We start from the raw sequence: 70368 nt of genomic DNA on the forward strand, positions 1-70368 counted from the left end.
AATTTAAAGGCCCTGCAAAGAAATAAAACAAGTTCAGCCCCCAAATAAACATTATTTCCTTTTAATTAGTGAAGGAATTTTGTATACAGACAACAACAAGAAACCTGCCACACTGCAAAATCTCAGAAAATCTAAACCAATCTGAAAGGTTACTAGTTTTACTAAGATCCAAAACAGGGATCTTGTGCAGTTCATCTCCTATCCAAACTACAATGTTGCCTGTTTGGCCTCCATACTGCCACCCCATATATTGAAAACCCAATTTCAGATTCACCAATACATACAAAAATACCAATAACCCACAACCAATTAATCACCTATAAATATTCATCTAGGATGAAGGAAATTTATGGTGATTGAGCCCGAACACAAACTGAAATTAAAAATCATCGATCAACTAACCAATGAATTTAGTTAACAATATAACGTCAAGAAAGGAAACAAAGGGAAAGATCCCAGCACAAAGTCAAAATACAAATCCCTATGAACAAAACTTGTAAACATAGCAAGATAGTTTCCTAGCAAATCTTTCTCAGTAACAGATCCTCCTAGTGAATTAAATACGTGACACTATCCTGTTCCAAAGAGAGAGAAATTGAAAATCAAGAAAACCCCTAATTTCGAGAAGCAAACGAACCTATGAAAATCCCTAATTTGAAGAAAAACCTAAACAACAACAAGAGAGAAGAGGACAGAGAGATAGAGAGAAGAGGACAGAGATAAAGAGAGAACCCAGGAGAGATGAGACTGAGCTTACCTTTTGACGCCGCAACCCAGGAGGATGAGATAGTTCGTACTTGACCGCCGACGGCAACTTCGACTTCGACGACAAGGTCTGAGTGAGAACGAGACGCGCGAGAGAGAAAGAGAACGAGTGTGTGTCTCAGTTTGTGTTTGAGAGAGTGAGAGAGAAGGAGATGTCTGCATAGAAGGCGGGAATGTGTGTGTGTGGATATCGGGACTGGGGTTGGAACACTTAGCCAAAATTTTTAAGTTTGGGGAAAAAATTCCCCCGTGTTTTTTTTTTGGTTAAATATAGATATCAGATATGACTTTTACATATCAGTTTTTAAAAAAACTTAATCAACCGGGAAAAATTAAGATATCAGAAAAAAAAAATGGTGATATGTTAATGTGTTTAGACATCGTCTAAAAAATTAACCGATATCTAAAAATATACGATATCGGTTAATGTAAAAACTGATATTAAAAAAGTGATGTCTATGAAGGTTTTTCTTGTAGTGGGTGTGTTGATGTTCTTCATAAAAAGTTCACTAATATTCTGAAATGTTGGCCTAGCTATTGTATTTTGAAATTTTTTGAAATCTGCTTAGATATGCTAAATCAAATTTATTAGATCTTAATTTAGATGAATTAGGCTTAGGAATTATATCATATTGAGATTAAATAGTTTTAGTTCGTGAAACAATTTCAGTTTATGAAACACGTGGCAAGACTATGAGTTTTTTATTCATTGTTCCTTTGTTTTTTTGTTGATCTCTGATTATATGCTTTAATTTAGATGGATTAGGCTTATAAATTGTATTGAGATTAAATAGTTTCAGTTCGTGAAACAGTTTCAACTGTGAGTTTTAGATGAATTCATAATGAAATTGTGGTCCTGAAATACATATTATGAATCAAATGTGCAGGTGGAAACAAATCTAGGCAGCCTCACGCTTTTGGTGACTACTGTTGTATAGGACCAAAGGACCAGAGTTCATTGCATGGTTGGGAGAAGTGAAAAAGGTGATTCATTTATGAGTCGTGTACTCGGCGCATGTGAAGTGGTCAAATATTCAAAATCTGGACGACAACGGTGTAGTCTATGGTTTGAGTTTGAGATTGGAGATGTGGACGCCGATGACATAGCTTAGGGTTTGAGTTTCACTAAATTCAGTTTCAGTGCATTAAGGGAAACTGAATTTGAATTCACTGAAATTTCAGTGAATTCAAACTGAAACTGAATTTAGTCTCTAGTGAAACACTGAATTGATATAATTGGTATTTTTTTTTCATATAAAGGTGTAATTATTTTTTTTTCCCGTAGAAAATAATGGTGTAATTATTTTTTTATTCTAATTAATAAATGTAAAATTATATTTTTTTAGTGTAGCTGAATTTTTGAAATTCTGTTTCACTGATCCATGTCAGCACACATCAGAGAGCGTCAGAGTGCGTCAGAAGGGTAAAAATGGTATTATAAGTTTTTGGGGGTTTTGGGAGAGTTTCTAGATGGGTGGAGGTTTAGAAAATTTTTAGGTTGGTTAGGGGGTTTAAAATTACCTACTATATATAGTTCCGACGTAATAACTAACATATATAATATCTTAGACTTTAAATAAGTTGGATGCACTTTCATGGTTGATATCTGAGATAAAAATCTATATATATAATTATCAACTTAAATTAGTTATTTATGCTTGATTAAAATAAAAAAAAGAAGAAGCTATTTATTAGATTGCTATTTGTTTTTTTTCTTTTTGTCATATTAGATTGCTATTGATATAATTGAAATAGTGTATTAACATTTTATAAGTAATATGAACAATTTTTTAATTGTAAATTGTAAACGACAAACTGAGCATTCAAACGCTTGAATCAGACACCCGAGTTCGAGTTTCCAGTTTGACCTTTGGAGCCATGCAGTAAGGGAGATAAAATCCCTTGTGAATTCCCTAAGTTCAGCGTGGATTGTCTGTCTTTGACCGGCCCAAGAGACTAGTCTGATGAGCGAAAACTGACCCAGGACATCCTCGATTACCTAAAAACACTTGAACCAGCTTCGATTGTTAGTATAGTATTATACTTGATTATTTATAAATTTATAGCTCACAATAAAACTAGATAAATTTACAAACAACAATGCTATCTGAATTTGATTGTACTCATACTCCAACCCTATATACATATTTTTAAATGGAATTTGTTCTAATTCAATCTGACCTGATTAAATTCAAAACAAATCCGATGTGATGTGAATTGATTCGTTAAATTCGATAATCAGAATAGTGGCAAAAAAAAAATCGATAATCTATCAGAATATAATTTGAATTTGTAATTCGATAATTTGATTATAACTTAGATTCAAATTTGGATATAGGTCAATCTGATTCGTTGATGTGCCGGTGTTATATCATAGTTATAAGTATGATTCGTGAATTATATGTAATCCTCCTTTCTCTCAAAAATATGTAATCCTCTCTTATTAAAATATTCTTTTTTTGGCCAAATATTAAAATATTATTTTTATACATTGATTTTACCAAATGCTATCTAACTTATTTTGTTATATATGTAATGCAGAGATAAGCATTTAGGATATTTTAATATGACCTTCCTTAAAATAGACTTATCGGCTTGCAAAACTTAAATGACTGATCTCATCTGAGTTTCCACAACTTACTTATTTTATTAAAAATGAAAAGGTAAGACTTCATTTAAAAATCGTTCACCGCCATTAATTTGGTAGTTTTACTATATATAGTTATGATCGAGAATTCAACACTCTCATTTTCTATAGTGAATAAATAATGTTTTGAAGTGTGTGGATGAAGTACAATCTCATATGGAATAAATGATTATCCATTATTAAATATATTAAGTGAGTTTATTTTTCTAATTTGTTTTGAAGATTTTTAGTAAAATTTCATACATATTGGTGTCGTGGGTAGATAAATTGAAAAGAATATCAACATATGTGTTACTTGTTAGCTTATATATATATAGGTGTGTGGTCGAACACATCTACCACCAAACTTTTGTTCGACAACTCATGCAATGCATGAGATTTGGAATTGTAATGGAGAGGACATTTGATTGCCGGAAAAAGTGGTTATCTTAGAGTTTTTTTTTTTTTTTGTGTGATTCCACATGAGATTAAGAGTTGCATGTCCATTGATACGTATATAAAGAAAAATCAATCACGCAATCTTACAATATTTTGAGATGAAACTTCATACTGTGATAGATTCATTATGCTTGCCCTTATCCTATATTAAATCTAAGAGGAGAAGATGAGTCAAAAGACGTAAACCCCAACAAATAACGCAACAAAATTCAAAACACAATCAACAAAATATGGTATATGTATTGTATATGTATATATGGACATGGACATCGTTTTGTATATATGTACAAAGTGTTTCGTTATAAAGATAAGGAGATTGTCAAGATATCTATAAATAATAAATTGGTATTTTCTGGTAACCAAAGGTGTCTTGAGTCAATTTTCGCGTATCAGACTAATCTTTTGGGCCGGTCAAAGATAAACATTCCACACTGAACTTAAGGGATTCACAAGGGATTTTATCTCCCTTGTGCCTGGTTCCAAGGGTCGAAGGTGCTTGGGTTTGTAGCTACACTTTGGAATCAACTCCTCCAACACCTTAGAATTAATAAATTGGTATATATTTTAGTAAGGCACTTACCGTATATAAGTTATTAGGCATAAATTAGATGGTAAATAGAACACATATGATATGCTAATATGGTCTAAATCTTTATCTTCTTGACGGTTAAGATTTTCGTCTAACCATTTTAAATATTTTAATTGTCTGATAAATTAAATTTAACAAGTAAGTGTTTGAAAATGTTGGAATTGTGTGGTTCAAAAAAATTCATAGGTATGGTAACCTTCATTAAAAATGTAACCCAACGATGTACAATAAATAAGTTGAGTGATTAAACTTTTAACCATGAGGAATCTTTTTAATAAAACTCAACACCCCCGTTTGGTGTTTCAGACTTAGAGGTAATTAAATTAGAGAGAATATCGATACATGTATACAGTGCAGGGGTCGTGTGTGGTCTGACTACTTATCAATTGGCTTTCGTAGGTGATTGTTGGTACTTGGTGCAACAGAAATAGAGCTGGATAATTAGGAGTGATTCGATTTACATGCAGTCAGCAAAACGAGCACAACATGCATTGACACATATGATTACGTCAGGTGATTAATGTACTAATCATGTGAAATCAATTAATTAGCTAGATTTTTAGATAAATGCACAGTACAGGAAACAAAACCCCGTCCCGTCGGAACGTACCAACCAACCAACATTCTTATTTCTTAACAGTCTCCCCTGTACTCCGTTTTAATCAGGACAAGCCCACGTGGCGGTCATGTCAACCCGGCCCCACAACCCACAGCCTCTGGTGCTCATGTGGATTCATTCCATGCCTCTCTCTCTCATCTCTTAATTTCTCTCTCCTAATAATTCCGGCTGGCTATTGTCAGATTCCGGCCAACTCTTTTTCCCTCTTTAATCTTTATATATACCCAACCCCTCCCCTCCTCTTTACTCTTACATTTTCACACACACGCTCTCTCTCTCTCTCTCTCTCTCTCTCTCTCTCTCTCTCTCAGTCTCAGTGTCAGTCTCATCCACCAGCTCCCATTAGCCCACTTTCTGATCAAACCCCCTTTAAATTTACAGTACCACCTTGCTCAAAAGCTCCTCATGAACTTGGTGGCCACCAAGCAAAAGCTGCGGAGCAGAGCAGCCTAATCCTTAACACTCTCACCACCTTTTCTTCCTAAATCGATCAATCAATTAACCATTACCCTTTTCATTCTCTGATCTGATCTTCTCAAAGGCCGACCCCAAAATCTCTGTGTTTGTGAGTGTGTGATGAACAGAGCGTTGCCGGAGATGCTGCACTGCATGAACGCGCCGGCGGGGACCCTTCTCGCCGGAAACTGTACGGACATGACGGTGCTCGAGAGGCAGAGGTCCCGGATGAAGTGGCAGAACGACCACGAACAACACCATCAACACGCGCTTCACCAACAACAACAACAACAACAACAGTGGCCGGTGGGTTCGGAGTTTACTGGGGCGTTCACTGCGGGGCCATTGATTCAGGCGACTCATCATCAGGTTCAGAGCTTTCAGGGTTTGGTCTGCGACGGAGACTCTGCGGTGAAACCCGACCCGGGTTCGGAAAATGGGTGGGCCGAATTGGACAAGTTTGAGATGCCCGGTTCGGGTTTTGGGTCTTGTGGGTTTGAGCTGAACGGTCCCAATATTTCGAGGACTTTAAGCTGCCCACCAAAAGTGGCAGTGGCAGTGGCCGCTGAGAAAAAGGCAACCGGGTCCGCTTTATCTGAGAAGCTTAGTTCGCCGGCCGGGAAGGAAAGCTTCAAGAAGAGGAAGGCCGATAAGGGTCTCAACAATAAGGTGTGTGTGCGTCTATCTTCAATTTTCTGATTTTTTTTCATTCTTTGTTTCGATTTTTGGTGTAATTTATTTATTTTTTGGTGTTGTTGATGCTTCAATTCAGCTTGTGTGTGTTTCTTGATCCACATTCTAATTTCATTGCTTTATTTTTGTCAAAATATGTTTTTTTTTTTTTTTTTTAATTTAAATTGAATAGATTTTTGGGGTTATAAAGTGTAGAATTGAAAAGGGTCTAATAAGAAGCCAACAGTTTCTTGGAATTGAATGTTTGTCAATTTGTTTTTGGGAATTTGTAGGCTGCAGCAGAAGATGAATCCACAGAGAAAAGAATGAAAGGGTGTGCAGAGGAGGGGGACTCCAAGATCACAGAGCAAACTAGCACCAAGAACAACACCAACAACGACAGAGAATCTTCTGCTGATACTTCAAAGGAGAATTCGAAAGCTTCTGAGGTTCAGAAACCCGATTACATTCATGTCCGGGCACGACGAGGTCAAGCCACTGATAGCCACAGCTTGGCTGAGAGAGTGAGTACTAGGACATATGGGGTTAACTTCTAGTTATAAAACTTTGCTGTAGATCCATTTGTTCAGTTTTGTGTTATTTACACCATGTTTACTTGTAATTATGCAGGTGAGGAGGGAAAAAATCAGTGAAAGAATGAAGTATCTGCAAGATTTGGTACCAGGGTGCAACAAGATCACAGGCAAGGCAGGCATGCTCGACGAAATCATCAACTATGTTCAGTCTCTTCAACGACAAGTAGAGGTGACATACATTTTGATCTTTTCCCATCATTGGTTGGAATACTTGGAAATCTTTTGTTGTTCTGTGTTCTTAAACGGATCCTCTTCACAATTAACAGTTCCTGTCTATGAAACTAGCTGCTGTTAATCCGAGGCTTGACTTCAACATCGACGACTTGTTTGCCAAAGAGGTCAGGAAAATTTTGAAGTACCATAAGGCCAATCAGTTTTTTTAAGACATTCAATTTGCCATCCATTTAGTTCTCAATAAAAGAATGAGAAAAGGAACAAAAATTGCTTGAAATGGCTTGGCAGAAAATTAACTTTAAGAAATTTTCTTTTGTTTCAAGAATTAAAGAAAGCATTTGTTTGTCCACAATTCTGTTACTAACTCTCGTTTTGCATCAAATATCAACAGATGTTTTCTGCAAACCTGGCCAATTTTCAGACAATTGGGATGTCATCAGAAATGACTAATTCTGCATATCTTCAGTTTAATCCAGTACAACAATTGGTTTCAAGTTGTGGGTTAGACGTTGGGATAAACTCCCCGGATTTGGGGCTCCGAAGAACCATCAGCGCTCCTGTATCAATCCCCGAAACATTTCTTGACACATCCTGCTTCACTGTAATTTCTTCTACACTCATACCTTCTTATGTACTCTGTGAATTTAGCAATGTTTTGACTTAGATCTTATATGCCCTCCCCTGCAGCAAGTCCAACCTACTCCAACTTGGGATGCTGATTTACAAAACTTTTTCAATGTGGAATTTCATCAAGGAAGAACAACACCCTTTCCATCTCAACCATTTACAGGTAGATAGAGCTAATCTGTCTTGTTACATTCTCATACCAATCCCCATAACTCCATTACTGTAAGATTAAGAATCAGTAGGTTTAACTACCGATGATGGAGACCATATAGACCCCACAAATGTCTAATGATTTTGCTTAAGAATTTATCAGGTCCTTTCTAATTGGAATAAAGAAAGTTGTTTAGATGGATGCTTTTCTCCTTTTCCTCCTAATCTATCAAAAGCATAGATTTTCCACTTTTCTTTTGATGATTACTTTATTGCCACAACATTTTGGATAAAAAAGGCGTAGCAGTTAAAGGTACTGGTGCATTTTGACTCTGTAAACCACATAATGGCTGTCATCACTAATGGTGATGGTGTACATCCATTATATAAGGTCGTACTCAAAATGAAATTGTCCCCATGTTCAGAAAGTTTGGTCTGCAATTCACTCAATCAAATAATAATGATGCTTTTGATTATTGAATCATAATTTTCTGTTGTACTTGGAAAGAATAACTTGGAGTGGCAACCTGTACATATATAGTTGTACCCCCTCCTGCTTTAATATCTCCAGACTCCCAAGAAGCTGATTTGCATGCCCCCACTCCCTAAACAAGAAAAATAACAGAATTGCTAAAGTTGATTCTAAGAGCACTCTTATGATTTTTGCAGGTTCCATTGAAGCTAGCAATTTAAAGATGGAGATGTGAATCAAACATCAATCATTTGATTATTGGAAGAGTTTTCTTGATGCCTCTGATCCAGATGATTTTTTTTCTCTAAGTACATAACATATTTATGTTTGTATGTATACCTGCAACATAGTATGAATAAAATAATTGCCTATTAACCACAAAGACCTTCCATTGTTTACTCCTACCTATACCATTACCATGGCAAATTGGCATCAGCCTAATAAGATATAACAAGACTGGAATTGCTCAAAAAGGTTGATGGCAAAAGAAAATGGAAACCAAGATTATGGTTAGAAACTTTTAAACAACCACTACGTCATAAGGGAATGGGTTAATAATGTATATCAACATTCTCTCACACATGTAGTCCCAAATTGCATGTGGAGAAATAAATATATACAAATAGTATAGGCGCAGCTCCACCTTGCAAATTAACAAATAAGAGGAGGATAGGGGTTGGAGGTTTCACATCCAGAACCTTAAACTAGAGTTTTGATACCATGTTAAACAATTGTCCTTCAAAAACTTAAGTTGTTAGGTAAATGTCAATTAACAAAACAAGTTTGAGTAACAATGGATGTTGAACAATGAAAGCAAAGATGAGGCCAGCAAGGTCCCCTGAAATTTCCGTCAATAAATTTATACAGACTAAATTACCTCCCACTGAAGTGAAAGACAAATCTGTGCATACTCTTGTCAATTGTCAAGCCACCAGCTGTCATGGAATGCAAAAATTACCATATCATATTTGCAATTTGGTGATGGAATGCAAGTTGTCCCTCTGATCGATGAAGTTGAGAGACAACTTCAAGCAAGCCCTACATGAGGGTCAGTGGCCATGAGCCCACTGTGGACCGACCCAGCTCCCTTTTAAGAAGAATAATAATATTTGGTGATAGAGACCCTGAATGATAATTAGGCAAAAATAAACAGTGATGAAGATGGTGTGACAGCAATTTAAAGCAGGCCAATTAAAGAGTGCAATTTGCCAGGAAAACAGGACAAATTTGCTTATCCATTCCTTCCATATTCAGTTTTGGTTAGAGTTGTTTTCATGTGCCTGCAGCGTACTCACATGTAACAATCATGTAGAGTCGAAATCCATACAGTTTTCAGCCTCCACAGAACCTTTACATTAATTATCTGAATTATCATTGCCAAATATCTAGGGGTAAAATTGTAAAATGCTGTTTGAAAATGTAATTAAGCAATGAAGAAAAATAAAAAGAGGCTTTTTATCACAAATGGTCCCTAAACTTTCACCTAAATATCAATTTGGTCCTTAAAGTGCATTTCACTCAATGTGGTTCTTCATCTTTACTACCGCACATCAATGTTGTCCTTCTGTTGAATTTCGTTCGAATTTCCATAAAAAATTGTCATGTGCATTGCACGTGAGCTTTTCCTCAGGGTCAAAATGGTCTTCATACGTCCCATAATCATCCAAAAAGACCTTAAAAATTCTTTAATTTCAAGTTTACACTTAAAAAAGATTAAAAAATAATAATTATAAAAAAAACAAAAGAAAAAAAAAATTGATCCCCAACCCTAGTCTTAACACACCTTCTCTGAGTGTGTTAAGACATTTTTACTCCTAAAAAAAGGTTTTGTGTTGTGTACATTATTATTTTTACGGCAATTCAAATGAAATTGAACGAAATGACAACATTGATATGCACGGGTAAATATGGAGAATCACATTAAGCGAAAATACACTTTAAAGACCAAAATTAATATTTTGGTCAAAGTTGAGGAACTATTTGTGATAAAAAGCCTAAAAAATAAGAAAAATGTTAATGGGTTCAAGTGTTATCATTTCATAAAGTGAGGGAAAGCAACTTGACAGTTTGTGGAGAATCGAAAGTATTTGCAGAAACATTGTGTAGCATTCCTACACAAGTGTTTGTGTGTGTAAATGTGTAATGAGTTATGACTAAAACACAACTTCAATTGTAAGGTTGGACTAATTTTGTGCACTGAGGTTCTTTCAATTAAGAAGGACCTAAAATAATAAAGGGTTCAAATTGTGGAATTACATTACAAAATAAATCCACATACGATCCTCAAGTTAAGTCCTTAACTTGGCATCTACATTCATTGAATTTGGGATGATTTTAAATATTGAAAGCGACCCTCATCTATGCAGTACTCAGAATTTTATTTCGTATTCAATCTGAAGGTGATGATGAATTAAGCAACATAAAAGTTGAAACGGCCTTTGCCAAAAAGATGCATGATACAAATGACCAGTGAGAAAGTTCAAGTGCATCTAATACAAAGCATGGATTATTCTGGACAAGATTGTCATGCACATATGAAACTACATCAACTACCCATTTAGGCGTCTACAAAAGAGAAGGGGATGCTCTCTAAGGCTTCCCATGCTTATTTTGTCTCAGCTGAATTCTTTGTACCCAAGTCAGAAAAAGAACTTATTAAGAGAGAATCTTTGGTACTCTCTCTCTCTCTCTCTCTCTCTCTCTCTCTCTCTCTCTCTCTCTCTCTCTCTCTCTCTCTCTCTCTCTCTCTCTCTCTCTCTAAATGCTCAATCGAAATTTTTGGGTACTCAGTACTCTCATTTGTTATATTTCAATGAAAAAATACATGTACTAATTTGGATTCTTGCAAGTAAACTAGCATACTACGTGCCTAAGTGTGTATGAAAAGTTTCACTCTTTCGAATAAGCATTTCGTTGCCAAAAGCATTAGGGGATGAAAAATATAATCACCAAGTTATCAAAGAAAACGCTGTCATCTATAGCAAATATATAACAAGAATGAGTGCTGTTCGTATGACTAATCATCTGGGCATAACGACAAGTCACATAAGGTTTAACGTTATGTCGTTTGGGCTTAGGCCTAAAGGATAGGCCCCTCCCAAGTTCCTGGGCTCCGAGTTCTTAGGCCCAAAGACTAAGCCCTTCTTGGGCTCCTGAGCTCCTAGCCCCCAACCTCTTAGGCTCCGGCCCCCTAGGCTCCGGCCACATAGGCTTTGGCCTCTTAGGTCCTGACCTCCTAGGTTCCAGCCTCTCAAACTCCAGCCTCCTAGGCCCCGACCCGTGTCATCTCATTCGGATCCACGAGACAGGTGACACGTGGCGCTCCTACATTGCGAGTCATTACAAGGGACACGTGTCATCACCGGATTGGTTGACACTCTTCCAAAAGTACTATAAAAGAGGTACTTTCTTGTCACAAAGGGGGACATTCAATCATTACTATATTATTCACTCACTCTGCTCACAGATTCTCTGAACACTAACTTGAGCGTCGGAGGAGCTTCGGCCGGTACCACACCGGTGCCCTTTCCGCTCACTTTTGTATACTTGCGCAGGGTGCATTGGATATTACTCTTTCTCCACTATTCACTAGTCGGACCCAGCTACCTGTTCCTACCCCACTTCGACGTGTCATCCACTCAGTGATGGGTCAACGGGCCCACGTGGTTTGACTCGACGTTGACTGCTTTACCATTTTTTAGCATCAACAAGTGCATTATGCATATCTTAGGACCAAATTTGTTATTAGGTAGTAAAAATTGTAACAGGCATACTGAAAGTTATTCAAGTAATAGGATCTCCCCTGGTAGACTTATTACGCGGAAGTACTAGGGTGGGACAATTCATGCATTTTGACTCATGTTTTTACTTTCTAGTTCGTCTCAAAAAATTCATAAATATGAATTTTGTGGGTAATTTTTGTCCATAAAACCAATTTGCCACTAATTTGCCTACAAACTTTCTCTTTGGCGAGGAAAGTACTCCTCCTATTGTATTGTTGGCATGAAAAATACAAGGATAAGCTAGCTTTCAAGTGTTGGGTTGCAGAAATTGTTGGGGGACCACTGAAGATTGCATACACCTTACTACCTCTTCTTCCTCTTGGAGTTAGAAATCAAGAGGCTCATCTTTACTTCACTTTCAAGCCATATATAATAGTGAGAAGGGGTGGACCTGGCCTCATCCATAGGAATGATCTCTTTTGATTCTCTTTGTTCCACTTGATGGTGAGAGATGATTTTTCCTTTCCTTTTCTTGGGTCCACTCCAACTTAATTTGTGTGAAAAAATTTCCTTGTAATCTTTGAGTGGTTTCTTTTGCCACCTTACACCCACATGGTGCAGTTCCAATCCAAGGAATAAAAGCTAAAACCTACAAAGATTCTCTTTTCTTTTTGCTGAGTGCAAATATTAGTGCAACTCTAAAAATTTGTTTGGAGCTAGTCAGAGCTCCTAAGTTTGTGTCTTTTTCCTGCTAAAAGGATCCAAAAAGGTTACCATACAACCCTAAAGATTTAACAACATTCCCCACCTTATGTTATGTGACTCCCCAATCTTTCAGCCTCGGTTCATTTCAAATCATAGTTTGACAGTTGCGATTTTGGTTGTTCCAGAGGGATTGGAAGGTGTAATTTATTTTCCAATAAAAAAAAACAATAAAGATTTGTGGATAATTTTGAAGTGGGGATTAAGAACAGAAATTGTGAACATTAATCAAACAAAGCTGGTGAAAGACAAATCTCCTTCATTTTTTAATTTTGGAACAAATTACCAATGGTGGGAGAGATTTTCTCTGATAAGAGCAGACCCAACAAAGTGTTTGTGGCATTGTAACCGAGCCCATTTTTGGGCCAGTGTGAATAGATTCATGCTTGTCATAATCCTCATATGGGCTTGAGGCTTCAACAATGTAAAGCCAGTGACCAACATAATATTGAGCTGAACATGAGTTGTAAGGGTAAGGTAAGCAGACTACTTATAGTGTGTTTTGAGGAGCCTTCTCTTCATTTCTCAAGATGTATGGTTATTTTATACCAAATGGCTTATTCCCACAATTTTCAAGTATGAATTTTGAAAGCAATTCCTCAAATACATCATATTATATAATAATGTGAAGCAGTTTTAACTCTTGTACAAAACAGGGTTGAAATTGGCAGACAAATTACACTTTTTATTATAAAAATTCATTCCACATTAATTCCTGCATGTTGGCAGGAATGTTTGCAAGAAATGATCAGCCAAAAGGCTCAAAACAAACAAGGGAAACTCCATTATGAGTACTTCTCCAGTACAAGGAACTAACAAGGTGGAAGGTTTGTAGGTGGAGGCAAGACAGAGTGATCTGAGTCTTTCCCATTTTCCACCACAAATGCCATCTTCAAACCCCAGCTAGTATGGAGCTCCAAATGACAGTGCATGAACCACACACCTTAAACATGATCAAATAACAATTTCAAAGATTAGTAACATATCTCAAAAACTAAGCTAATTTTAACATATCTCAAAGATTAGTAACATATCTCAAAGATAAATAGTTTTCTAAGCTAATTTTAAACAAAAAAATTAGTCTTGTTATTTGGTTATGTTGATGTGTTTACCTGGATTATCAGCCCTGAACCTTATGGCAGTCCAACCACCGGTGGGAACTCCAACTGTGTTTCTTTCAGGAGGATCCACCAAGTTAAACTTAGCCGGGTCCTTTTTGGGGTCGAAATTCCCAATTCCGGTCCCAACAATGAAGAAATTGTAACCATGAAGGTGGAATGGATGGGACTCCACGGTGAGAAGATTGGTGTCTTGTAGTACCAACTCCACTGTTGAATTGAAGGCAATCTTGCTAAGCCGAGTGCCTAGTTTGGTGCCAAGGTTGGCAGTGAGTGGTGCACCGGTGTAATTGAAAGGTGTTGGAGGTCGGTCTGGGAAATCTGTAGTAAATACCCCCTTGTTGTTGAAGTAATGAGCTTGAAGCAGACCAATTTGGGGCATAACAAATGTGATATTGTTTAAAGAAGCAGTGAGTTGTGTTCCATTCAGGCATGTTGTGCATTGGTTGATTCCCAAACCGATTGTGTAGAAAAGATGTCGATCAACTGTAAGAGGTACATTTGCTGGGAACTGCGGTGTGTTTAGACTTCTTATCTTGGCATTGAAGCTGAGTGCAAAAGCTGTGTCATTGAGTGCTGGAAGTTGGGAAAGGACAGGCTGCACGGAATTTGGGATGCCCTCATATTGTAGGATAGCAGTGGCTGTTTTGTTGTCTATGGAAATGGGTGCGTCCATGAAAGGCCTGGCAGCCATGAAATATCTGCTAGGCACTTGGGTGGCTTGAACCAGAACATTGGTGGTCTGGCCTGGTGCTATTAGTATTGCTTGAGTTGCAAAGGGTTTGGTATAGACTGCATCAACCTCTACAACTGTCAGGTTGTGACCAGCAATGGCGAAGAATAGCTCGTCATTGAGTGCAGCATTGATGATTCGTAACAGTTAGGTCTTGCCCTGCTCAACCTCTAATGCATAAGTATCTGCAATAGCAAAAACAAGAAATGAGAATGCAAAATCCCATTTTGTAGGTCCAAACAGAGGTTCCACATAAAATAAAAGGTGGTCTTAATATCTTAAGAGATTGATAAAAAAACTTCTTGCATCCAACAGGTGCATACGATGTTTCTCTCATGACAACTTGTCATGTGACAAGCGCATGAGAGGATCACTGAATATATCCGTTGTATGCCAGAATTTTTTCAAAGGTAACTATGGCTTACGTTTTTCAGAACATGGAAAGAGAGGCCCTGGCTTCCCATTAATGGTATGTGCATCGGACATATTCGGAGGCAATCCTAGTCTGTTCCCTTGTTTAACAACCTCTTCAACATCCTTATTCCACCATTCTCCTACACCATTTACAAGAAATATGACAATTAGTTTCAGCATTTTGAATATTTTGATATATAGAGTTCAATGTCTTATAGTACAAGGCAAAACTGAAAGGCACTGATGAGCTAAATTACTCAAACTCACCTAAGAGAATATTAGCTTCCCTGTAAGGCCGTGGAAAAGGAAAAGCAGTGCCTTGTTTGGGCATGATAACAATTGCTCCATAGACAGTGGCTCTTAGCCAGAAGATGTGTGCATGCCACCACAGTGTTCCTCTTTGCCCTGTTATGGTCATATTGTAGGTGTAAGTGTGTCCTGTCCTGATTGGACATTGTGTTATATAGGCAGGCCCATCTGCCCAACCATTGCGATATTGCTTTAGTCCGTGCCTGCAAAATCCAGCAAATGTTTCATTAATGTATCCCAATGTTCATATTTCATGCTGTCATAATGATATTTATATCCATTCTGATCATAGAAATGAATATCTTACCAATGAATTGACATGTTATATTGAGCATGGTTAGTAACATTAACAAGAAGTGTATCTCCTTCTCTAGCATAAATTGTAGGTCCAGGAAACATCCCATTTACTGTAACAATTGGCTTAGCATGGCACAACCTGCTGACATTCTTCACTTGAACCTGAAAATAAAATAAATGAATGAACATATAAATTATATGCAAAAACACTAGAGGGAATGCATATAAGCGTCATGCTGTCATGCTAGAGGGGCTATATTTTCTAACTACATTAACTCATCACATCATGTGTCAGTCGATGTGATTCGACCCACGTGTCACATTGTGGTAAGCTAATGTGGTTTCTCTAGCATTACTCATGCATCTAAGATTTGTCACTATGAACTGCTCACATCGAACTGGTACATCTTCAAAGCAGCTTTGGATGGAACAAAAAAGAACCCAACTAAACATAAGAAGAGAAGTACAGAACCCCAGCAGAAATTGTTCCCTTTTGTCATTTTTGCAGCCAATTGTTTGTATACAATGTCAAGTATGTATGTTGTGACATGAAAGGTCAAGGTCTATTGGTTTTATAGGGATGGAAAAAAGGTTTAAATTAAATCATCAGTTGTTAGATGGAGGTGGTGTTGTCAACATTAGGTAGAAATCCAGAGGATGCATACCAAAGCTTGGAAGCAAAAAACAAATAGTAGTAGCTGGAGAACTTAATCTTCCATTGTTTATTGTCTAAACAATACATACGAGTATAAAAACATGAGAGCTACGTGAAGCGAAAAAGTACAGCTCCTCACAACTTTATCGTTAAGGAAAAGGGTTAGCATTAATGGTATGTTCTCCTATTCACATATCCACTTTCTCTATCTTTAAGCTTCTGTTATTTATGTTAAAGGACTTGTTTGAAAGAAATAAAATTTCTTACTCCATGGTGTGGTGTTGGAGGAGTTGGTTTGGAGGTGTAGCTGTAAACCCGGCACCCGAGTTCGAGTCTCCAGTTCGACCCGGTGTGGATTGTCTGCATTTGACCGGCCTAAGAAAATAGTCTGGTGCGCGAAAACTAGTACAGTACACCTTTGGTTACACAAAAAAATAAATAAATAAAATGTCTACTTATGTTTTCTGTGTCAATATTGTAGGGTTCAACTCCCTATTTCAATCCCAAAAAATAATAGTGAGCAATTCATTTTTCTAAGATTTGGGATAGCTTAATATATGGTAAGCAAAACAAGAACCTTGCTTCTAAGATTTGGGATAGCTTGTTTGTTCTATTTCTGCTAGTTACTACTTATTGAGGAAAAACTTGCAAGGCCATCCACACAATTGGTACTTGATTTCAAACTGAAATATAGAGTAGTGCTACATGGACCTTCTTTTTTTGGTCGAAATGCTACATGGACCTTCAGTAATAGGTTAATTACACAACTGGTATACAAATGGGGTCCAAATAGTTTTATTCTTAGTTTAAAATAGATCTGGCAGACTCTAAAGCATTTCAAGCTAGTTTAAGCAGAGGAATCACAAAGCTTTTGCTTCCAAGGTTTGAAATAAGTCACTGAATTTCAAAATCCCAGGATCCAAGTCTTCTTAGTTTAAACAGTGTTGCAAAATTCAGGTCCACAGCTTCTTAGTAAAGCTGCCACTTGCCAAGAGAAAATATGATCTCTTCACTAAGAGAAAGAGTAGCCAATAATAAATTGCCACATGTGAATCTCTTTCGCTACTCTTGTCTCTTCAATGACTCTCCATTCCTCAGTTCTTCCATTCAATGACTCTCTCCAACTTGAGCAACCTCACACCTCTCCCATAACTCTGCCGTCCTTGCACTAAAAACCATTGCATCCCCACCTCAACCTCCATCAGTGCCTTGCATTGCAGTTGGAAAACACTCTTCACACTCAGAGAAAAACCTCTCATATCATCACTATACATCCACCCAACCCCACCTCATCGCATTTGACTTAACTCAGATGGCTTCTTCAAGCCGTAGGAGGGTGAGCAGGCTCTTCGAGAAGGAAACTTTTTAAGTGGAAAGCTTCATGATCTTTCTCATCTTCTAGAGGAGTATGGCCAGTAGAATTGACAATATATACTGAGGGAAAAGTTTCAGTTATAAAAAGGCTGGCCAGAATTTGCCAATTTTTACTCTTTAGACTATGGATACCTCTTAGTGTTTGGCTAAGAAGGGGACGATTCATGTTTACAAGTACGAATTTTTCATAAAATTTTTTTGGAGATTGATTATCCAAGCTAAAGATGGAGACTAATTGCATATAAAGCCTATAAAGTTATATAGAAGCTTATTATTCATCATTTGATGTTGTTTTCAGTTTATGTGATCCATCATAAACTAAAAACAACACCAAATGATCAATCATAATCTAACATGGGATTAGAGGCTTTATATGCTAACATGGGATTACTTACTACCAGAATCTGCTGACTCACATTGTTCCAACAAGTGAGATGAAGAAATCAAGCAATGAAGCAAGAACTTGGACAAAATTTAAACAATGAAATTAAGACCTTGTTTAATACCTGCAGTCTAGGTTATGCTATACATTCTGACCATTTCATCCACATAACTATTAATTGGGAACACCATATAGAATATTACAAGATAGTTCTATAAGAGATAGAATAATCTCAATTGAGCTGTTTTACAAATAATCTCTCACGGATTTATTGGCGCAGCGCTTTTTTCTTGGCCGGAACGAGTTTGACATAAGGAAATGCCAAATGATTCTAAAACCCCTCCAAGTTCCAACTACATACACAACCTATCTAGCAAGGTATTAATTGAAATTACACAACTTTCAGGACTGAACTGTTCTAAACATACATTGAGTTCCACTGGCTAGCTAGATCAATGACTCATCTCCAGCTTCTGCCAATTCAAAATACAGATATGTTTCAATTTTTACTAAATGCAGTGAAGTTCAAGGTTGCAATTATAAGAAGGGAGATAATACCTTTCCCTGGAACAATTATAACAGGAGCTGATTTACAGTTGCGGAAGCAATAATCACTCACACTTCCCTGTAGTACACTGAAAAAGAATCCCAGCAATTAATTTAAGAGACAGAGAGAGGGAGGAAGAAAAGATTCCAACATACAAACCGGCGTATACAATGCTCCTTCGACAGCCAACTCTTATGATCTTCTGATCAGCCACATGATCAGTGCATGAAATTAAGCTTCTCTCACAATAACTGGTCGCGTGATCAGTGCAATCATAAAGGTCTCTCTCACAATTCAGTTAGAAAAGCATACAAGGGGGGCATACTATGCTACTTTCACAGCCACGTACCCCTCCTGTACTTGATCCCATGACTTGTTATTGTGAGAGAGGTCTCTTCACGCACTTTAGAGAAGTGTTGTATACATACGTATGAATCTCTCGGGGTGTGAAGAGGGAGATACCTTTGAATGAAACCTCTGCCTCTGGTACCCATGACCACAGCTGCAGGCTTTATTCTTTCTGCTTCCTTGCAAATTACCTTACCTGGATCCCCTTCCACAATTCGGGCACTAGTCCTCACCTATTTCCATAAAGACTAACTATTCAAAATTTAAATATAAAAATATCCACACACAAAAATTAACCTGCAGTGGGTGATCAAGAATTTGTGTAGTTGTCAACATTATTTATATATAAAAACAGTTCATGCTATATTGGGGTTATACAGAATTATTCTAGCTGCTAGATTAAGCTTATGAATCAGAATGATACAAAGTGCAGGCCAAAAACAAAAAGGAACTAATTCAATGCTCAAATGATTGCTCAAAGTGCCAAGTTTATTTGAGAAATGGCAATGGCTAAAAGGTGTTCAAGGATGATGTCATGTGTGGGTTTGAAGCCCCAAATTAGATCATTCACCATTCACATATAAAAATTAGACATGGTTAACGTTTGGCAAAAAAGAAAAAAGTGAATAGACCGTGTGTGACAGGACCAATCCTGCGATTTTCTGGGTTCTGGAATGAAAACAAAAAACTGGAGCCTACATATCCACATTTCCACACGAGAAAAATCCCTTGTTTTTCTGAATTTTTATTTTTTTTTCTCCGATAATTGGAAGACATTGCATATGACACATACAAGGAATTTCCAATCATTTTAAATTAATAAACAACTCATGTACAAAGCAAAGAAAAATAAAAAAGAACTACTTCAGATGCCTTGACTCACCATGGCAACTTCAGATGCCTCAAGAGCAAGCTTCTGCATCAGCCCCTCGCTCGCCACATGAACAATCTCGTTCCTTACACCTACATACAAAAACAAGGCTTTTGCTTAAGATAGCCGTCCACACACAATGGCGCGGGTGGATTAAATGTGGGTCCTACATTAGAACCCACGTGCATATGTAACAAGGGTAAACTACATATTTAGTCCATGATATTTAGTCCCTAATTAGAGTTCAAAACCTGAGCTTCAATTTTTCTAGAAAATAAATTTGAAATTTGAAATTAGTTTTAGAGAGTCCATAAGATGGTCTTTTAATTCCCCAACAAAATGTTTCTAAAAACAAATGGATAATTTATCTTGAAATTGAAAATATGAATTTTGTTAAAATTATCTTAACATTACAAATGACATAAAACACAAAGTACTAAATTAACAAAAATTCAATGCACAGTAGTACGAAAATCAGAACTTAAGATAAAAATTGGTAAATTGTAATAAAATGTAAAGCAGAAGAAGTTGAAGAAAAAGATGAAGAAGCATGTAATTAAATTATTGAATGACTTAACTGGAAACTGCATGAATAAGATGGATGGTGTCAGCAAGCCTGCAAAGGTGAATAAGGGCCCAATTAAAAGCGTGCTTGCTGTTGGGCCCATGATCCACTGCTATCAGTATGTCGCGCCCTCGCCTTCTCTCCTGAGTCTCTCTTTCGAGCTCTGTGGTCGAAACCAGCTGCACATCTCTCCACCTGTAAACTTCCTCCTCCTCCTTCACTGTCTCCAATTGCATCATAAACCTCTGCGTTTCGAACAGAAGAAGAAAGGACTAAGAAATATGGGTTCCTAGTTTCAATTGTTGGTTTTGGATATTTGGCATGCGCTGCGGTTTTGATGCCAATTTTCCAGCCGCCAGGAGACTGCATGCGTGTCCATCTTTTCACTTTCCTTGTTTCTCTTTTCTTCTTCATTGGTCCAATTTCTTCTTGGCCCTCATGGGCACTGCTTGGTACTCAATTTTAAGTATCATTTTATACTCATTACCAATTACATAAATTTAGTGAATAATTATCACTAATTACATGAGTTTAGAATCCACTATAAGAGAGAAGATAATAAACTATATTATAAGTTCACGTAATTAGTGATGAACAAAATATTAGTACTCAAAATTGAGTACCCAACATTTTTTAATTACTTATTTATATAGAATATTGCTTGTATAGGTTCATAAGGACCTTAGTCTCAGTTTTACTTTTGAATTTAAAATTTCTCAAGAGTCCTTAAACAAAGTCGGTTTTGGTGACGAAATGTGTAGAGTACCAAATTTTATAAACGTCTTTTATATTTAATACTATATTAGACTCGTATAATATTAAAAGTGGTCAAGGCTCAATTCAAAATCTCATTAGTTTTCTTATCACATGAACACTATTGTAAGGACAATTTTGTCCAATCAAGTGCTACCCACCTTCCCACCCACTTTCCCGTCGTTTCATCTTCCTAAGGTGACATATTTAATCAAACATATCAAATTAAAAGACTTCATAGAAATAAAGAGGAAGAAAGAAAGATTTGATCAACTTGGAACCACAGAAAAAGCAATGACCAAATTTAATAGACGTTCATCAAGTTTTGAAATTAGTGTATCATTTGGTACTTAATGAAAACAAGAATCAAATTTGAAGGACTTAAGACCATTGGTGCATTAACTCTATTTACTCTAATTTATGTATTCAAAGTTATGGTCGACAAAGTAAATTTTTAGAGTTATGAACTTAATGGTACAAATTTATTGAAAGAATAAAATTACGAAATTTCATATATTTGGGTGGATATAGGTCATAAATGAATTTCAATTTGGATATAGGTCATAAATGAATTTCAATTTGGATATAGGTCGACCTAATCTGAATCCAATCCGTGTAGTAGAAGCCTATTAATAGGGAGTTTACTTCACAGTAAGGAAAATTACACTCACCAAATTTAACAAATTAACAAAACATTATGGTTAACCTTAAAACCTTGTATAGATGAAAGAATGATTGTAGATTTTACTCTGTTACCCAAAAAGTAAGAAATCACAAGACAATGAGAGTAATCTCTATTTTAGCCTCCTTTAAAAGAAAAGATGTTTGGGTCCTCAAGCTAACTGATGTGGGCCAATACAATAATGTTATGTATTATTGACCAAAAAAATAATGTTATGTACTGTTTTTAAAGTTTTGTTTAAACAAGTTACCAAACACTATTCTTTTGTTATCTACACAACCAAACATCAGATTTTTCTTTAGTTTTTTTACTTTTTGTTTTTGCTAAAAAAACATTAAAAAACTATTGCTCAACCTCTCCCCAGATTCGTAATTACCCAGAAAAAAACCCAAAAATAAAACAAAAAGAAAGCCACAGAAAGTAAGCAAGTTTGATGTCACAGGCAACTAAAAAAAATAAAATAAGAAAATTAAAAAAAAATGGATGAAGAAAAGGGTGCTCAGAAAGATTTTTGAATGGATGAGAAAGTTTGTCATCATATCAATATCAGATTAACGAGATTTTAAATTCTCATCATCATCGCACCTATCTCCAGCAAACATAAAACAAAACTACATAAATACAGAAACACAAAGATTACGACATCAGGTAATCGAGTTTGGCGCTGTGAAATGAGAAAAGGTCAGGTACTCAGGTTGGAGGAGACGAACAAGCAGATGTGTAATCTTGAAGGCCTAGGGTTTCCATCGTTTACTGTTATTTATAGCCAGGAGAAAAACTGGGATGGCGTTCCTACCCATTTCTTTTGGGCCTAATTTCTTTATGGACCATGTTAAGCTGGGCTTCATGTACCCAACTAAGCCCAATATTCAATCCACATTTCTCATCCATGGCCTGCCAACTGACTTATCTCTCTTCCAGTCCAAATATTTGGCCCGACTCTCTCTTCCAGTCAAGAAATTATCGTGTATAACCGTAATACAGTCATGTGGTATTATTAGTTCACGTGTTATAATATGGATGAATTTTATTAATATCATAACCTAAAAATATAAATATGTCGTTCACTTATATTATAACTTGTAAATTAGTTACACTGTGGCCATGTTTCGACTATTCAGAATAATTTTTCCTTTCAGTCACCTATGTCCCTCTATGTTTTGCTTCACACTAGCAATGCCAATATCTCTCAGGTCATCTCACAAACAATTATTATTATTATGTTTTTTTTTTTTGCGCTACACTAATTTAGAAACACCTTCAATTTGAATGTGTTCCCAACTCCCAACCTTGTCACACTGCTCATTCAAGTCCATCTCTTGTGGGAAGGAATAGTCGTATAGTTTATGAGTTATATACACTTACACCATTTGAGATTTATCTTATTTTCATATACACCCTTTGGGATTTCAAAAATTACACATGCACCCTCTGAAGTTTTAAAACTGTTGCACATAACTCCCTACAGTAAGACGAAAAATGATGAGAATGTTGCAAAAAGGCATGCTAAGGAAATGTAATAGCCTAATAAGATTACTCAAGGTGTAAGATCCAACCTCAATACAAAAACTTTCTTCTTTGTTTATTTATTGTTTTCTCTTAATGTCCATTGATTTTAACTACTAAATTTCAATAATTTTTTAGTTTAGGTACCAAAATTAAATAGCATTTTAGATTAGGTACTAGTTGAAAAGTCAAACAAATTAATAAAGTAAAAAGTAGTAGAATTTACAAATATTATATCACATGCCACTACAATAAAAAAAATAATGTTACATCACAAATATTACATTAATTTATACTATATTATATTAAAAACAAATCAATACAATTACAACTTAACTGTGATTGTCTTGGTAAATTGAAAGAGACAAATCACACCACTATACTATATATTATTTTGAGTAAAAGTATTGTTTTGACCTCTATTTATACTATATTGTAGTATAATTTCTCTAAAAAAAATTCAATTAAGTCACAACTTAACTGTAACTGTCTCACAACTTAGATGTGACTGTCGTTCAGTCACAACTAAATTTGAAGTTGTGAGTGTCGTACAGTCACAACTAAATGTGAAGTTGAGACTACATTAGCAAATTTTCAAGATAATATAAAAGTTTCAAGGGCAATTTTGTCAAAACCTTATAAATTTTAATTAACACACATCATATGTGGGCTAAATGATAAAAATGTCAAATGAAAAATGCTCAATCAAATGAGCCAACATATTTGTGACCTAATCTAAAAAACTACATTTAAATTTGGTAGTTCAATTGAAATATTATATGATCTTTATGCTATACCAAAAAATTATTGGAATTTGGTATTTAATCCTAATTTTCTATTTCTCTTAAAAAGGGTTTATATGCAACAATTTTAAAATCTCAAAAGATGTAAATGTAAATAACTCTATAGTCAATATCATTCCAATTTTAGAGTTTTTCATTTCCTAAAAAGAAACATTCCAATTAATTTTAGATTTGTTATTTTCCCGCCAATTCTCTTCACAATTGTCCATCTTGTAAACAAGGATTTAAATTATCTACTTTCTTTGTTTTACATGTTTCAAATTCTAATTGTGGGATCTAAATCTAAGGATTTATGTAACTTCACCCACACTTAAAAAATGTTACAAATTTGTTTCATATTTTACTTTAACCTATGATAATAAGTACATAGCTAAAATTCAAAGTATAAAAGACCAAGCAGAGAATCCTGATTTGGGAGGTCGTAGGTCTTACAATAATAAAGAGTGAGGTAAACAATATATCATGACTTGGTTCTGCTTTTCCAAAAGCAGCGCCCTCTTTCTTAGTTTTTTTTTGCTTTACATAATTAAGGTCTTATAAATTACTTTTGAATAATAATTAAAAAATTTCTTGTGATTTTTTCTAAAATTTTAAGGACAAAATTATGCATGACACAGTGAGAAATACATAAGGTCTCAAATTTTCATGTGCAGTGCAATATATTGCAGCGGATGTAGTAACCCACCAAGTAGAATTACAATGGTGTTTTTGAGTTATTATAGGCTATTTGGGTGAGAAATACTGTATGTTTTAATATAATTTAAGGGACTTATGGTATAGGATTTAGAATTTAGAATTTGTATTAGTACAAAAGCTTAGAGATAGTAGAGCTAGTGTAATAGTTGTTGGTGTGAGTCAACTCAAGTTATTATTGTGTAATTATTATGATTAATTAGGCTGTTTATTAATTCCTATATTTTAGCTATAGGCTCATGTATATAAACCACACTTTGTGGTCTTAATCAAAGAAGCAAATATGATATTGAAACCCTAAACCTAAAACCTTCTCTGTACATGGTATCAGAGCATGGTTCTCTATCCTACTGGTTTTTTTTTTTTGAAGAGTTTTTCTAGAAAAATTCTACTGTTCACTGGCATTCTCTCAGGTTTGTGGTTAAGTGCATTCACCAAAACCTTTGGATTCTGACTTTGAAAGCTGGTATGTCCTCTGCTATTTGACTTCGGCAGCAACGCCGCCGAACGCCTGCCACCGTCGCTCGCGGCACACCCTCTGCTGCTGCTCCACGTCGGCCTTGTTGCTCGCGTCCATCATCAGCAGCGCCGACACTATCTCTATCTGCCTGCGCGCCTCCGTCACACATCGACCAGCAGCGACGTCTGCCTACGCGCCTCCGCCACACATCGACCAGCAGCGACGCTGTCGCCTGCCCCGTCGCTCACATCAACCATCAGCGAGTCGTAGCTCCGCCTCTGCCTGTGCGGCTCCACTTTCCGTCGACTAGCCTGTGCGATGCCGACCCGACCCGTCGCTTGTAGGGGCACTGTTTTTCTGTGTTGCTTTGTACTGTAGCAATGCACTGTTTTTCTTGGCTGTTTGCTGTTTTTTGTGTGTGTTTTATCAATCATCATGTCTCAAACACCACCCTCTAATCCTGGAGGCTCGAACGGGAATAAGAACAAAGATGTGGTTAACTCAAAACTGTCGTTGCCTGCTCTCCCTCCATTAAGCTCCGAGATGATCTGTTGTTCTTTGGTAGTAGTAGTGAGTAAGGATCAGAACAGACTACTAATCGTCCAGTGTCTGAGTCTAGTAGTGAGGAAGGATCAGAACAGACTACTGATCGTCCAGTGTCTGAGTCTAGTAGTGAGAAAGGATCAGAACAGACTACTGATCGTCCAATGTCTGAGTTTGAGGATGAGACTGAGACAGCAGAATTTACTGAGAATAATACTGAGGATATGGTGGAACAAGAACCCACGAATTATGAGTCTGAGGAATCACCACTCCATGATAGTACCGCCATCTTTCCTACTCCATTGAATCAATCTTCTTCGTCCATTGAGGTAACCAACAATACTCTTCATTCACATTCTGGTTCATATCTTGATTCTCATGCTTCTAAATTTACACTTACTCCTCGGTCTAACCGAGGACAACCACCAGCTAAATATGAGCCAGATCCAAATGCCAAAGTTAGGTACTCAATTAATAATCATGTGTCATCTGTTAGGCTTTCAAAGTCATATGAATCGTATGTTCTGCAATTATCTTCTGTTTCTATTCCTAGTAGATTGCAGGATGCTCTTACAGATTCTAGATGGACCAAAGCTATGGCTGAAGAAATGACGGCATTACAGAAGAATTCAACCTGGGAATTGGTTTCTCTACCTAAAGGGAAGAAGACAGTGGGATGCAGATGGGTGTTTGTAGTCAAACACAAAGCTGATGGGTCAGTTGAAAGGTATAAGGCAAGGTTGGTAGCAAAGGGTTATACACAGTCCTATGGCATAGACTACTTTGAGACGTTTGCTCCAGTGGCCAAGTTAAACACAGTACAGGTTCTGTTGTCTTTAGCTGCTAACAAAGATTGGCCACTTCTTCAGTTTGATGTAAAGAATGTCTTTCTCCATGGTGATTTGACTGAAGAAGTATACATGGATCCTCCTCCAGGTATACCAAAGTTTGATAATACAAGATTGGTATGTAGACTGAAAAAGTCTTTATATGGTCTTAAACAATCTCCGAGAGCCTGGTTTGGGAGATTCACCCGTGCAATGAAGAACTATGGTTATCGGCAGAGTAATTTTGATCATACTTTGTTCCTAAAGAAAAGGGGGAAGAAGATTACTGCTCTTATCATTTACGTTGATGATATGATTCTGACTGGAGATGATTATGAGGAAATCTCTAGTTTGCAGAGGTACTTGTCTCAAGAGTTTGAAATGAAGCAGCTGGGGGACTTGAAGTTCTTTCTTGGGATAGAAGTGGCTCGGTCTAAACATGGCATATTTCTATCTCAAAGGAAATATGTTTTAGACTTGTTATCTGAAACTGGTATGCTTGGGTGTAAGCCAGCTGTCACTTCTATGGAACAAAACCATAGACTTTTTGAGTGTTTGGAGACCTTGCCTGCAAATAAAGGGCGATATTAGAGGCTTGTTGGAAGATTGATATATCCGTCTCACACTAGACCTGACATTGCTTATGTCGTTAGTGTAGTAAGCCAGTTTATGCAAGCCCCGTGTAAACCCCATATGGATGCTGTGGAGCGAATTTTGCAGTATTTGAAATCTGCACCTGGTAAAGGATTGTTGTTTGCTAATCATGGTCATGTGAATGTTGAAGGGTTTTCTGATGCAGACTGGGGTGGTTCAGCAGATGATAGAAGGTCTACCTCAGGCTATTTTACCTTTGTAGGGGGAATTTGGTGACTTGGAGGAGTAAGAAGCAATCAGTGGTATCTAGATCAAGTGCAGAGGCTGAATACAGAGGTATGGCACTCGGAGTAGTCGAACTTTTATGGTTGAGACATCTATTGACCGATTTAGGGTGTCCACCTACCAAACTCATGGACTTGTTTTGTGATAACAAATCTGCTATTGATATAAAACATAATCATGTTCAGCATGACAGAACAAAACACATTGAGATTGATCGACACTTCATCAAAGAGAAACTTGAAGCTAAGATTATTAACTTTTCATTTGTGAAGTCCGAAGATCAACTTGCAGATGTGTTGACTAAAGCCGTAGCAAATAGGGTGTTTTTAGACTCACTAGACAAGTTGGGACTCACTAGACAAGTTGGGCATGTGCATTGTGCGATATATATGCACCAACTTGAGGGAAAGTGTTAGTGTGAGTCAACTCAAGTTATTATTGTGTAATTATTATGATTAATTAGGCTGTTTATTAATTCCTGTATTCTAGCTATAGGCCCATGTATATAAACCACACTTTGTGGTCTTAATCAAAGAAGCAAATATGATATTGAAACCCTAAACCTAAAACCTTCTCTGTACAATAGCAACATTGAGAGACGTGGCCAAACTGGAACCCCGACCACAGAATGAAGGCTGAAAGAGTCATAGACTCATAGTCATCATCACCATGAGGCCACTTGTGTCTTTCGGTGCAGACATCAAACTTCAAAATGGACATTCTTATGGGCATGTGTGGTCTCATCCTAGCCAATCAATAGTAATAATACTATACAGCAATCACTAGCCAATCCCTTGATCTGGAACCAAGCATAATACCTAACCACAATGCGTGGTAATGAAGAAATCAAAGATATTTAACTTGGGCTTTAATTTAGTCACATATTGTGATCGACTTTAGTGTTGGCTAGTAATAGATGCGCAACAACTGTCAACGAACAAAGATGGAGGAGGGGTATGGCTGCTACAGTGATACTGTTGAAGAAAAATGGCTGGATTGGAGCATTGGTGTAATCACACATCAGAAAAAGTAAAGAGCGATCATCAATTGGTATATAAGAAATTAGACCATGTACACATTATAAACTCTCGTATCCAAATACGAGTCATTAACATGTGATCTGCAAAGAATTCTGTAGGCAATTCTATATGCACTTTTAATACATAAAGTGTGTCATCTTATACGATTCTATATGAACCACATGTAGATGACCCACATGTAGATATTAGAATCACTCGTGTAGACACCTTTAGATAAAACTCCACACCTTTTTGGTGTCGCGGGTGGCTAAAGTACTAGGGGAAATATCAACATATGTGCCAAGTGTGTTGGCCCGCTAAGGTGACCAGTCGAACTCACCAACCGATTTCCACATGCACTAACAGCTACTCCCTCTTGTCTCCACTGCAATCACCCTGTTAAGCATGCATAAGAAATTATTAAAAATGCATATATTGCTTGACAAAGTGGTGACATCTCTTTTGTTTTCATGGGGCTAGCCTAGCTCAAATCTTTATATAATTTCTGGAATTGTGTAAAGGAGTATGGAAAGTATGGTTTCAAAACCAAATGCTTTGAGTAAATAAACAATCTTGAAAAAGAAGATCAAGAGTTTCAACATTGCAGTTGAATATAGAAATTCTCTCTTTTATGGAGACACCCTCTTATGCATCTAATACATAATCAACGTACATCAACCTTTACAACTATTTATAATTAACAAAATTAAATGAGGACTCAAGAATTTTAAACCTTTAAACTTCATCAATCTCATGTTTGAAGTAGTTGAAATCCATATGACACAAGGCTTCAATCATCTCATGTATTCAATTCTTATCCCATCAATTTTTGTGTTTGTGCATGATTTAGTCCTTGGCAGCAATGTCACCCAAATGCTTTCATCTCTATCTGCCTCCAAATCTTCAAGTAATTCAGAGATCCCCAACTTAAGATTGCTCTTCCCATTTCCACCCCTCTTTCCATTTGGTATGTGAACAAAGGTCCCTGCAAATTCCCTGAAACCTGGGCCGATTATGCTCTCATCAACCACATTTATATAAACATCGAATTTAACATACTCATCGCTTTTGGCATCGATTCCATGAACCACCAAGACCTCTTCTTCCTCTTCTTTCTCTTGCTTTCTTCTATTGTGTTTAGACCTGTTCACCTTCACTGTTATGGAACTCTCAAGATTTCTACCATTAGGTCCAAACTGATCTGCATATAAGATATTGGTCCTGTTTTCTCTTACTTTCAGTGCATGATTGGCAATTTTGGATGGAACAGAAGGCTTTGGACGCATATTCAGCCAAGGAAGATCAACCTCTTCATATACATACCTCAACTTTGTAGTGTCGAGAACATCGCGAATTTTAATTCTCACAAGCCTTGAATTCTCATCATGGAAGTAGAAAAAAGAGTTAAGCCAAGCAGGGTCAAAATTCTGCAACTCAATTTTGTGAACTCTTGTCCAAACCTCCCAAAGCCGGTCTAGATTCGAGTGGTGTGCATAGAACAAAGGGTCCCTAGCTGCTGAGTAAAATACTCCCATGTTTTCTCTTTGAGGATTGAAACTGCTACCAACCCATGTGTGCATTGTGTTGTGAGGTGCACTCTCTACAGTGCCAGGTCCATCACAAACACCTCCCTCCCCTGCCTTATAAGGGCACCCCATGAAGAGCTCTGGCTTCTTTGCACCGGATACCATCTGGGTATACATAAACACCAAGTTTAAGTGAATCTGGTCCTCGGGTTCAACATAGCCCTTTTCACTTACAAAGTTCAAATCCCCGATTTTTGGCGGGAAGTGGGAAACGTCGCGTTGTGTATCAAAAAAAGGTGCATTCAAGTACCATTCAGGGGATGTCATTCCATCAGGGGAGTCCCAATTCCAAAATGGGAGAGCGAATGTGTCGTCCCCAATGAGGCTTCCGAGAATTCGTTCGTGGAAGTGGAGCATCATTCGGTGCCACGGGAAGAAGAACCACTTTCTGTGGATGTCGAGAGGAAGATGGGAATTTGGCTGGTCATAAGCACCGGTGCAGTAGATACAATGCATATCGGCTTGGCGGGTAAAACTCCGAGGGTCACTATCTGGCAATGACTTCATCAGGGAGAGACCCTTTTCGTACTTGGCAATGTAGTCATCATCAACATCATGAGCATGCCTCCGAATTCGCAAAGGGGATGAAGGGTTTGGAAATTCAAAATCAATGATGGCTTCTTCTCCTTCACTTGTTGGAGGGCAGCAATAGACAAGGAGATCTGCCCTCCCATAAGATGAGTGGCAACTGGTTAAGTTGGGACTCACAGATTGCTCGTAATTGTCTCCATCAACCTTGTACTTTGCTGAAGCCTTAGTTCCTTCCAATATGCCTAGGATTGTGTCCATAAATTCCCTGTAAAAACATTAGAGACAAACACAAACTCAGGATCACTTTCTTTTTAAGATGCTGAAACAAAGACGTACTCAACAACCGGAAATTTTTTTGTATGTCACTATTGTACACGTGGTTCCGCCGTTGGTGGAGCCGGCGGCATGGGTGGGTGCTTGGTGGGAGGGAAGTAAGGTGGTTGTGTTATTTTATTGTTTCTTAATATCTTTTTTATGCTTTTATCCATGTAATTAAGACTCTTTGTGGGAGTGTGGGACTCACAATTTTGAAAAAATTTGAGGATCTTAAAAATTTTCAAATTAGTTGAAAGATCAAAGTGTCACTTGCCAAATAGTTATGTTCTAGAAAAAAAAAAAAAAAAAAAACCCCTTAAAAACTGATGGAATATTTGACGATTTTGATATTTCATAATTGAGAGACCACTACTGAAATTAACCCTTTTGAAAAAAAAATACAAAAGTATAAAAAAGATAGACATGAATAAAAATGTATATAATTAACTTGGAACTAGTTAGTAGTGGAGAAAGATAAACAAGTAAAATAATGAGAGATGAAGACAAAAATATATTCTACCATTCATGAAAGTTTTTCTTATCTTGTAGGGACTAGAAGATAGATCTGTGTTGTTGCTATTCGATTAATGCTTGTTTGGCCCTACCTGGGGCTGGGGACTGGATGGGAACGCCAACAAGATATGGACCTCCTAAGTAATATTCATTGTATCGTATGGACTGATAAATCTGGTCCTCCAGATATCAATAATTATTGTGTATGGGAAGAAATTAAATGTGGACCTCCTACTATTAATTATTCTGCACTTTCTTCGATCTGCGAAAGGAAGCAAATATATATAATCTTTCTTCCAATTTTGTCAGTGCAGCCAACTACTCTATTCGTGCGTTGAATTAATCATTCCTAATCCATAGAAATAATAATAAATGCATGTGATTTTAGTAAATACCCGTATCAATTAATAATGATGTTGTTTGACAGGCCTTACGCCAGTTTGATATTACTGTGTGAAAAAACAGCTGTGAGGTAAAAAACAGTTGTGAAGTAAAATCAGCTGTAAAGTAAAGCAGTTAAGTGTTTGGTAAAATATGTTTTCAAAAGTGCTGTAAGTGCAAAAAATAGTATCAAAGTATTTGGTAAATGTTAATGTAAAAGTGCTGTGACTGTGTACAATTATTAAAATAAACATGATACTAAAAATGTCTTTCACCCATTTGTTTGGTAAAAATAAAATGTGTTTTACTTGTTTTTTAAATTTTTGGCTACAAATTTTTATTAGCATTAATTTTTCTAAGACAACATTATTAAATAACTATGTCTATTATTTTTTTAGGTATATTATAATTTTAATCGTGCAAATAAAATATCATAATTAATTATCACAATATAAAATAAAACTAACAATGAACATATTTTTTAATTTAAAATAAACAAATTAAAAATATAAAAATCAATGAGGATATTATGGGTAAAATAAAATATTCATTGTTGCTGTGATTCACTGCAGCTTGCAAAAGCACCTAGAAACCTGCTTTCTGTTTTTGTTGTGGGGAGTTGAGAATTGTGGGAAAAATCAGTTTTTAATTTTTTTTACCAAACACCAAAACTGTTGTAGGTGATTGAGAATTGTCATTCACAGCAACTTTTGGATCTTCCACCGCAATGCTAAACGAGGCCTTAATCTCAAATACTAATCCATAAACACTTCAACAAAAAAAGACATTGATTTAGACAAACTCAAAACACCAGGGCCACCAGGCCCCCCCTATTTAATTAACCCTTTTTTTCTTTCCTAACCTGTTTGTTAGAGATGGTAATTTTTGACATGATATGAATGCGACACAAAATTAGCAGATTTGGATTGATAATTTGTATACGAATATAAATATGACAGTAGTGCTACATATACCACATTTTTATACCATAATTTCATACCACATTTTTATACCATAATTTCATACCACCTTATGTGGCAACTTACATGGCATTCATACATTGGATACTAAAAAATAAAAATAAAAACCCAAAAAGAAAAAGAAAAACATTGTCTAATAAAATAATGACACGTCAGATGGTATAAAAATGTGGTATAAGAATGTGGTAAGTATAGCATTATTCTAAATCTGACATGACACATTAAACAAGAATAATAAACGGATCAAATTAGTATCAAGCATGTGTAACTCGACTATTATACGAAGAAAATTGATAACTTTATTAATAATTGTATAATTATAAAGTATATATTATATGAATAAATATTGTATAATTATAAAGTTATTGTTTTTAGTATTATGATTAAATAGATTTTTGTTTTATAAGTGATTAGTTTAAAAGTACGATAAATTATGTTTAAGTTTTTGAATAAATTGATCAAGAATACGACATTATTATAAATGAGTTGAGTTATTCATTAATTAAAAGATTTATTAATAAACCCTTGACTAATATTTAACATGAATACAAAATGACACGAGGCTAACACAAATTGTCACGTCTACCATTCCCTAATTCCACACATAAATTAAGAAATAAATTAACCTCCTTATTCCTTCCCACGTTTTATTTTCTGCTCAAGTTCAAATTAAGATCATACAAATTACATGGCAGTGGTGATAATTAATAAACCTCCATTGGTGATCACCAAAGGCCCAGAACCCAAATAACAAACGTACCAAGATTTATTAGGATCCTGGAGGATTATGAAAGTGAGAGGCAACGCTGCAAAGACGAATATCAAGGTTATAGCAAAACCCCATTTCTTTGCTTCCATAGCTTAATAAGCACCCAAGTTCCCAACACCAGCAAATTAAATCTAACAATGCCCCTCAGAACAGCCTGTACCCAGAAATGAGTTATCAAAGATAGATACTATATATTAAAACAAACTTCTACAACTACTTCATGTATAAATTAATTATTGGATAATAACTCAATTTCATGATATAACACTAAAAAAAAGTTTTCATTACCTTTCTGTATATACAGTGTTTGTATACATGTGGTGAATGGTTGAGGAGAAGAAAGGTAGCTAGCTAGCTATAGCTAAGCATATATGAAGAAGATGAAGAATCTGTAGTGACTAGCTAGTGAGAAAGAAAGAAAGAAATTGTTTATGATCGAACAAAGACGCCAACCAGGCATATATGCACCCACTTGAGCGCGCTGGTCGATCGTCTTGCTCTGTTTCCTGTTCTAAATTAAGAAGCTACATCTTCTTAAATAAAGCCAATTGAACAAGTAGGTAAATAGTAAAGTAAAATAAGTACGTGGCTAAGTAGCTAGTATAATTTCTTATAAATTTGTAACCAAAAAAAATGTCATATAATTTCTTTAAAAATTGTGAAAATACAACAACCAAAAGTGTAAAATAAAATTAGTGTTATCTTCTACAATCGATTCACTGTTGAGCTTCATACTCCTTAGTCCATAGTCCATTGGACACCACATGTGTCCCAGCAGAGGGTTGGTACAGTTTTAAAACACACAACTGGTTTCGTCGTTTTAGTAATTATGTCTGCCTAAATAGCGATAAGTAATGAAGGGAGTAGGTGGTCCGCATCCCCAATAATTCAATTAAAGTGGCTCAAAGCCTATGCATGTGGTTCATGCACGTCTTCACATAAAGATCAAACTCCAACCGTACGTTCAATACTACAATTCTGATCAAGAGCAGTTGTCCACATCCTGCCCACATAAAATTATAAACGACAATTTTATATAGTAAAACAACGTTGATTATGAATCATGTTTACATATATAGAATGGTCGTATATGTTAAAGGAAAGAAATTGGTCAACTGTTGTGATTACCTCAATCTTAGTAATTAACTAAGATTACGGTAATTACAGCTATTGTGATTTACATACTTAGAATAGAACTTTCATTCTCATTTTTGTATAAATCTTGTACATTACAATGATCTCAAGCATCAATACAATATACAGCTTTTCACATTCTTTCATGGTATCAGAGCACCAACATAGGTGACTCTGTCCAGCACGTCTTCCGCTACCAAAAACAAATACACAAACAACCAACCTACACAGATCAACATGGGTGATGAAAAAACATCCGGATCTGAAATCAACGCATCTGATCCACTTACCCTACACCATTCCGACTCACCCGGCCTGATTCTGGTTTCCAAACCTCTCGAAGGCCATGACTATGGTCAATGGAGTCGCTCGATGCGAATTGCCTTGAGCGCTAAAAACAAACTGGGATTCATTGACGGGACTATCAAAACCCCAGCAACAACTGATGCCAAATTCTCCATTTGGCAGAGATGCAACGATATGGTGCTCTCCTGGATTTTGCACTCGCTACATCCCGACATCGCAAGCAGTGTGCTTTACTGCACCAGCGCATCCATGGTGTGGAATGATCTTAAAGATCGGTTCTCACAAAGCAACGACTCCCGGATTTACCAAATCCGTCAAGAAATTGCCGAACATCGACAAGGCCATCTCTCGGTTTCAGAGTATTACACCAAACTCAAGGCCTTATGGGATGAATTGGATTCATATCATGAACCCATCATCTGCACTTGCGAAGGTTCCACAACACGTGCTTCCAGAGAAGAGAAGGAGAGAGTCATGCAATTTTTAATGGGTCTGAACGAACCTTATTCAACTGTGCGTGGGTCAATTCTGATGATGTCGCCGATCCCCGACACACGTCGTGTCCATGGCTTGATCCTCCAACACGAAAGGCAGCTGGACGTGGCAAATCGACAGATCGGATCCCATGCCATGCAAATCATACGTTCTGCGAACACCAAGGGCGGCACCAACCCAGGCAACACAGCAGCAGCGGCGAAATCCTCAGGTGCCGGGGACGGAAAACACAGCTCCAACTTCAGGAAGTCTCTGAAATGTTCTTATTGTGATGGAGACACCCACACAATTGACAAATGTTTTTTTCTTAATGGATTTCCTGTGGGCCACAAACTCCATGGGAAGAATGTCAAGCCCAAAAACAAACGGGCTGCTTACACTGTCGAAAAGGATCCACCCCCAGGGCCCCACGTCACATCCAATGACAGTCCCACTTTCACTACCGAAGAATACAACCAACTGATTGCTCTTTTACACAATCGACCTGGTAATCCTCATTTTGCAAATGCAACAGGTATTGTTACATCCACCTGCAATCTTTCACAGCATGACCCACATTCACATTTCTATTGGATCATGGACAGTGGAGCATCAGATCATGTTTCATGTTTTGCACCTACACACAACACAATCCATACTCAACATGATTTTGTTGGTTTACCTAATGGAGGGAAAGCAGCCATTAAAACTATTGGATCCATTAAAGTGTCTGAAACCTTAACTCTAGATGGTGTTCTTCATGTCCCACAATTCAATGTGAACTTGTTGTCTGTGAGCAAATTGACAAGAGGATTGCAGTGTATGGTGACTTTCTTTGATAAATTTTGTGTTGTGCAGGACGTGAATACGAGGAGGACGATTGGCCTGGGCAAGCAATTTAATGGGCTCTACTACCTCAAAGCCACCCAAAACCCACATCTAGCTCATCATGTTCACCACACCTCTCATCTTTGGCATCAACGTCTGGGACACCCATCCAACGCCCCTACTCAATTTCTTTCAAATAAATTTCCAGAAATTATCTGTGATAACAATCATGTTTGTGACATTTGTCCTTTAGCAAAGCAAACTCGCTTATCTTTTTCTCCATCTACTTCAATGTCTTCTCATGCACCTTTTGATTTAATTCATTGTGATATTTGGGGGCCACACAAAATTCACACTCATACTGGTGCACGATATTTTTTAACTATTGTGGACGATTTTACCCGTTTTACATGGATCCATCTCTTAAATTTTAAATCAGACACACAAGGGGTGATCAAATCCTTTTTCTCTTGGGTCAAAACCCAATTCAACCTTCATGTCAAAACCTTGCGTGCCGATAATGGAAGTGAATTTATTTCTCTTCAAACTTTTTTTCGAGCCACCGGTACCTCTTTCCAACACTCATGTCCATATACACCCCAACAAAATGGCATCGTTGAACGAAAACATCGCCATCTTTTAAATGTGGCTCGCGCACTCTGTTTTCAGGCCAACATTCCCTTGCGTTTTTGGGGAGAAAGCTTACACACTGCATGTTATCTCATCAATCGCCTTCCCACACCATTGCTCAAACATAAATCTCCCTATGAACTTTTACACCACAAAACTCCCGATTATTCTCTTTTACGGGTTTTTGGTTGTCTGTGTTATGCCACCAATCTCCTTCCCAAACACAAGTTTGATGCACGGGCTCGTCGATGTGTTTTCTTTGGTTATCCACTTGGTCAAAAGGGTTATCGCCTTTATGATCTCAGCACACAAAAATTTTTTTCCTCTCGGGACGTGGTTTTTCACGAAACCATATTCCCTTTCACCACCTCACCACCCGAACATCAAGCTGACCCCCTTGTCCTTCCCACTCCAGCCCATGACCTCTTATCCCAGCCCCAGGCCCAAAACCCTTCTTTTTCACATCCGGCCCATACCTCTCAGCCCCCGGCCCAAAACCCAACCCTCTCTCATTCCCCCTCTCAATCTCATACCCCAGCATCGCCCCCTGTTACCTCTCTTTCATCTCCCTCATCACCGCCGCCCACCCACACATCCTCTCCATCCTCCGATGCCCCGGCGTCACCCATCCCGTCCCTTCCGTCCACTCCACCACCTCTTTCCCCTTCTCCCATCGACGCCCATCCTATTCCCCCCGCCCCACCTCTGCGCAAATCAACCCGATCTGTCCAACCCCCTCCTCACTTCAAAGACTACCAAGCCCACCATGCTGCCCTGCTTGCTCCGGGAGTTTCCCCCATCACGTCCGGCACTCGCTACCCCATCACTCGGTATGTCACTCACTCCAATTTTTCTGAGCCTCATCGTTTTTTTGTCAACAGTATCTCCCAATTGGTTGAACCTAACACTTATGAGGAAGCACGCCACAACCCCCACTGGGTTGAGGCTATGAACTCCGAAATTGCAGCTCTGGAAGAAAACCACACTTGGTCCTTTGTTCCGTTACCTGCTGGTCATCGTCCAATTGGATGCAAATGGGTTTTCAAACTCAAGTACAATTCTGATGGTACCCTCGAGAGATACAAAGCTCGCTTGGTCGCCAAAGGATTCACCCAGCGTGAAGGCATCGATTATACTGAGACCTTCGCCCCTGTTGCTAAACTTATCACTGTCCGTTGTCTCCTCACTGTTGCCTCTGTTCACAATTGGCCGCTTCATCAGATGGACGTGCACAACGCCTTTCTTCATGGTGACCTCCATGAAGAAGTCTACATGCTTCCACCGCCCGGTTATCAACGACAGGGGGAGCACACTGTGTGTCGTCTTCACAAATCCTTATATGGTCTTAAACAGGCGTCTCGAAGCTGGTTTCGTAAGTTTTCCTCTGCCATACAAAATATTGGTTTTTCTCAATCCAGAGCAGATTATTCTATGTTTACACAAAAGCATGGTAAATCCTTCACTGTTATACTGTTATATGTTGATGATATGATAATCACTGGAAATGATGATGATGCCATACGAGACCTTAAACACTTCCTTGGCACTTGTTTCAAAATCAAAGATCTTGGACCTTTAAAGTATTTTCTTGGAGTTGAAATTGCACGGTCCAAGTCTGGGATTTCTTTTTGTCAACGGAAGTACACACTGGATATTTTGGAAGATGCCGGTTTACTTGGTGCTAAGCCTACAAAAATTCCTATGGAAGCCAATGTTGCACTCATGCCTACAGGAAGTGACCCTCTCAAGGATCCTACTCGCTATCGCAGACTTGTTGGCAGGCTAATATATCTTACAATAACAAGACCAGAAATCACATATGCAGTGAATACACTAAGTCAATTTATGCATGAACCCCGAATGCATCATTTTGAGACAGCACGTCGGCTCCTCCACTACCTCAAAGGAGCTCCTGGCCAAGGGTTATTATTCCCTTCACATGGGTCCCTCCACTTGACAGCTTACTGTGACGCGGATTGGGCACGGTGTCCTTTTACAAGGCGCTCAGTTACTGGGTACTGTATCTTCCTTGGCCAGTCACTCATATCATGGAAAAGCAAGAAGCAAGTCACTGTCTCAAGGTCATCTGCAGAAGCTGAGTACCGCTCTATGGCAGCTACCACTTGTGAACTCACTTGGTTGCGATATCTCTTACGGGACTTACAAGTGGAACACAACCAACCAGCCACCTTACTCTGTGACAACAAAGCAGCACTCTACATTGCAGCCAACCCAGTGTATCATGAACGAACCAAGCACATTGAATTGGATTGCCATACCGTTCGTGAGAGAATTCAAAATGGGGAAATCAAGACAGTTCATGTGCAAACCAAACATCAAGTTGCAGATATTTTCACTAAGCCGCTACCTGCCCCCTTGTTCCAATCTCACCTTGGCAAGTTGGGTGTAATTGACATTCACACTCCAACTTGAGGGGGAGTGTTAAAGGAAAGAAATTGGTCAACTGTTGTGATTACCTCAATCTTAGTAATTAACTAAGATTACGGTAATTACAGCTATTGTGATTTACATACTTAGAATAGAACTTTCATTCTCATTTTTGTATAAATCTTGTACATTACAATGATCTCAAGCATCAATACAATATACAGCTTTTCACATTCTTTCAGTATAGCCTATAAAATTCATATGCGGACTATGTAGATGCAAGAATTTCTGTAATGGTCAATGTCATTATGGGCCTATTTGCAAGAAACATGTGATAAATATGTAAGGCCTATGAGTCATCTCATAAAAGGGAATAAGGCATTAATACTGATTCATCCACAAACTTACAGATACGTGCATAAAACAAACAATCAAAAGAAAAAGAAGAATTAAATTTTATGGAAAAATATATGAATGAGTTATAAAATAAGAAAATAAAAGAAATCCTTTTTGGCCACGACTAAAACAAAAAATTAGAAACACTTGTAAATAGTTTTAGTTATTGTGTATTATTTATCAATAGATAATGTTTATAAAGCTCATTGCAGGAATTAGAATGTTAAGAAAACTAAGGCTTTGTTTGGTGTCCTACTCAATTTATTTTTTCAAAAGTTAAGATTCTTTTTTTTTATTTTTAAATGTGAGTTTTTAAAATTTGAAAATAATTTTGGAATTTTTCAAATGATAGCAGCTAAGGAAGAATGAAGCGTAAAAAAAACTATATTTTATAATTTTTAAAAAGAGGTATGTTTTTGAAATTTTTTTGCAAACATGTTTTCTTGACTAAAACAAAAAAAAAGGGGTTTTTGAATAGGACATCAAACATGCTCTAACGTTTTCAATTTATACTATTTGTTCACTCTATAAATAAGCCTTCAGACACTATTGACCGTCGGAACATTTCTGCACTACGTATAATCGTATTTTTAAATTCTGAGACTCCAGATAAAAAAAAATAAAAAAAATTCTGAGATTTAAACTTTTTATTTTTTTGGTTTGAAAGGATGTATTGCTCTTGTTTCCTCTTGAGGCATTCCTGGGCAGAACATTTCAGGCAAATGAAGTGGAGGGAGAAATTGGGCTTTGCATGGTCTGAAATGAAGCCCAACCGATGGTACAGCCTCATAAACTGGCCCGGCCCAATATAATTTGTCTTAAATTGGCGAGGGCCATGTGATCTGTACCATTTGTACGTAGATGGCATTGCAAGCTTTTGTCCTCAATAAGCAGTAACAACCAGGTCTTTAAAAAAAAAAAAAAAAAAAAAAAAAAAAAAAAAAAAAAAAAAAAAAGAGGCAGTTACAACCAGAGATTGAATAAACAAGTGATCCCAAAGCTTAAAGCAAGGTCTTATTGCTTCGCTGACCATATATTATGGAATTTAAAAGTTTAAACTGAAAATATAGAATTGTCCACAATTCAAAAATGTTAGTTTTTTGATGATAGAGTTGTATTTGAAATTAATCACCTATTTAACCAATCAAGTTATATAGCTTAACTATAATTCAATTGATTTATTAATCGTATCGTGTGTGAGTTCAGGTCTACACTAATGTATGTGGAATCCATTATTTGTGATGGATTGCACACCTGTATAGGGGTTGGCCCAGCCTGGCCCAAATTTTTGGAGTTTGTGCCGAACTCGGACTTGAATTATAAGAGCCTAATAGGGCTTTTGGGCCGGGCCGGGCTGGGCTTGGGCTTTAATACACAAGCCCAAGGCCCGCCCATCGAGCGTTGGCTTTCAGGCTTGGAGGGTCGGGCCGGGCCAGGTTAGGCCCGAACAGGCGGCCCAAAACCTGTTTAGACACATATATATCTTCAATAAAAAAAAATATAAGATTTTGGCTATGTTGTGATTTGAACATGAGACCTCACATAACAAGCTTCAACTCTCAACCAACTGAGCTAACTAGTTTATTTATCAAATTTGTAAATCATAACATATTTAATAGCTCTTTCGTTTATTTACTTAAATATATTATTAATATGCTTCTTAAGTTATTATAATATTATTATGTTAGTAATAGTGTAATGTCATAAATAATAAACTTTTAAAATTATATAAAACATTACAACTATAATAAAACATAAATGTACATATGTTTTATTACATATTTTTATAAACAAACAATGCAATTGTGTTATCAACGATCCGAACCGTTCAAATTTTAGTTTCTCACTCAAAGATAATTCGTGCAAAAAATTAGCTCAATCGGAGATGTAAAAGTGACATAACGGTGGTTGAATTAATGAACGATCGTGATTTTTCTAATGATGATCGAATGGGTAGATGAATTTCGATTTAGCCGATTTTTTGTAAGGATGATCTTTGACTATGAACATAGAAAATGACGGGTCATATTGTTGAAATCACGTTGTGATCTTCATAATTATGGAAACAACAAGGTTTCAACAGAAAAGTTATTAGAATTATACTATTCAAGTGTATTTATATGTAGAAGCTCACATATCGATCGTGTTTTCAACGATCTGAATCGTTCAAACTTTAGTTCCCCACTCAAAGAGAATCCTTGCAAAAAATTAGCTTAATCAGAGATGTAAAAGTGACGTAACAGTGGTCGAGTTAATGATGATCGTGGTTTTTCTAATGATAATCGAACATTCGAACGGGTAGATGAATTCCTATTTGGCCGATTTTTTGTAAGGATGATCTTTGACTATCAACATATAAAATGAACGATTCAGATCGTTGAATTAATGAACGATCGTGGTTTAATAACTTTAATTATAGTTGTATTATTAAAGTTTATTATAATAACTTTAATAACTATAGTTGTAAATTTATAATGTTGTATATAATTTTAAAAGTTTATTATTTATAGTATTAGTATTACACAGTTAACATTATTATTATTTACTAACATTATATGATTATAGTATTATATAATAACTTAATAAGCATATTAATAATTGATTAAAGTATACAAACGAAAAACTTATTAAATCTTCTCTAATTCACCAATTAGACAAATAAACTAGTCAGCTCAATTGGTTGAGAGTTGAAGTTTGTTTTATGAGGTCTCATGTTCGATTCACAACATAGCCAAAATCTTATATTTTTTTATTAAAGATATATTGTGTGTAAATGGGCTTTGGGCCGGGCCTAAGCGGACCGGGCTTCGGGCGGCCCGTGGGCTTCAAAGGGATGGCCGAAGCCTAGCCCAATGACTATTCGGGTCTGGCCGGGCCAGCCCAAATTTCGGGCCAAATCGGGCTTCAGGCCCAATGGCCCGGGTGGGCTTTGGGGCTTGGGCTTTTTGGTAACCCCTACACCTGTATATATATCAGAACGTGTGCGGTGTGCAATAAGCGCATATAAGAGAATATGGTTTATTTTAAGGGTCCAAAGAAGGGAGCAAAACTTTGTTGTGATAGACCAAACTAGTTCACATTTAAACTAAAAGGCTTGCAATTTTCAACCCAACAACGTGCTTATATATCTATAATTTGCAAGTAAATAGGTCAAGGTTACATTTGATTAGGAGCACTAGTACTCTAGAGCTAACCGATTAATAAGATTAAATGTGATAATCATTCTTTTGGACTCACTAAACAATGTGATATCACAATTTGAATAATTCGTTTTTTAGGTTCCTATTCAAAGATACACTTTACAAAAAATCAACTAAATTATAAATCATTTAATTATTTGATTGTAATCACAATAGTTTCAATGTTTTATTGGAAAAATTGTATTCATTTATTTATTAAAGCACAATTAGCTTATTAATATTTGATGAAACTATTTCCAATTTAGTTGATTTTTTGAACGAATGATTTTTGAATAAGGACCTATTAGATGAACAATTTGAATGACAAGATCACATTGATCTTTGGGCCCAAAAGAGTAATTGACGTTATATACTAACCGGTTAATTCTAGAGCAATCTCACACATTTGATTAGAGGAAATTACAGATTTGGTCAACTTATTTTATACTTAGTTCAATTTTGGTCCACAATTTGGATTACAAGATCACATTGATCTTTGGGCCCAAAAGAGTAATTGACGTTATATACTAACCGATTAACTCTAGAGCGATCTTACACATTTGATTAGAGGAAATTACAGATTTGGTCCACTTATTTTATACCTAGTTCAATTTTGGTTCACGATTTTGTTTAAGTTCTGTTTTGGTCCATTAATTGTTTCGTTTATTCTAAAGGTCTAGATTTGTGACTTTAAATCCTTTGGATTTTTTTTTTAATTATAATTGAAGTATAAGTTATATTTCATTATTTCTTAGTCATAAAAACAAATTTGGAGTATTAGAATCTAAGAGAATTGAAATTGGGTGAAGTTTGAAAAATTGGCAGTTTCGGGTATCTTACTTTGAGGTCAATTATCTTGAGTTTTAGAACTCCAATTTGAATTATCTTTATATGGTTGTAAAGAAGAAATGCATAGCTTTAAAATAAGTATATGCTTGCTGAATTTGGGTGAGATTTGATAGGGTAAAAGACATGCCAAATTTGAGAAAACAAAACTTGACATTTATTGAACAAGTGAAATAATTAATGGACCAAAACATAACTTAAAAAAGATTGTGGACCAAAATTGAACTAGGTATAAAATAACTGAACTAAATTTGTAATTTCCTCCTTTTGATTATCTTTTTAATGTTAAACTCTAAACACTAAAGAACAAATCTTTTTATTTTTGCTTCCTACGCGGCTCTCACGCTTATACCCGTATTTTCTAAACAAACAAAGGATATTAGTTAAGCTCTCCAGCTACTCTGTTTTCCTCTTCAAGCTGGTTTAATACCTTTAAGTCACTATCAGTATTTTGCTTCCAAGCTTTGGTATGCAACCTCTGGATTTCTACCAAATGTTGACAGCACCACCTCCATCTAACAAACTGATGGTTTATTTTAAATTTTTTCCAGCCATATAAAGCCATTAGACCTTGACAAGCTTTCATGCCTCACCCAACAAACTTGCCATTGCATACTCATAAATTCATAATTGGCTGCAAAAGATGGCAAAAAGCAACCATTTCTGCTGGGGTTCTGTACTTCTCTCTTTTTGTTTAGTTGGGTTCTTTCTGGTTCCAGCCAAAGCTGCTTTGAAAATGTACCAGTTCGATGTGAGTATTTCATAGTGGTAAACCTTAAGTGCATGAGTAATGCTAGCGGGACCACATTACTGACCACGGAATTGGTCGAATCACATAAACTGTTACATGATGTGATGCTAATGTAGTAAGAAAATATGGCCTCTCTAGCATGACTGTTAAATATACACTATTTACTGTTCTTTCTTATAATTTTATGAAATATACTCTATTTATTTATTGTATAATTTATTTTCAGGTTCAAGTGAAAAATGTCAGCAGGTTGTGCCATGCCAAGCCAATTGTTACAGTAAATGGGATGTTCCCGGGACCTACAGTTTATGCTAGAGAAGGAGATACACTTCTCGTTAATGTTACCAACCATGCACAATATAATATGTCAATTCATTGGTACAACATTTATAAGTGAATAGATATGATTCTATGAATATCATTATGACAGCATGAAATATGAACATTGGATCTTATTTATGTAACATTTGGTTGAATTGCAGGCATGGACTGAAGCAATATCGCAATGGTTGGGCAGATGGGCCTGCCTATATAACACAATGTCCAATCAAGACAGGACACAGTTACACATACAATATTACTATAACAGGGCAAAGAGGAACTCTCTGGTGGCATGCACACATCTTTTGGCTAAGAGCCACTGTCTATGGAGCAATTGTTATCATGCCCAAACAAGGCACAGCTTTTCCTTTTCCTCAGCCTTACAAGGAAGCTAATATTCTCTTAGGTGAGTTTGAGTAACAGTTAGCTCATCTGTGCCTTTCAGTTTTGCCTTGTACTGTAAGATATTGAATTCTACATATCAAAAAATTCTGAGTGCTGAAATTAATTGTCATATTTCTCATAAATGGTGTAGGAGAATGGTGGAATAAGGATGTTGAAGAGGTTGTTAAACAAGGGAACAAACTGGGATTGCCTCCGAATATGTCTGATGCACATACCATCAATGGGAAACCAGGGCCTCTCTTTCCATGTTCAGAAAAACGTAAGCCATGTCTACCTATATATGAAAAAAATTCTTGCATACAACGTACAAAACTACTCTTATATGCTAGTCATGTGACAAGTTATTGTGAGGACATTATATTTGACCGTTGTATGTAATAATTTTTCCCATCAAAGACATAATACTAAGATCACCTTTTGTTTTCTATGGCACCTCTGTTTGGACTAAATTGACACATGGGATTTTGCATTCTCATTTCTTGTTTTTTCTATCTCAGATACATTTGCATTGGAGGTTGAGCAGGGAAAGACATACCTGTTGCGAATCATCAATGCTGCACTCAATGACGAGCTATTCTTTGCCATTGCTGGCCACAACTTGACAGTGGTAGAGGTCGATGCGGTCTATACCAAACCATTTACAAATCAAGCAATACTAATAGCACCAGGCCAGACAACAAATGTTCTGGTTCAAGCCACTCAAGTGCCTAGTAGATATTTCATGGCTGCCAGGCCATTCATGGACGCACCAGTTTCCATAGATAACAAAACTGCCACTGCAATCCTACAATATAAGGGCATCCCAAATTCTGTGCAGCCAGCCCTTTCCCAACTTCCAGCACTCAATGACACAGCTTTTGCACTCAGCTTCAATGCCAAGATAAGAAGTCTAAACACACCACAGTTCCCAGCAAATGTACCTCTTAAAGTTGATCGACATCTTTTTTACACAATCGGTTTGGGAATCAACCAATGCACAACATGCCTGAATGGAACACAACTCACTGCTTCTTTAAACAATATCACATTTGTTATGCCCCAAATTGGTCTGCTTCAAGCTCATTACTTCAACACAAAGGGGGTATTTACTACAGATTTCCCAGACCGCCCTCCAACACCTTTCAATTACACCGGTGCACCACTCACTGCCAACCTTGGCACCAAACTAGGCACTCGGCTTGGCAAGATTGCCTTCAATTCAACAGTGGAGTTGGTACTACAAGACACCAATCTTCTCACCGTGGAGTCCCATCCATTCCACCTTCATGGTTACAATTTCTTCATTGTTGGGACGGGAATTGGGAATTTCGACCCCAAAAAGGACCCGGCTAAGTTTAACTTGGTGGATCCTCCTGAAAGAAACACAGTTGGAGTTCCCACCGGTGGTTGGACTGCCATAAGGTTCAGGGCTGATAATCCAGGTAAACACATCAACTTTTAACCAAATAGCAAGACTAATTTTTTTGTTTAAAATTAGCTTAGAAAACTATTTATCTGTTTTTGAGATATGTTACTAATCTTTGAAATTGTTATTTGATCATTTTTAGGTGTGTGGTTCATGCACTGTCATTTGGAGCTCCATACTAGCTGGGGTTTGAAGATGGCATTTGTGGTGGAAAATGGGAAAGACTCAGATCACTCTGTCTTGCCTCCACCCACAGACCTTCCACCTTGTTAGTTCCTTGTACTGGAGATGATCAAGTATACTCATAATGGAGGTTCATAGGGTGCACACACTGTTTCTTTGGGTCTTTTGGCTGAAAATTTCATGCAAACATTCCTGCAAAATGCAGAAGTTCTGCAAACATTCCAGAAAATCTCTTGTTTTAACACCAATAAAATTGCAATTTGTATTGGATTCTTTTAAATGTGAGTATAAAGTTTGAACCCTGTTTTGTGCAACACATTTCTGTGTCAACATTGGCCCCAGGTTTATATCCAGCCAGAGCAAAAAGCGCTTTTAATATTTAATCTATTTAAGGAATTGCTTTCAAAATTCAAATTTATAAGATTGCTTTACATAATGTTTAAAGTATTTTCATCTTTGTCTGCCTTATACGCTACTAATAATTCCTCTCCTAATGAATTCAACAGAATCCATCATTTCCAATCCTACATCTTGAGATATGAACCAAAGGCTCTAAATTCATTAAATCAAGAATACTCCTCCTGCACCAATTTGTCATGTCCACAAAATTCATATACATTTTTTGAATGGATAGAAGAGACCTCAAAATGATCAATCGAGATTAAACAAATCTATCCAAATTTGTACTATATTTATCAACTTCATTGTCAATATATCAGAATGGCTAGTATGAGGGACAAAATATAAGGAACAAGTAAGAGATAATACATCCAAGGGTTGGATTTGAACCCTCACTTGTCCCTCATAGTAGCTGGATTGGTCAACATATTCTAAAAAAAAAAATCTTCAATATATATCATTAACAAAAAAAAAAAAAAAGCTATAGGAGTCCGTTGACACCATTGCCCCCAGGGCCGCACCATGTCTTCGCCATTGCCACCCTTAACCTTACCCTTACCAGCTAGAATTTGGACTAAAAGGGGGCGCCTCTCCCAAAATCTGCGCTCTTGGGGCCAACGATGTCGTTGCGAGAGGGGGTCGTTAGAGAAATCGTCGGCCGGCCATGAGATGGAGGGGTCGCATAAGAGTATATTGGGGGTAAAATGGTCATATAGCAACAGTTTGGAAGCCAAAACTTTTGCTATTTGAGGGTGAAATGGTCATGTCACACTTTTCCAATGGGCCTTCACTATGACACACAAAAGCCTATTTTTGTTTTCTAATAAACCCAAGCGCATATCTATATGTTTCTACAATTTATTTCATTGTTGTATAATAACTTCATTGTTTTGAATGCACAATTGTTTTTCTTAAGATATTTACAACAATAAAAATCATTTTTACATAATTAGAATTACTTTCACAGACAAAAAATTAAGAGAATTAACTTGTTCTTAAGGTAATTAATCATTAAGTATCTCCAACAAAAGTAAGCATTTTTTTTATAAAATGAGCAAGACGGATCAACTTTTACCATTGAAAAAAAATATATAATTATTCACTTGGATTTACACATGCTATACAAGAAACTATTTCATATTTTATGCCAAAAATAATTATTTAGAAAATATATATCATGATATATTAACAAAAATAATAGAAAAATCGAAAAGAAAATTCAATTAATTAGAGGTGAGGGGGGGGGGCCTGTGTCCCCCTTGGTCCCTATGTGGCGCCGCCACTGACTCCAAGTATATTCACATACCAAACCTCCACTACAGCATAACAATCACAGCCACCTTCAAGATAAACTTGTATCTCCAAAATTTCACCAATTTATGACGGAAATTAGGCAGACCAACAACAGAAACAACACCAAAGTCCCAATCCAACAAATCCATCTGACTCTTTTTTTCTTCTGCTTAGCATAGAAGAGCTGATTAGTTCCACCATTAATGTAAGCCCCAGCACCAGCCACATTTTGCTCAATATCATTCACCTCTTCACCTTGCTTTTCAACCAGCACAGCCATGTCTAGGAAAACTTGGTGGAGTTCTGTCAAGCTTCTCTGTATGTCCTTCAAGGCCTCATCCCTTTCCTGATTCTCTATTGCCGCTTCTGCTTTCCCTTCTTAAAATCATCTTATCAATCATTTCTTCACTTGCTTCTTCCCCAGTGGCACTATAATGTTGAGCAGAGAACACCACAATAACAAAACAAGGAGAGACCAGAAAAATTGGACAAGGATGCAAGGTCAAAGTATAGAGATAGCAGACACACAACCTTTAACGTGGTTCGGCTTAGCCTACGTCCACGGAGCAGCATGAACAAATCCACTAATTTAAATGGAGATTACAAAATACAAAATAGCTCTAGGCTATTACAACTGGCAGCAGTGCATACAAAGTAACAATCAGAATAACAGATGAAGAATCAAAAACAGCTGCTGCACCTTGTTTTCTTTTCTTAGCAATCGCCCAACAAACAGTGCAAAGAGGAAGGAAAGCCACGTACTATCTTCAGCAGACCCTCTCTTTGGTCTCTTATCTATTCTCTCTGTTTTTTCACTGAAGCAAAAAGCTTCTTTTTGTCTTGATAAGTTGCTGCCAGCAGTACCCCAATGGTTCCCATGTAGGCCCACATAAAAGACATCAAATGGGCTTGCAAATTAAGCCACAACCCATAAGCCCAAACTGAGATATAAATCAACAATCTCCACCTTGGCGAAATTTGCACAGAATACAGAAGAGCTGAATCACAACTCAACAATCAATACCTCCATCAAGTTCTATGCTGCTCATCAAATGCATTCAAACATGCAGGATATGTGCCAAGTTCAAGCAATGAATGAACTTGGCAGCACCAATCACCTTAGTCAACATATCAGCTGGATTATCAGCAGTAGCAACCTTTTTAAGAGTAATCTTCCCTTTAGCCACAATGTCCCGAACAAAATGAAAACGAACATCTATGTGCTTGGTTCTTGAGTGATGGACTTGAAACTTAGCCAAGTAAATGGCACTTTGGCTATCACAATGAACCTCCACCTGCTTTTGATAAATCCCCAAATCACTAATAAGTCCACGAATCCAAATGGCCTCCTTTATGGCTTCTGTAACAGCCATATACTCTGCCTCTGTGGTTGACAAAGCCACAGTGGACTGCAAAATAGACCTCCAGCAAATAGGCCCTTTAGCCATAGTAAACAAATAGCCTGTAGTAGACTTCCTCTTGTCCAAATCACCTGCATAGTCAGAATCAACATATCCAACTACAAAGTTCTCAACACCTGACTTTTCTCTCTCAAAACACAAACCAACATCTCTAGTACCATGGAGATATCTCAATATCCATTTAGCTGCCCTCCAATGCTCTTTACCCGGATTTTGCATATAACGACTAACCAAACCAACAGCATGAGCAATATCCGGTCTAGAACAAACCATAGCATACATCAATCCGCCAACCAGATTAGCATATGGAATATTAGCCATGTGTTGCTTATCTTCATCAGTCTTGGGAGACAATAAATCACTCAATTTAAAATGAGGAGCCAGAGGAGTAGTTACAGACTTGGTGGCGTCATTGACTCCAAAGTGTTGCAGCAATTTTTCCAAATATTTCTTTTGAGTCAAACACAGCAAACCTTTTCCTCTATCACGAGTGATTTCCATACCAAGGATCTTCTTCGCTTCACCAAGATCCTTCATTTCAAACTCCTTATTCATCTGTGCTTTCAATTTCTCAATCTCTTTAATATTCCTTGAGCCAATCAACATATCATCAACATATATCAACAAGTAGATGAAAGACCCATCATGCAGCTTCTTGAAATAAACACAATGATCATATTGACTTCTCAAATAATTTTGGCCTTTCATAAAATCATCAAACCTCAAATACCATTGCCTTGGAGATTGCTTCAACCCATATAATGATTTCTTCAACTTGCAGACCAAGCTCTCTTTTCCAACTAGCTTGTATCCATCCGGCTGAGACATGTAAATCTCTTCATCTAAGTCGCCATGTAGAAAAGCCGTCTTGACATCAAGTTGCACTAATTCAAGGTCAAATTGTGCAACAAGAGCTAACATAATACGAATGGAGGAATGCTTCACAACGGGAGAAAAAATTTCATTGTAATCAATACCTTCCTTTTGTGCATACCCCTTTGCAACCAATCTTGCTTTAAATCTCACGCTTCCTTTTTCATGGAGACCTTCTTTCTTGGTATACACCCATTTGCAGCCAATAGTTCTCTTGCCCTTAGGCAATTGAACTAACTCCCATGTTTTGTTTTTTGAAAGAGAATTCATCTCTTCATCCATAGCCTTGCTCCAATCTCTCTTTTCTGAACTCCTTATGGCTTCTCTGAAATTTGATGGAATTTCTGCATTAATAATGGGCAAAGCAAATGCAACATAATCATTATACTTTGCTGGCTTTGTGATTATTCTTCTTGGTCTACTCGTAGCAATAGATTCTTGAGGTAGAGGCACTTGGGCTGGAGCTTGACTTTCATCTTGGTCTGGAATTGCAGCTTCATCTTCTTCCTCTTCTTCATCATCACTTCCAGTCACTTCAACTTCAGTTTGGGCTAACTTGGAAGTGACAGAAGTGGTCTTTTCAAGCTCCACCTGTTGAACAACTCTCTCATTTTCCGGAGATGCATCACAAGCAGTCTCCTTGTTGCTTCTTAACATACTGACTTCATCAAAAATCACATCTCTGCTTATCACCAATTTCTTCAACTCTGGGCACCACAACCTGTAACCTTTGACACCACTGCTAAAACCAACAAAAATAGCCCTTTTGGCTCTAGGATCAAGTTTTGTTTCAGTCACATGAAAATAAGCAGGGGAACCAAAAATATGCAAGGAATCATAATCAAAAGCAGGTTTTCCAGACCATACCTCAATGGGTGTCTTCCCTTGAATTGCAGCTGAAGGCAAACGGTTGATTAGGTGACAAGCATAAGTAATTGCCTCTGCCCAAAATGACTTGCTTAAACCAGACTGTGCCAACATACATCTCACCTTCTCAAGCAAAGTTCTATTCAACCTTTCAGCAACCCCATTTTGTTGTGGAGTTCCCCGTACAGTGAAATGCCTAACAATGCCCTCTTCTTGACACACTTTAAGAAAAGGATCAGAAGTATATTCCCCACCATTGTCTGACCTCAAGATTTTAATTTTCTTCCTAGTCTGATTTTCAACCATTTTCTTCCAATTCAAAAAAATATTTAACACCTCATCTTTGTGCCTCATTGTATAAACCCAAACTCTTCTAGAGTAGTCATCAACAAAAGTCACAAACCAATGCTTACCACCCAATGAAGCTGTCCTTGTAGGACCCCAAACATCTGAATGCACATAGTCAAGAATACCTTTAGTCTGATGTATGGCAGTACCAAATTTAACCTTGGTTTGTTTGCCCAAAACACAATACTTGCAAAAATCAAGGTTACATAATTTGGCTCCTTTTAGCAATCCCTGTTTCACCAGCCCTTGAAGAGCTTTTTCACCAGCATGCCCAAGTCTCATGTGCCACAACTTGGTAGTGTCAGAGCTTGAACTACTAGAAACGGTGGCTGCTCTACCTACCACAGTTTTGCCCTGCAAAAAATACAAATTTTGCTGCCTGGTTCCTTTCATCACAACCATAGCTCCTTTAGTAACTTTCAAAGCACCATTAGACATATTAATATTGAAACCATTTGCTTCCAAAGCACCCAAGGAAATCAAATTTTTCTTAAGATCAGGAACATACCACACATTGGATAATTCTTTAACTATGCCATCATGAAGTTTCAACTTGATTGTTCCTACTCCCTTTTTATCACATGAAAAATCATTACCCAATAAAACAGTTCCCTCACTTTCCAGCTCCAAATTAGAAAACCAATCCTTATTTGGACACATATGATGAGAGCAACCAGAATCCAAAATCCATATATTAGAATCATAAGCAGGAGAAACAACTAGAGCAAACTCAGATTCATCATCACTAAATACAACATTAGCATTAGTAATTTTTTTCTTGTTCTCCAACTTAGGACAATCCTTTTTCCAATGGCCTTTGTTATGACAAAAAGCACATTCATCTTTGTCTAAACTTCTTCTATTCTTAGAATCTCTTCTCATACGAGATTGAGAATTTTTTCTGCTGTTAGACTTCTTCCTCTCATTGGATCTACCTCTAACAACCAAAGCATCTGAGGTACTATTTTGTTTATCCTTATGCCTAACTTCATGATTCATCAAAGCATTTGACACTTCTTCAAATTTAATAGTGTCCTTACCATAAATTAATGTAGTGGCCAGGTGATCATATGAGTCAGGCAAGGAATTCAACAATATCAAGGCTTTATCTTCGTCCTTAATATCCTCATCTAAATTCAACAAATCAGCAATCAATTTGTTAAATGCATCAAGGTGATGAATCATTTTCGTACCTTCTTTGTACTGGAAGCGATACAGCTGCTTCTTCAAATACAAGCGGTTTTCAATGCTCTTCGTCATGTACTTGTCCTCCAATTTTTGCCACAACGCCTTAGCCGACGTCTCTCGCATTACAAAATACTTCTGAGGCTTAGCAAGACACAACCGAATAGTAGAGCATGCCAACCTATTCATTTTCTGCCAATCAGGATCACTCATAGTAGCTGGTTTCTCTTCCAAAGCCATGTCCAAATCTTGTTGAGCCAACACATCTTTCACCTCACACTGCCACATTCCAAAGTTATTTGTTCCATCAAATTTCTCAACCTCAAACTTTGCATTTTGAACCGTGGCTCTTGCCACCTGAGTATTGTTCTCCCCTTGTCCGTCAGCCATCTTTGTGAATCAGATCTAAACCCAAGCTCTGATACCAATTGTTGAGCAGAGAACACCACAATAACAAAACAAGGAGAGACCAGAAAAATTGGACAAGGATGCAAGGTCAAAGTATAGAGATAGCAGACACACAACCTTTAACGTGGTTCGGCTTAGCCTACGTCCACGGAGCAGCATGAACAAATCCACTAATTTAAATGGAGATTACAAAATACAAAATAGCTCTAGGCTATTACAACTGGCAGCAGTGCATACAAAGTAACAATCAGAATAACAGATGAAGAATCAAAAACAGCTGCTGCACCTTGTTTTCTTTTCTTAGCAATCGCCCAACAAACAGTGCAAAGAGGAAGGAAAGCCACGTACTATCTTCAGCAGACCCTCTCTTTGGTCTCTTATCTATTCTCTCTGTTTTTTCACTGAAGCAAAAAGCTTCTTTTTGTCTTGATAAGTTGCTGCCAGCAGTACCCCAATGGTTCCCATGTAGGCCCACATAAAAGACATCAAATGGGCTTGCAAATTAAGCCACAACCCATAAGCCCAAACTGAGATATAAATCAACATATAATACCTCCTCTTGAGACCTTCTTTGTGCTCTTTAACAATCTGTTCCCTCAAGGACAGAAAACCATTCATCATGTCTCTTAGCTTAAGTCTCAAACCACTAGTCACCGAAATCCTCATTCGATCAACGGGGCTTCCTTCCTTGTACGCCTTCTACACGTTTCGATTATCCATGTTAGAGCGATCAAGCGATTCCAGTCTTGCTTTAATGTTGTTGGCTTTCCGGAGAATGGTAACCATGTCAGCATTAATTCTGTCTCTCAGCCCTCTAAGAACTTTGGTACTGTGGGTGGACTTGATTTCTTCATTCAGGTCCTGAAGATCAAGAAGGAGGTTTGCAATCTAGCTCCTCCATGTCAGCCTTGATTGCTGACACTTCTTGGAAAAACTGTGAGAGGTTCTGCTCATCAGCAGGGTCAAGTTTCCTCATTTCGAGGTCCAGTTCAGCTTCAAGGTCTTTGGTGGCCTGTTTCTTAAGCTCTACGTAACTGAGGAATGATTTGGTGGCCTGTTTCTTAAGCTTCAAGGTCTTCTTCAGCTTCAAGGTCTTTGGTGGCCTGTTTCTTAAGCTCTACGTAACTGAGGAATGATTTGGTCATTAGATCATTCATCTTTGCTGCGATTACCGAATACCCACCTGAAACAAACCTTCAATTCCTTAAAAACCATGTTAAAATAAGAGATCATAAATTTCCCAACCGTTTGATTGCTGAGAAAAAAAAAAAAGTTTGCTTAGAAAACACAGGAAATTAAACTAATTTGCTTGAGTTCCCTGAAAACGTAACAATTCATTTTAACAAGACCTTAGTATGTAAAATATATGTACATATTCATGTATAACATGTCAATGATATATATTGATAACCTATATGAATAATTAAAAATCAATGTATGCATAACATGGAGAATAAGGAAAAAGCAAAAAGAATTAAAATAAAAGATAAAAAGAAAGAGTAAGAAGAAAACCTTGAAGAAATCGAGAATGCTGCAAAGAAGGAGAGTCCACTGCTAGAATCTTCTTCTCTCAGGAAATGGAATTTTGGGATTGACAATTCAGGATCGAACGAACAGTAGTTGAAGGGCTTGAACCAACTAAGAAAGCGTTACCAACTTATAGAGAGTGAGTGGGTTTGGCTTCTACTTCTCACTTATAATTTTCAAATTTGAAGACATATTTATATTTGTAAGGTATAGTATTAATAACATTCATTCATATTTTAACACATAACTTAATTATACCACGTAATAGTATATCGGTTATACAGAATAATTTTTCCAGCTTTCTCTCCACAAAAAAAAAAAAAAAATTAAGGATAAAAAAACTTTTCATCTCAATTTTAATCTTAGCGAATGAAAGAAAAAAAAATTTTATCTGACCAAAAAAAAATTCAGGATAACAAAACTTTTTTTTTTTTTGGGTAACAAGAAAAATCCTCATTATGAGTACTAAATTACCAGTGACATTTCATTTGTTTATAACTAGGCCTACTCCTACTCTTATTGCATAACAAAATACATATAAAAACATTCCTAATATCTTACCAAAAAAGAAAAAACATTCCTAATATGGATTTAAAAAAGAAAGTCTTCCTAATATGAACATCAATGTAATTAGCTTTGCTTTTCTTAACACTATGACAAATTATGGAAGACTTCTATTTAGGTCATTTAATTTTATAATATACTGACTAAAGCCTTATGGCTTTTAACATTGTAATTAAAGTCCAATAATATTATAATCATTCCCTGTTACATAATATTAGTGCATTAGTTTTTATTTTTTTCACACATACTAGGTGCCGAGTGCTCGGCGACCATTTTCGAGTACATTATAATGTCAATCCATATTCAATTAGCATCAAATTTGGATTGGATCGAATTTTTATTATATTTATGTACATTACTAAAATTTCATTAATAAGTATTAGGTTTAGTGCAGGGCTAGATTTATGATAAAGTTAATTTTTCCCAGTTATCAGTTGTGGGTTTGGCTAACCTGATCAGCATCTCAAGAACAACATTGAGGACAGTGTTAGCCATACTATCTCTTGTTTAAGAAATCATGGGTGTAGCAAAGTCATGGCCACTACTACTCCAAGGTGGCCGGAGAAGACTTGGAATTGGAAGAGAACTTCAGAGTCTTAACAAACCTCCTATCAACGTACATTCAACACCATTCAGATATTCTAGATCAGATCCTTGTTACCATAACGCCATTCAATTGTAGGATAGTTAAGTATATGTGTAGGTGTAACAGTTAATATTTTACAACTCGATCTGTTTGCCTATATAACAGACTTATTACCCATTCCAGCTGATCATGTACCATTTGCCCCCTAAAGAAAACTCATTACCCACAAAATTGTATCATTTATATACCAAATACATACACACAATCCATCCGTGCAAAGTCATTAATCACATTACTATTGAATATATTCATGTCCAACTAGTTTTCCATTTATAAAGAAAATATAAAATTTGAAGAAAACATTAATTAATTACGTATTCAAAAACATCTATATATAAAAATCAAATCAAAAATCAAAATGTATCACACAATTTGTCAAGATCGACCATATCAAAAAGGACCAATATCAAAAAGAAGATCACGGAATCGATCACTTAGAGGAGAATTATTGGCTTCCTTTTTGGCTGCATTAACGTTCTTTGTGGACTTCGCCCCAAGTTCAGATTCCATCTGTTTGAGTCTTCTGCTCAATGACTCCAACTCCATCTTTAGATTTTGGTTTTCCTTCCTCAGAGCAACAACATTGGCTTTTGCAACAATAACTTCTGTTCTCTTGCTCTCAAGTTCAAGTTCTACTTGTCCCTGTCCTCTGCCCCATGACTGCAACTGGTTGTTTAAATCTCGGTTTTCCTTAAGTAAACGATCATGCTGAATCCTTAGATCACTATTAATGGCTTCCATGTTTGTCTTTCTCTCAAGTTCATATTCTATGTGTCTGAGCCTTGTGCCTGACGACTGCAACTCATTGTTCAAACTTTTGTTTCTTTGGAGCAAACGATCATGCTCAAGGCGGATGTCATCAAGTTGCTTCCTTAGACTGGTATTCTTGGCTTCTGCAGCATTGACATCTTTGGTCTTGGTCTCGAGTAAACGATCATTCTCAAGGCGAATCTCACCCATTTTCTTTCTTAGAGCAATGTTATTGGCATCTGCAGCCCTAGTCTTGGTCTCAAGTTCATATACTAACTGTTTGACTCTGGTGACCGATGACTGCAACTGGTTGCTTAGAGCAAGATTATTGGCTTTTGCAGCACTAACATCTTTGGTCTTGGTCTCAAGTTCAGACTCTAACTCTTTGATTCTAGAGTCCGAAGACTGCAACTGATTCCTTAGAGCAATATTATTGGTTTCTGCAGCACTGGCATCTTTGGTTTTGGTCTCAAGTTCAGACTCCAACTCTTTGAGTCTCGTGCCCGAAGACTTCAACTGGTTCCTTAGAGCAATATTATTGGCTTCTGCATCATTGACATCTTTGGTCTTGGTCTCAAGTTGAGATTCTAGCTCTTTCATCTGCTTCTTTAAAGTTTGATTTTCCTCGACAAGACGATTCTGCTCGAGGAGGAACTCCTCAGATTGCTTTCGTAGACCAGTATTTGCTTCTGCATAATCAACGGCCTCTTTCGCCTTGGTCTTAACTTCAGATTCTAGTTTTCTAATATACTCCCATAATCCGTTTATCAAAGAAGCAAGGGAGAAGAATAAGCCTGCAAGCGATCAGAGAGCAATATCAAATACAAAAATAAAAGGAAATTCAATAAATCAGTGAAACTTCAAACTTCATATCCACAAAAAAGAACTAGCTAGCTATATAGTTGATTAACAACCATGATATAACAATATGTAGAAAAGGCCCATCCCTTGCTTTGAAGGACTCCAACTTGTTGGAGTTGTGTGACTCGATACAAGTCAGATGAAGTTAATTAGTACGTAGCACAACAAGAAGAAGAAATCACACTTGTATTGAAAATTAAACTTTTAATTCCATCACTAATTAAAATCACGCGTACAGATGTATCCAATTAAAATCCATGAGTCCAAACATTCTATTGTAAACCATTTGAACAAATTATTAAGCCCTAATTAAAATCAGAGTTATTAGTCTCTCCCTAGAGAGAAGTAGATGCATGGTTATCTTAAAAAGTATGCTATTATATGTTGGACGTACTGAAGAAAAAATAATATGAGAGATATATATATTTACTCTAATAATTAACCATACAAAATTAGAAAAATAAAATATAAGAAAAATAAACGAGTGCTAGCTTACCCATGAGAAGTAAATCAAGAAGAGCAGTCTCAAGCTTCCTAGGCTTGACGATCATGGTGATTACAAACACAAAGTCGACCGGGATGAGCAGCCTCGCCAAGTTAGTTTTAGTCATGACCAACTTGTTCGAGGAGGCCGAGGGGGTGCACAGCATCACCCGTATCAGAGCTGACAATATGATCAGAGAAAACTCCATCAGATACTTCATCATCATTCTGAAAGCAGATGCAGGCTAATTAGTTAGGGAAATCAATGGTTAATTCCAATGGAACTTGAAGAAGTAGAGAAATTAAGCAAGTATAGCTAGGGTTCACTTTTGTAGGTTAGTATATATATATGTGTGTGTGGGCGTCTGTGTTTGTATCGGCTTAGGCCTTTGGGGAGATTGCTTGACGGCTAAGTTTGGCTAAGTACGTATATGAGTTAGGAGTCTGAAGATGGAAAGGATTAATATAGGGCTTCTCTATTTCTTTTGTTGCAAATTAATGTGTTTGAAATGATAGATATATAAGGATTTGGCTTATCTCCTAATCTAAGCTAGGCTAAGCTTTTTGTTCAAAATTCACATCAGGGCTTTGGGGGTTTGGCTAAGAATATTGATAACATGTCAAGAATACCAAAAAACAAAAGAGTGGCACTATTGGCTATTGCCACCCCCAATTTCTATTTGCCCACCCACTTTATTTTCACACTCCCACAAATTTTTTGTAAAAAACAAATCTATTCATGACACCCCCCATTATTCTCAAACTGCCCCTATCCCTTCCTCCTCTTTCACATTCTCCTTCATTTTTCCCTATCCTTTATAAACTATAATTCACCTTTTATGAAGAATAGAAAAGATCTCTTCAAAATAATTGTCCAATCAAAGTAGATGAACAAGTCGTTTTCAATTGAACTTCTAAATCATCCTAAGTCAATGAAAAGACAAATATTCTTGTTGAAGTAATTGGTAAGCAATGGGTGTCATGACGTTCATCCATTGGCACAATTAGATTCTTACAATTTTGTGAAAGAAAGTTGAAAGTGGTGAATCCATGTTTTTATACTCTTAGCACTTGTGTTATATTTGTGTTCTACCAGGCAGTCAACTCACGACTTAAACTAATATATCTCAAGGACTTAGCCTCGACATTAATCTTTAGTCACACACCAATATGTATGAGAGAGTCAATAAACAATTAAACTGGATTGTTTGTCACAAAAATACAATCTCAAAACATAGAAATAAGTGGTTGAGATTGTGGATTTACACCCTTCATGAAAGTGGATCTAAAAGAGTTGTTAGCTTTCATTTTTTTTTTTTTTTGATAAAGCATCTCATTGCATTAGATCAGTCAAAAGGCAGAGTAAATACAAAGAAAGAACCCAAAGACTTACAAGAAGGCAAAAACCTACAGAAATGGAGCATCAAAGCCTACAGAAATTCCAAGATCTCATCACAGTGGTGTTAAGCAGACATTATAGCCACCAAATAGAGCCAATGAGGCGTCGAAGGGCTTAGCGAACTTGTCGCGTTAGGGTCCACGATCCTACCAACAACTCTAAATCGAGGCCGATAGTAGCTCATAGTGGCAGATCGAGCAGTAGTAACCGGTGGAAACATGACCGGTACCGGCGGAAATAGTGCCAACCAAACACCTTGAGATGAGCGTCCGAGAAACCTGAGAGTATCAAAGCACCAAACAAGCCAAAATAAGTGAAAATAAAGGAAAAAAACAAAGCTGCAAGATGCGGTAGGAAAGACTTCCAAAATGGAAGTATGGAAAAACTCTCACTATTAAGGTAGGAGAGTATCCTGAGTTGGGGGAAAAGGGGAAGGGAAGGGAGAGAAGGGAAGGCCAGCTCCCTCATCCTCGCTGGAGTGTGCGACTGTGGGAGGGCTTGAGGAGAGAGAAGAGAGAAAATAGAGGTGGCGGCTAGGGTTTAGCTTTCATTATTTAAGTAAATATAAATAAGTTTTTTTTTAAATAATAATAAATTCAAAAAATAAACACAGTACAGACAAATTACCCCCACTTTTCCAAAATTTTTCAACAAACTTCTAGATTTGGAAAAAAATCAAAATCCAATTCTAAGACATGTAGCCAGAAAATCTCAATCAAACAAGAATCAATTGTTGAATTGTGTTTGAATGAATAAGATATAATAAACGTGAGAAAGTAAGTGGATAAAAAGGAGAGGATCCAGCAAACTGAGAGTTTGGGGGTTGAAGGTTGCTTGAGAAATGGAGAAGAGCAAGAGCCGAGTACTCATAATCGGAGTGACAGGGAATCTGGGTCACCATTTGGCCGAAGCCAGCCTCCGATTCTCTCACCCCACATTCGCTCTCGTCAGACCCTCCACCTTCTCCGACCCCCACAAGTCTCAGAAGCTTCACTCCCTCTCCAATGCCGGCATCACACTCCTCCAAGTAAACCTCTTTTGACTCCCTACTCTGCTCTTAAAAATACACACAAAATAATTTCCCTTAATTCCTTCTCTCTCTCTCTCTCTCTCTCTCTCTCTCTCTCTCTCTCTCTCTCTCTCTCTCTCTGTGTTTCAGGGCTCTCTGGAAGACGAAGAGAGCCTTATGGCAGCAGTGAAGCAAGTGGATGTGGTGATCTGTGCTGTTTCGGCTAAACAGGTCCTACTTCAGAAGCTTCTTGTCCAAGTTATCAAAAATGCTGGCTGCACCAAGGTTTGGAAAAATGTCTTTTTTTTTTCTCAGCTGCCCATTTTTTTCTTCGTGAAGTTTATGTATTTTTGGACTAAAATGCATGGTGCTGGGAATGCAGAGGTTCATTCCCTCAGAATTTGGGTTTGACCCAGATAAGACTCGAATAAAAGGCATGGACTACAGCTTCTTTTCGAACAAAGCAGAGATTAGGCGTCTTGTTGAGTCCCAAGGCATTCCCTACACTTTGATTTCCTGCAATTTCTATATGAGCTATTTGATTCCTTCGCTTGTTCAGCCAGGCCTCAAGGTTCCTCCCAGGGACAAGGTCACGGTTTTTGGCGACGGGAACACTAAAGGTCTGTCGGGGTATTGAGTTTCCGAATTGGCATTGTAGTTGTTTGATTTGCTGCATGCTGCTGCACACTGACTGTTTGTGGTTTGTTTGCAGGTGTTTTTTTGAAGGAATGTGATGTTGCTGCCCTCACTATCAGGGCAGTGGATGATCCACGAACCTTGAATAAAGTGGTGTATTTGAGGCCGCCGGGAAATGTGTACTCGCTGAATGAACTTGTTGAGATGTGGGAGAGTAAGATTGGGAACAAGCTTCACAAGGTATTTGTATCAGAAGAAGAGCTTCTTAAGAAAATTAAAGGTAATTTATTAGTTTATACTATTTGTGTATTATTGGTCACCTTCATGAGGTTTATAAAATATTTCTGTCGAGAGCAGGGACAATAAAAATAGAGAAAACAAACGAAAGAAAATGGTTGAGATTGAAGGGCATTTGATGGCCAAACTTACAGAAATCAGATTGTTTAATCACCTAATAATCTTGAAAGTATATAAGTATATTGTTTGTTTGTGGTTGGAGTTGGTCCAAGATCTGAGTCTGATGTGTGTACATGTCAAGCTTAGGACTTGCTGTCTGTTTTGTTTGTTTGTTTGATTTTTTTTTTTTTCTTTGTGAGAAATTGGGAGCCCGAGGCCTTGGAAACACTACCAACTCCTAGGCCAACATAGACTGCTATCATATGGCCACCAAGTTGTCAGCTCATGTGCTAGTCACTTTGTATTCTTGAGGGTATGTTTGTTATATGAACTGAGTCAGACCTCACTCAATTGAGGTTGCAAAGGCATCTATTTGACAAACATGTGCGCAGGTACAGGCTTAAGCCTGTTAAGACGATGGTTAGAAACTGTTACAGATTCCAATTACTTAGCTCTAACAATCTTCGACCATAATCTTTTTGACCGTTTGATGTACAGCTGGATGGTCCGCTGACATGGCTGCCACCTTTTCTGCTGATGTGGCAGTCACTTTTGTTCTCTTTGATTATTGCTTTGTTTCTCTTGTTGGGACTGCAATTAAGCTCATTATATATACTTGCTCCCCTCTGCTTTTTTTGCTCAGCGGAGCTTACATGATTTGTATTTTATTTTAGCTTGAATGAGCTTCTGTTAACAATTTTTAACATGAATAATTGGTTTACACTTTACATTAGTTCTTCATTTTCTTTTCTAGTTCTGCACAAATAAAATTTAGCTTGTTGCATTGCAGAGACTACATATCCTGACAACATGGAGATGGTTTTTATATATTCTGCTTTCATAAAGGGAGATCAAACTTACTTTGATATCGAGTCATCTGGCGGTGTAGATGGGACAAAACTGTATCCAGAGCTGAATTTTACTACAATCAGTGAATATCTAGACACCCAAGTGTAAGAGCTTCTTCCATACCATTCTCGAATCATAGTAAGATCATGGCTCTGATCGCATCTTACATTCTCACCGTATTATGCTGAGTTATTTGTTTGTTGGTTTAGAAAGTTTGTAGACTATCTGTCTAACTAGTTCAGCAGTATAACTGGTTCCAAATAAGTTATTGCCTTCCTTCACTAGAAATGAACAATAAATGGTTTATATTTACAATGTATGTGAGTAGTATCATCTATTCTCATGGCTTCCAGTTTTATTTTGACTGGAACTATGTTTGTCCTTGTTTATTCATTCTTTTCAGTCTTTAACAGCTCAGAAACTCATTCAATTACTCCACATACTTAGAAATGAGGTTCTCAACCTCTTCATTGATCAACTAAAGTTGTAATTGTACCTCCACTTCTGGGAGAAGAAGAGATGTAGTTCATGTTTGATCTGAAAGCCATTGACAAAAATTTTGATTTACTGAAATATGGCGTAGTCTTTTTGATCAAAAAAAGAAAAAAGGAAAGAAGAAATATAGTATAGTATAGTCTCTTTGGGAACTATGTTTGCTTGGTGTTTATTATTGTGCTCCCTAGTACCTATATAACACCATTATACACGGTTTCCTAAGGGCTAAGGGATTGTTAGGTTGGACATGTGCATTATCTAAAGCTTTATCCTCACCTAATTATTCTTCAGTCAATAAGGATAATACTTCTCTCAGTCCATGGTGGTAGGAATTTTTTAGTCCCCACTAATGTGAAACAACAAGAGCCACACACATCCCTTTTTTTTTTAATCCAATAACTCTTAACCCAAATATTTTTTTGTTGAGTTAACTTTTACCTTAGTTAAAATATTTTTTTTTCTAGCTATTCTGGAATCTGGACTTTCCTATATATAATAAAAAAATAAAATAAAAAAAGATTTTAACTAAGTTATAATAAAGTAAAGAGACCGTCTATAGCAGTCTCTCCCCTCTCTCACCGTCGTCCTCTCCACCTCTTTTCTAATTCTCCCTCTTGGTTTGAGTCAAATTGGGTTTTCTTGAATAACACAAAGTATTGACAAAAAGCCAAATGGTAATTTTTAAGTTTTGTATTTTTCATTTCTAATTTATATCGAATTAATAACTTTTCAAAGCTTGTATGTGTAGACAAATTTTGCTTATAAAGATGAATAATTGTTTCTCAACATACTGAATGTACTTGTTTCAAAAATTTTGATATTGTTTTACCCTTTAATGGAAATATCAGTTTCAAACAAAAATAAATAAATAAAAAGTTCGTGGACTTTAAGTACCAAATTGCAATATTTTTTCATTTTAACTACCAAAATGTTTATGTCATTTTACTTTAGATATTAAATTTCAGTTTAGATACCAACTTTAAAAAACATGGTTATATCGAGGTGTGATTGTCTAACAGTCATAACTTTTGTATCAATTTGTTATTTTTTCAATATTTGCAAGCCTTAAACTTTAATGTTTAGTCTATGGGCAATAAGACTTCATCCCCCAAGCCTAAATCAAAAACATTAAACCCTTATAAATTTTGAATTTTTATGAATTTAAAACAATCACAATTGTGACTGTTCGACAGTAACAACTGTATAGCAAACCGATTTGTGACCTAATCCAAAATATCTTGCTCTAGGTTAGTACCTAAATTAAAAAAAATTAGTGTTTTGTTGTTTTGCTAAAAAACTATTGATATTTAGTATTTAATCCTAATTTTCTTAATAAAAAATTGATGTGCAAATTTATATATATATATATATTTTTTGTAAAATTAAGATTGTCGACAATGAGACCTATTTTAGATATAGAAAATTAGGATTAAATTTCAAATATCAATCATTTTTCAGTAAAACAGCAATACACTAATTTTTTTTAGTTTAGGTACTAACCTAGAGCAAGACATTTTGGATTAGGTCACAAAGCAGTTTGTTATACAGTTGTGACTGTCGAACAACTGATCACAGTTGTGACTGTTTCAAATTTATAAAAATTTAAAACTTTTAAGCGTTTAATACTTTTGATTTAGACTTGGAAGTCTTATAACCCAAAGACTAAACATTAAAGTTTAAATCTTGCAAATATTAAAAAAACAACAAATTAATATAACCATGTTTTTTAAAGTTAGTACTTAAACTGAAATTTAGTACTTAAAGTGAAATGACATAAATATTTTAGTAGTTAAAATGAAAAAATATTACAATTTGATAGCTAAAATCAACTAACCTTTTTAGATATTTGTCCCGAGCCTCCAAAAAGTCAGGCCGGCCCGAACCCATTTGACTCTAACGCAAGCACAAACGCTATATAGTAATACAGTAATGCTACACTTACCACATTTTTATACCACAATTTCATACCATCTTATATGTCATTCATACATTGGACACTAAAAATTAAAAAATAAAACTTAAAAAAGAAAAAGAAAATACCCTTCCAGTAAAGTAATGACACATCAGATACGATATAAATGTGGAAAAAAAAATGTGGGACAACTATTATTGATAGTAATAATTGTATACTCAAGCTCAAATTGATCACGCAAAGTATTAAAGTTGAAGGGCGTTTTTGTCATTTCACATTCCAACTTATCGTCTTATTAAAGCGAAGGCACTCTCTGCATGAACTACTCAGAATCCCATGACCAAATCCAAAATTCTCTTCGTCGGAGGCACAGGCAGCATTGGTGAAGTCCTAGTCGAAGCCAGCGCCAAGGCCAGCCACCCAACCTTCGTTCTGGTCCGAGAGTCCACCCTCTCCAACCCAGCCAAGTCCAAGGTCTTCGAAAGCTTCAAGGCTTTGGGCGTCCATTTCCTCATTGTCAGTAAAATTTCCAACTTCTTTTTTGCTCTTCATTTGGTTGGGTACGTTTTGTTTAAATTTTTTTTTTTCTGTTTTTCCCAATTTTCAGGGTGATCTGTACGACCACGAGAGCCTGGTGAAAGCGATAAAACAAGTCGATGTAGTATTTTCGACAGTGGGTCACGCTCAGTTGGCTGATCAAAGCAAGCTCATCGCCGCCATTAAAGAAGCAGGCAACGTTAAGGTAAAGCTTTTTGCTTTTCTGTTTTTCTTGCCCTGTTTTCTCTGTTTCGACTGTCAATGTGTTAATGGCTTAATGGGTTTCAGAGGTTTTTCCCTTCGAGTTCGGAACGACGTCGATCGAGGCCATGCTGTTGAGCCAGTAAAGTCAAAATTCGCTACCAAGGTCAACATTCGCAGAGCTATTGAGGCTGAGGGCATTCCCTTCACCTATGTGGCCGCCACTGGTTCTCTCGCTACTTCTTGACCTCTCTGTGCCAGGCCGGAGCCACTGCTCCGCCCAGGGACAAAGTCGTCATTTTAGGGGATGGAAACACTAAAGGTACAAACTACAAAACCCACTTTGGCATTTTCACACAACTGACACAAGGACTTCATTTCTGTGTGATGGGGTTTCATTTATTTGAGTATCTGCACATAACCCACATTGGGGTTTGATGAAATGTTCAATGACCAGTGAATTGTTGGTTTTGAGTTTTTGACTCTTGCAAGTTCTGTAGCACAAGATCAATGGAACAGAGGAAAAAATTAAAGAGAGAAAAGAGAGTTTTTCTGAAAAAGGTCAACGCCTTCTTTTTCTGATTATCTTAGATTAACTTCACTTGGTTGTTTCATTACAACCCCAAAGCTTTAACTAAGCAAAGTCAGAAAACAGCCACACAAAGTGACTAACGTTGCTAAATATGAACCAGTTCAAGTAATATTAACTTAATATTATAACAACATAACAGCAAATAAAGAACAAAGCCAATCTCTGGAAATCTCTGGAGTAGGAAGCTCAAGCATGTTTTGGCAGAGAGTTTCAGTCGACCAGATGTATCAGAAAGACACAATCGATCATGATAGCAGGACGATTGATCATGTGATACAAAATGTTAGCAGAATAACTGTGTTATCTTCATTTTTGAATTTAGTTTTTGAATTTAGTTGAAATCCCTTCTGTTTGGATTGATTACTTTCAGTTAGGATCAGTTTCGACTGACCTGATCTTTCTCCTTTATTGTTGCAACTGTTGGCTGTGGTCTCAAGCTTGTATATATATCTCTTTAGTTGAATAAAGTGGTGACTCTTGTGGCAATCAGTTTTCAATATCTTAACTTGGTATCAGAGCTCTGATCCTATCTCTTTCACCAAGCGTTTTTTTTCCCCTATCTCACCATCTCAATGGAAACTCAAAATCCCCCAATGAATCCAGTCCCTACTCAAAATCCCCCAATGAATCCAGTCCATACAGGAAACACCAACACCATTCGAGTCAATGAACATCATCTCATTACCATAAACGCTGCTGCCCAAGCTCCACTCAAGCTTAATAATAACAACTATGTATCCTGGAAACTTCAGTTTCATACTCTCTTTATTGGGAATGATCTATTGGGATACATAGATGGGTCCAAACCGTGTCCACCATCAACCGTAACCAACAACAACATCATCACCCCCAATCCAGCCTATACTCTTTGGATTAGACAGGATCAACTAATCCTCAATGCTCTCATTGGCTCTCTTTCTCCAACAATTATTTCCTTTGTTGCTAGAGCCACAACCTCAAAAGAAGCCTGGACCATTTTGGCAAATACCTATGCCAAGCCAACCCGTGGACGTCTCAAGCAAATCAAAACTTCCCTCAAAAACTTCACCAAAGGAACTCTCAGTATCACTGACTTCCTTCAAGCTGTTAAAGCTCGTGCAGATGAACTCGCTATCCTTGGTGCTCCCATGGCTGATGAAGACATCACTGAAAAAATCCTAGAAGAACTTGGTGATGACTACAAAGAGTTAGTACGTGCCGTCCAAGCCCGTGACACTACCATCACATTTGATGAGTTGCACGAGAAACTACTCACTTTTGAAGCATCGCTCCAGGAAAAACACAAAACAGATGTGCACTTTACACCTACTGCTTTTCCAACAAACCGAAACAGCGTTCCTCCACGCTCCCCTCAGTCAAGCCACTGGCGTCCTTCCAACAACAATAATCAGTCCTGGCGATCTCCTTCCTCCAACAATGGTCGTCCACCCGCCCCTTCATTTAACTACAACGCTCCACGCGGCAACCGCACCTCTCCTCGCCCATATCTTGGCTACTGCCAAGTCTGTGGAACTCAAGGTCATACAGCCAAGCGATGTCCTTCGTATCAAATGGTTCCAATTCAGTCTTCCCCACAAGGGTCATCTGCACCACCTCATCATTCCACCACACCATGGCAGCCCCGAGCTAATTTCACAACCAATGTCGCCTCCCAGAATCCCTCTTGGCTACTTGACAGTGGTGCTTCTCACCATGTCACCTCGGACCTCAGCAACCTATCTCTTCATGCTCCATATGATGGCTCTGATGACGTCATTAATATTTCAACATGAATATAGATGTGATGGGGTTTTGTTTTTCTTTGATTTTTACAGCAATATATTTGTACCTTGGAAGAGGACATTGGGACCTACACTATTAAGGCTGTGGATGACCCAAGAACCCTGAACAAAATCCTCTACATTAGTCCCTCTGCCAACGCCATCTCATTCAATGAGCTTGTGACTCTCTGGGAGAAGAAGATTGGCAAAACCCTTGAGAGGATCTATATTCCAGAGGAGCAACTGCTCAAGAACATTCAAGGTTAGTCACAAATAATGTCATTTTCAAACACTAGTACTAAAATTTAGTATTTAGGAACCACAACCACTAGTCCTTGATTGAGATGCTGGAGGACATGAATTTCTGAATTGGGTTGGTTCATTTCTCTTTTTGTTTTTTTTGTTTTTTTTTTTTTGTTTGTTGCAGAGGCTGCGGTTCCACTCAATATGTATCTATCAATGGTTCACTCAGTTTTTGTGAAGGGAGACCACACCAACTTTGAGATTGAGCCCTCATTTGGAGTGGAAGCTACCGCTCTTTACCCTGATGTCAAATACACTACTGTGAAGGAGTTCGTCTGCCAGTTTGTCTGAGGCTGGAAGCCTGGTCTTGTTGGGTTTTCTTTTGGGCAACTTGCATATATTGTCTTTGCAAATAATTATGTGGTAGATAATGTCTCAGGACTCGGGTTGTGTGCAAAAATTGCATGTGGGGATATTTTGTATAAAAATTATTGAATGTGATTGTAATATTATGTTAAAATATCATATATTGTCATGATCACATGCAATAATTTTTTTCCCTTGTGTCATTTATGTTGAACACTGTACTACCTTTGGTAAAATATGATGCAAATGAAGATCTATAGATTTGATTTTAATTTCCTTTGCCATCTTTCTTTACTTTTTCTTCTTTGGTGGTCCTGGTTTTATTTGGGAGAGGAAGTACTCTAGCTTGATTTTCCTCTGATTTTTTTTTTTTATTATTCTTATTTTGCAGTGTAATTTCATAATCGGAATCGTTTATTTTTAAATCATTTTTATCTTTGCAAAAAATATATCAACCAAATCAGAAATTTATGACCAAACGATTTTCGATTTAATTAATTTTTTCAAATATAATCTTTAAAAGGTGATTTAAAAATGAAAAGTTTTGATGATGAGACTACATTGTAAAATAAAAACAATAAGAGAGAAGGTCAAAGGGAAATGCAAATTTAGAAAGGTGGATAGCATTCACCTTCTTTAAGCTAGATAAGGTTTCAAGTGTATCACTGATGTTGTGCCCAATTTAGGTCAGTTGATTTCTAGAATGAGAAAGGGCATATATTATGCTGATAAATCCCTAACCATCTTCCTATTACACATTACAATTACTGAGCTCTAAAAATCTTCAACCATAATCTGTTTGACCTTTGATGTACAGCTGGATGGTCTGCTGACATGGCTGCCACCTTTGATTATTACTTTGTTTCTCTTGTTGTGACTGCAAGCTCAATATACTTGCTCCTCCCTTTTCGTGCTCGGCGTGGCTTAGCACAAATGTACTCTATATACTCTAATACTCTATATACTCTATAATCTATACATTAAATTCTACATACTCTATATTCTTTAAGATATTAGATTTTAGGTCCTTTAGGATATTTTTAATTATTTTTTTATATATAAATGTATTAGAGTTTAACGTTTAAAATAACTAAACGAATTCTCAAACCTTTTTTTTTTTTTTCCAATTGCCCAAAGGCCCCAAACCCCCCTTTATTTTTTCTCTTTTTTTTTTCCCTTACTTTTTTTCCTTGTGCCTCTCTCTTCAGTCTCTTTTTTTATTATTTTTCCTTCCTTTTTTCCCGTGCCTCTCACCCAGCCAAGCTTTGTCTTTACTGAATATAACAACCCAAATTTTGGCTTATGGTAATTTTATTACTTAAATTTTTCAAACTTGTTTTAAGGTTTGTTTAAAGGAATTAGAAATTTCCTTAAGTTTATTTTAACTAACTTAGACCTTTGGTTGTGGTTCTAGAGCTTAGTTGTGTGGAAATGAATTTTAGAAAATGAAAATTCAAAAATTTGGCAATTATTATTTTTTTCAAAATTAAATTATGAGAATAGGATTTTTCATAATTTTTTTGAAAGCAATTTGACTATTTTGAGGTCATAGGAAATTAG

At 36.9% G+C, this 70368-nt stretch overlaps 7 protein-coding genes, 1 non-coding gene and 1 pseudogene across 8 annotated transcripts; 3 read left to right on the plus strand and 6 right to left on the minus strand.

Moving 5' to 3' along the window:
• Positions 1–5314: 5314 nt before the first annotated feature.
• On the plus strand, positions 5315–8587 carry LOC147276968 (uncharacterized). The gene is made up of 7 exons (XM_086254518.1): positions 5315–6183; positions 6480–6710; positions 6817–6951; positions 7049–7120; positions 7348–7557; positions 7644–7746; positions 8403–8587. The coding sequence occupies exons 1-7, from the start codon at positions 5635–5637 to the stop codon at positions 8438–8440; spliced, it is 1338 nt and encodes a 445-aa protein (XP_086110644.1). The 5' UTR covers positions 5315–5634; the 3' UTR covers positions 8441–8587.
• Positions 8588–13501: 4914 nt separating this feature from the next.
• On the minus strand, positions 13502–14516 carry LOC147276969 (laccase-11-like). The gene is made up of 2 exons (XM_086255430.1): positions 13802–14516; positions 13502–13632 (listed from the first exon to the last, which is right to left on the minus strand). Exons 1-2 carry the CDS (start codon positions 14499–14501, stop codon positions 13502–13504), a joined length of 831 nt encoding a protein of 276 aa, XP_086111556.1. The 5' UTR covers positions 14502–14516.
• Positions 14517–14687: 171 nt separating this feature from the next.
• Positions 14688–16060, minus strand: LOC147276970 (laccase-11-like). Its single transcript, XM_086255587.1, has 5 exons — positions 15953–16060; positions 15571–15722; positions 15222–15466; positions 14966–15094; positions 14688–14725 (listed from the first exon to the last, which is right to left on the minus strand). The coding sequence occupies exons 1-5, from the start codon at positions 16058–16060 to the stop codon at positions 14688–14690; spliced, it is 672 nt and encodes a 223-aa protein (XP_086111713.1).
• Positions 16061–18082: 2022 nt separating this feature from the next.
• On the minus strand, positions 18083–20704 carry RD2 (Adenine nucleotide alpha hydrolases-like superfamily protein). Its single transcript, XM_086254752.1, has 5 exons — positions 20316–20704; positions 19750–19829; positions 18981–19099; positions 18530–18606; positions 18083–18444 (listed from the first exon to the last, which is right to left on the minus strand). The coding sequence occupies exons 1-5, from the start codon at positions 20539–20541 to the stop codon at positions 18419–18421; spliced, it is 528 nt and encodes a 175-aa protein (XP_086110878.1). The 5' UTR covers positions 20542–20704; the 3' UTR covers positions 18083–18418.
• Positions 20705–22234: 1530 nt separating this feature from the next.
• Positions 22235–22321, minus strand: LOC147276972 (small nucleolar RNA U30). The gene has a single exon (XR_015124115.1). It is a non-coding gene; the product is annotated as a small nucleolar RNA U30 (small nucleolar RNA).
• A 6670-nt stretch (positions 22322–28991) lies between these two features.
• On the minus strand, positions 28992–34338 carry LOC147276973 (aureusidin synthase-like). Its single transcript, XM_086255494.1, has 4 exons — positions 33996–34338; positions 33831–33931; positions 33534–33696; positions 28992–30849 (listed from the first exon to the last, which is right to left on the minus strand). The coding sequence occupies exons 3-4, from the start codon at positions 33629–33631 to the stop codon at positions 29262–29264; spliced, it is 1686 nt and encodes a 561-aa protein (XP_086111620.1). The 5' UTR covers positions 33632–33696; positions 33831–33931; positions 33996–34338; the 3' UTR covers positions 28992–29261.
• A 10009-nt stretch (positions 34339–44347) lies between these two features.
• On the plus strand, positions 44348–47082 carry LOC147276974 (laccase-11-like). Its single transcript, XM_086255349.1, has 6 exons — positions 44348–44474; positions 44701–44852; positions 44957–45201; positions 45331–45459; positions 45698–46621; positions 46748–47082. The coding sequence occupies exons 1-6, from the start codon at positions 44367–44369 to the stop codon at positions 46876–46878; spliced, it is 1689 nt and encodes a 562-aa protein (XP_086111475.1). The 5' UTR covers positions 44348–44366; the 3' UTR covers positions 46879–47082.
• A 1474-nt stretch (positions 47083–48556) lies between these two features.
• LOC147276975 (syntaxin-112 pseudogene) lies at positions 48557–54739 on the minus strand (annotated as a pseudogene).
• A 5783-nt stretch (positions 54740–60522) lies between these two features.
• On the plus strand, positions 60523–63024 carry LOC147276976 (NmrA-like negative transcriptional regulator family protein). Its single transcript, XM_086254894.1, has 5 exons — positions 60523–60839; positions 60972–61106; positions 61204–61441; positions 61534–61737; positions 62644–63024. Exons 1-5 carry the CDS (start codon positions 60654–60656, stop codon positions 62808–62810), a joined length of 930 nt encoding a protein of 309 aa, XP_086111020.1. The 5' UTR covers positions 60523–60653; the 3' UTR covers positions 62811–63024.
• Positions 63025–70368: the final 7344 nt, after the last annotated feature.

Source organism: Dryas octopetala, chromosome 8, assembly GCF_963921425.1.
Source record: "Dryas octopetala chromosome 8, drDryOcto1.1, whole genome shotgun sequence".
In the NCBI taxonomy this organism is placed as follows: Eukaryota; Viridiplantae; Streptophyta; class Magnoliopsida; order Rosales; family Rosaceae; genus Dryas; species Dryas octopetala.

What these genes read in the sequence shown, in the direction of transcription:
- LOC147276976 (XM_086254894.1), top strand. Translation starts at nt 60,654, where the DNA reads ATGGAGAAGAGCAAGAGCCGAGTACTCATAATCGGAGTGACAGGGAAT. An exon ending in TGGCGACGGGAACACTAAAG is followed by an intron (nt 61,442 to 61,533) that starts GTCTGTCGGGGT and finishes GTTTGTTTGCAG; the next exon opens with GTGTTTTTTTGAAGGAATGT. An exon ending in GCTTCTTAAGAAAATTAAAG is followed by an intron (nt 61,738 to 62,643) that starts GTAATTTATTAG and finishes GTTGCATTGCAG; the next exon opens with AGACTACATATCCTGACAAC.
- LOC147276974 (XM_086255349.1), top strand. Translation starts at nt 44,367, where the DNA reads ATGGCAAAAAGCAACCATTTCTGCTGGGGTTCTGTACTTCTCTCTTTT. An exon ending in TGAAAATGTACCAGTTCGAT is followed by an intron (nt 44,475 to 44,700) that starts GTGAGTATTTCA and finishes ATTTATTTTCAG; the next exon opens with GTTCAAGTGAAAAATGTCAG. An exon ending in TATAATATGTCAATTCATTG is followed by an intron (nt 44,853 to 44,956) that starts GTACAACATTTA and finishes GTTGAATTGCAG; the next exon opens with GCATGGACTGAAGCAATATC.
- LOC147276970 (XM_086255587.1), bottom strand. Translation starts at nt 16,060, where the DNA reads ATGACAAAAGGGAACAATTTCTGCTGGGGTTCTGTACTTCTCTTCTTA. An exon ending in TATAACATGTCAATTCATTG is followed by an intron (nt 15,467 to 15,570) that starts GTAAGATATTCA and finishes TGGATTTTGCAG; the next exon opens with GCACGGACTAAAGCAATATC. An exon ending in GGAAGCTAATATTCTCTTAG is followed by an intron (nt 15,095 to 15,221) that starts GTGAGTTTGAGT and finishes TAAATGGTGTAG; the next exon opens with GAGAATGGTGGAATAAGGAT.
- RD2 (XM_086254752.1), bottom strand. Translation starts at nt 20,541, where the DNA reads ATGATGCAATTGGAGACAGTGAAGGAGGAGGAGGAAGTTTACAGGTGG. An exon ending in TCTTATTCATGCAGTTTCCA is followed by an intron (nt 19,830 to 20,315) that starts GTTAAGTCATTC and finishes TTTTGTATGTAG; the next exon opens with GTGTAAGGAACGAGATTGTT. An exon ending in GGCAGAGGTTTCATTCAAAG is followed by an intron (nt 18,607 to 18,980) that starts GTATCTCCCTCT and finishes ATTCTTTTTCAG; the next exon opens with TGTACTACAGGGAAGTGTGA.
- LOC147276969 (XM_086255430.1), bottom strand. Translation starts at nt 14,501, where the DNA reads ATGGCTGCCAGGCCTTTCATGGACGCACCCATTTCCATAGACAACAAA. An exon ending in GTTCAGGGCTGATAATCCAG is followed by an intron (nt 13,633 to 13,801) that starts GTAAACACATCA and finishes ATCATGTTTAAG; the next exon opens with GTGTGTGGTTCATGCACTGT.
- LOC147276973 (XM_086255494.1), bottom strand. Translation starts at nt 33,631, where the DNA reads ATGGAAGCAAAGAAATGGGGTTTTGCTATAACCTTGATATTCGTCTTT. An exon ending in CAGGATCCTAATAAATCTTG is followed by an intron (nt 30,850 to 33,533) that starts GTACGTTTGTTA and finishes ATGTTTTTACAG; the next exon opens with GGAATTTATGGACACAATCC.
- LOC147276968 (XM_086254518.1), top strand. Translation starts at nt 5,635, where the DNA reads ATGAACAGAGCGTTGCCGGAGATGCTGCACTGCATGAACGCGCCGGCG. An exon ending in ATAAGGGTCTCAACAATAAG is followed by an intron (nt 6,184 to 6,479) that starts GTGTGTGTGCGT and finishes GGGAATTTGTAG; the next exon opens with GCTGCAGCAGAAGATGAATC. An exon ending in GCCACAGCTTGGCTGAGAGA is followed by an intron (nt 6,711 to 6,816) that starts GTGAGTACTAGG and finishes GTAATTATGCAG; the next exon opens with GTGAGGAGGGAAAAAATCAG.